This window comes from Peromyscus eremicus, chromosome X (assembly GCF_949786415.1).
Source record: "Peromyscus eremicus chromosome X, PerEre_H2_v1, whole genome shotgun sequence".
In the NCBI taxonomy this organism is placed as follows: domain Eukaryota; kingdom Metazoa; phylum Chordata; class Mammalia; order Rodentia; family Cricetidae; genus Peromyscus; species Peromyscus eremicus.
In genome coordinates, this window is record NC_081439.1 from 95,320,962 (window position 1) to 95,393,050 (window position 72,089).

The 72,089-nt window shown below is 44.3% G+C and overlaps 1 protein-coding gene and 1 pseudogene across 1 annotated transcript; one reads left to right on the plus strand and one right to left on the minus strand.

The window, feature by feature from the left end:
* Positions 1-12,959: 12,959 nt before the first annotated feature.
* Positions 12,960-44,051, minus strand: LOC131899545 (periphilin-1-like). The gene is given in 3 exon segments (XM_059251035.1): positions 12,960-13,905; positions 13,907-14,051; positions 43,870-44,051. Coding segments are annotated over 2 exon segments (1,065 nt in total). The 5' UTR covers positions 14,026-14,051; positions 43,870-44,051.
* On the plus strand, positions 15,335-16,112 carry LOC131899547 (14-3-3 protein epsilon-like; annotated as a pseudogene).
* Positions 44,052-72,089: the final 28,038 nt, after the last annotated feature.

Genomic DNA, 72,089 nt, shown 5'->3' on the forward strand with positions numbered 1-72,089 from the left:
AAATAGTAAAATAAGGATAAGGAAAGTAATAATGTGCATAATCCCATCAACATTAATCTGCTCATATAGTTGTTCCATTTTCAGACTGCCTAAAATTTTATCAAACAAAGCCCAATTTTCTACCAATGTACACATAAAACCCTTTTTTTTAATGTGGAAAAAAATTTCTTTTTTAAATAGTTTTTTCCTTTAAAATATCTGATACCTTAATTGACTTACCAAGTCTGCATAGAACAGTAGAAATCTGAGGGAATTCTAAAACAGCTACCTAGTGTCCGAGGTGTGATTCCAGAGAGAGAGAGAGAGAGAGAGAGAGAGAGAGAGAGAGAGAGAGAGAGAGAACAAGAAAGCATAGCCAAGAGTTCTGTCTAAATGCTTATATCTAGCCATGTGTTCCCGCTTGAGTCCAGTCGAGCCTGGGCTCAGGCTTCCTTAAGCTCCGACCAGGTGCTTTGACATTTCAGCCAACAGCAGCTCTATCTGCAGTTGTGTGTAGCTACTGCAATTAGCGGTAGTTCTGGCAGGCCTGAGTTTTTCATAGCACTGGTGTAGCTACATTCAGTTGGTCAGCCCTGGGGCCTAGGCCGAGCTGTCCCCAGCTAGGGAGTCAGTCAGCTGGTAAGCCGCCAAGCTGCCACAACTGGCTATGTGTAACTCAGGTGTGAGCGGGGGGCCCAAAAGGCCACAGGCAAGTGGCTTCTTCATGAATTTGTACCATGAACACTGGGCACCAGATGTAGATGAACAGTCTTATTTAATAAGAAACATAGAGTCAAATGCAGAGTTAAAAGCTTAAGAGGTCAGAGCAGTAGCTGAGAGCTGAGACTTAAAACCACCTTCTTACCCTTCCTGCTGCTACTGTCCTTCCCCTCAGAAAGAGACCTACTTCCTATGTATCTGTTTTTTTAATTGACTTTCTGTTCTGCCTTCTCATTGGTTGTAAACCCAACCACATGACCTCTTCATCACTGCCTGTCTATACAGACCTCCAGGTCTTCTATGGTTGGTATTGAGATTAAAGACATGTCTCCATGCTGGCTGTGTCCTTGAACACACAGAGATCTGTCTGTCATGTGATGTGGATTAAAGGTGTGCACCCCCACTGCCAGGCTTCTGCTATGGCTTGCTATTAGCTCTGACCCAAAGGCAATTTAATTGATTAACATACAAATAAAATCACATTTCAGTACAAATAAAATATCACCACAGGTGTACCCATGGAATATTAAATGCATCGTTTTAGCTGATGAGAGAAGAGTATATCAGCCCAGAGTGAGAGGGAACTCCCCAGCCGAAGAAAATACAGAAAATTTGTATGTGGGAGAAATAATCTGTAGTCACATTATAATTCTTCCAGTCCTTTTTGGCTTGTGAGTGCTGGTGAGTTTCGATCTCCTGAAGTTTATAATAACCTTTTTAAAATGTCAAAATCTTTAGACATATTAGCAATATGATAACAGTGGTGAATTTTGTCAAAGCAAAATTTGAATCCTTGGAGTCTCAACAAAACAGCAGGATAGCCAGAGAATGGAATGTGAAATGTGTCATTTACATATATCAAATTTTGTTTACTATTTGATCAAAATTAATAAAATATATTTAGGCCAGAATTATTATTATTTTTTTGTAGGATTTTTTAATTTTTATTTTGCAATACAATTCAGTTCTACATATCAGCCACGGATTCCCTTGTTCTCCCCCTCCCACCCCCCTCACCTTCCCCCAGCCCACCCCCATTCCCATCTCCTCCAGGGCAAAGCCTTCCCTGCAGACTGAGATCAACCTGGTAGACTCAGTCCAGGTAAGTCCAGTCCCATCCTCCCAGGCCGAGCCAAGCGATCCTGCATAGGCCCTAGGTTTCAAACAGCCGACTCATGCAATGAGCACAGGCTCTGGTCCCACTGCCTGGATGCCTTCCAAACAGACCAAGCCAATCAACTGTCTCACCCACTCAGAGGACCTGATCCAGTTGGGGACCCCTCAGCCATTGGTTCATATTTCATGTGTTTCCATTCATTTGGCTATTTGTCCCTGTGCTTTATCCAACCTTGGTCTCAACAATTCTCGCTCATATAAACCCTCCTCATTCTTCCTAATTGGATTCCCAGAGATCCACCCGGGGCCTAGCCATGGATCTCTGCATCCAGATCCCTCAGTAGTTGGATGAGGTTTCTAGCATGACAATTAGGGTGTTTGGCCATCCCATCACCAGAGTAGGTCAGTTCGGGCTGTATCTCAACCATTGCCAGCAGTCTGTTGTGGGGGTATCTTTGTGGATTTCTGTGGGCCTCTCTAGCACTTTGCTTCTTCCTATTCTCATGTGGTCTTCTTTTACCATGGTCTCCTATTCCTTGTTCTCCCTCTCTGTTGTTGATCCAGCTGGGATCTCCTGCTCCCCCAAGCTCTCTTTCCCTCGACCCTCGCCCTTCACTACCCCCACTCATGTCCAGGCTGTTCATGTAGATCTCATTCCATATCTCTGTCATTGGGTGATCCCTTTGTCTTTCTTGGGGTCCTGTTTTCCAGGTAGCCCCCTTGTGATGTGAGTAGCAGTCTAGTCATCCTTGCAGAATTATTATTTCTAATCATATTTTTATAAGTTTTGATATCAGTGATGAACAGTTCATCAGAAGGATCTGGAATAGTGTCACTTTATTCCTAAAGTCAAATCCCAATATTTAAGAATCTAGAGGTAAGTAACAGCCTGTATTCAGACTAAGAGCTTAAGAGCACCTTTGTCCTGCAGCGGCCTGCTCATATGGTGTGACCAGGCAATCCAGGATCCATAAGGCAAGTCAGTGTCCTGTGGAAATATGTAAGCATATCTTCTTCCTGATATTATGAAAAAATCCGTACCTTTCCAATTACTAGGGAGAAAGTCCTAGAGACTTAGCTGTACCTTTGTGGAGAAATGACTGAGGAAAGAACTCATATAGTCTTCAGAATGTATTGATTACAAACAGAGCATGAGAAGTAATACACAGATAGCTTGAACATAAAATCAGGTTATAATTCAAAAGTCTAGAGTTATTTTAAACAGTAAAATATTTTCTCTGTAGAAAATAGTAAAAATGATAACATTTCCCAATAAGCCCATTTAAGCCAATTAATAGCTGAATTATATGTATAAATATTGATTAGATTCTGGGATACAGAAGAAACCTATCTTCATCTGTTCAGAGAGTTATCTATGTTTTATTTAAGTTGTGTAAGTGAGATTCCTATTCATCTTCCCCTTCACTATTTGATTTATGGCAGACATTTTTCTATAGGCTAATCCATAATCTAAAAAGATTTTAGCCTCCCCTCCTGAAAGTATGGCCAGCACTTTCTTTCATCAGCATGATACAGTACAAATTCTCATCCTAATAGTGAAATGTTTCACTAAGCCTTGCCCAGTCATTGGGCAAAACCAAAACTTATTATAAGCCACAGTCATCCTAGGGTTCCCCCTGCTAGGCAGCCTCCCTGGATCTGTGGGTTGCAGATGATTTAAGATATGGGGAGATGAATATTTAAGATCTCTGTTTTGGAATAAGGATATTTTGCTTTTTAAAGTATGATGAGATCCTTCCATCATATCTTGACCTGGCAGGTAATAAGGAATGCCTGCAGTGGGAGATATGAAAAGTTGAACACCAGTTCTTAAGAGCTTTTGAAGTATATGTAAGGCCGTTGTCCATTTATGAGCACTAGGCATTCCTAAAATTGAAAAGCAGTGATACAAATGTTGTATTACTTCTCATTTCATAGCCATTAAATCATAAGGACATCGGCCTCCTGGGTAAGCTCCCATAGGGAGAGAATTTGTAGTTCTTGGACAGACATATGAAAAAGTGCCAGTATATCCTGTAGAGTTATCTTCCAATCTATGTGCTCATAAATTTCATAGTTAAATATAATATCACCTGTGCAATAAATGTATTGTAATATATGTACATAAATATATATAAATATATATGTATACACACATGTATATATATATATATTATTGGGTTGGGTGACTTTGAGGAAACTATAATTGACAGTTCTGATTGTTAATCTGTACACATAATGAGGAACTCTGCCTAATAAAATGAATTCTGGATAAACAGAATTTGTATCTCCTGCACTGTATGTCAGCTTTGGCCTCCATTGTGGCAGGGAGAGATGGCAAGTGAAAAATAAAATGCTGACAATCTTTAGGGTGAGGAGGTCAGGTAAAGGAGCAATCTTGTAAGTCTATAACAATTACTATTTTTATTTGTAGGGATGGCCGTGGGAGATGGCAAGTCAGGCTGTGAGATTACACTTGGCTTCAATAAATTTTATTTAATTTCTTAAGGTCCTTTTTTTTGGTTTTCCAAGACAGGGTTTCTCTGTGTAGCTTTGCGCCTTTCCTAGAACTCACTTTGGAGACCAGGCTGGCCTTGAACTCACAGAGTTCCGCCTGCCTCTGCCTCCCGAGTGCTGGGATTAAAAATGTGAGCCACCACTGCCTGGCTTCTTAAGGTCTTATGACAGTCTACAAGCCTGATTTTTTAAAAAATAACTAATATTTCGGTGATTTAAGGGCATTGTTATTTAAATGAGGGCAGCTGTAACCATGCAGTTTAGAAGGTTTCCAGCTTAAGTTAGCACTTAGATTCCAGTGAGTTGTAGCAAAAAGAAAAAAAAAAAGCTGTTTGTAGGACAGGATGGGGAAATCCAGTAGGATGAAAAGGGTCCCATGAACAGGCAAAAGAGTCAGAGACACTCTCCCTCACACTCACACTGTTAGGAGTACAACAAAAACCCCAAGCTAAACACCTACAGCATGTATGCAGAGAACCTAGCACAGACCCATGCAGGCTCTGTGATTGCTGCTTCCATCTCTGTAAACTCCTGTGAGTCCTGCTCATTTGATCCAGTGGGCCTTGCTCTCCTGGTGTTCTTGACCCCATTGGTTCCTACAGTCCTTCCTCCCCTCTTCTGTGGGGTTCGCTGAGCTCCCCCTAATGTTTGTCATTGGACCTCTTTATCTGTTCCTATCAGCTGCTGGAAAATGCCTCTCTGATGATGACTGGGCAAGGCATCGATTTATGAGTATAACAGAATATCACTAGGAATCATTCCATTGACTTTATTTTAGACCAATAGTGTTTGGTTCTATGCTAGGTCTCTGAACCATCCAGCTTAGAGATCCTGGCCATCTAGGAAGTGTCTGGCATGGCCTCCCTCCTGTGTCTTGGGCCTCCAGTTAGACACTCCCACTGGATCTCTTTTCATTCTTCTGCATGCAGATATCCAGTATGACCAGCACCACTTGTTGAAGATGTTTTCTTTTTCCAGTGTATATTTCTGGCTTATTTATTGAAAAGCAGGTGTCCACAGGTATATGGATTTATGTTTGGGTTTTCAATTCAATTCCATAGACTAACATGTCTGATTTTATGCTTATACCATGTGGTTTTTATTTCTATGGCTCTGTAGTAGAGCTTAAAATCAGGGATGGTGATAGCCCTGGAAGTTCTTTTATGCTATCAGGATTTTTAGCTAGTCTGGCTTTTCTGTTCTCATACGAAATTGATTATTGTTCTTTCAAGGTCTGTAAATTATGGTGTTGGAATTTTTTTTTTTTATGAGACAGGGTTTCTCTGTGTAGTTTTGGTGCCTGTTCTGCATCTTAATCTGTAGACCAGGCTGACCTCGAACTCACAGAGATATGCCTGGCTCTGCCTTCCAAATGTTGGGATTAAAGGCATGTGCCACCACCACCCGGTTTGGTGTTGGAATTTTGATGGGGATTGCATTGAACCTGCAGATTGCTTTTGGTGCGATGGCCATTTTTACTGCCTTAATTCTACCAATTCATGACCATGGGAGATCTTCCCATCCTCTGATACCTTGCTCAATTTCTTTCTTTAAAGGCTTGATATTTTTATCGTACTAGTCTTTCACTTGCTTGGTTAGTATCACTCCAATATGTTTTACATTGTTTGTGGCTATTGTGAAGCTTGTTGTTTCCTTGATTTCTTTCTCAATCAGTTTGTCAGCTGTAAATAGGAGGGCTACTAATTATTTTTCATTAATTTTGTATTATACACATTGCTGAAGGTGATTATCAGCTGTGGGAGTTCCCTGGTAGAATTTTTGGGTTGCTTGAGTATACTATCATATCATCTAGAAATAATACTTTGACTTCTGCATTTCCTATTTGTATCCCCTTCATCTCCTTTAGCTGTTTTATTGCTATAACAAGAACTTCAAGTACTATATTGAATAGATATAGAGTGGACGACCTTGTGTGTTCCTGGTTTTATTGGGGTTACTTTGAGTTTCTCTGTATTGGACTTGATGTTGGCTAGACACATAGCACTAAATGTCCATATAAAAAAATTGGAGAAATCTCACACTAGTGACTTAACAGCACACCTATAAGCTCTAGAAGAAAAAGAAGCAAAGTCACCCAGGAGGAATAGATGCCAGGAAATAATCAAATTGAGAGCTGAAATCAATAAAATAGAAACAAAGAGAACAAATGAAACAAAGAGTTGGTTCTTTGAGAAAATCAACAAGATACACAAGACCTTATTCAAACTAACCAAAAGGTAGAGAGAGAGCATGCAAATTATCAAAATGAGAAATGAAAAGGGAAACATAAAAACAGACGAGGAAATCTAGAGAATCATCAGGTCATACTTCAAACACCTGTACTCCACAAAAATGGAAAATCTAAAAGAAATGGACAATTTTCTAGATAGGTACCACATACCAAAGTTAAATCAAGACCAGATAAACTATTTAAATAGACCAATAACCCCTAAGGAAATAGAAAGTCATTAAAAGTCTCCCAACCAAAAAAAGCCCAGGACAAGATGGTTTCAATGCAGAATTCTGCCAAATTTTCAAAGAAGAGTTAATACCAATACTCTGCAAAGAATTCCATACAATAGAAACAGAAGGATCATTACCAAACTCCTTTTAGGAGGCTACAGTTACTCTGATTCCCAAGCCAAACATAGATGTAACAAAGAAAGAGAATTACAGACCAATCTCCCTCATGAACATTGATGCAAAAATACTCAATAAAATATTGGCAAACCGAATCTAAGAACACAGAAAAAAATTATCCACCATGATCAAGTAGGCTTCATCCCAGGAATGCAAGCATGGTCCAACATACTGATGTCTGTCAAAGTAATACACCATATAAACAAACTGAAAGAAAAAATATCACACAATCATCTCATTAGATGCTGAAAAGACCTTTGACAAAATCCAACACCACTTCATGATAAAGTTCTTGGAGCGATCAGGAATACAAGGGACATACCTAAGCATAATAAAGGCCGCCAACAGCCAATATCAAAAAACTCAAAGTGATTTCACTAAAAGCAAGAACAAGACAAGGATGTCCACTCTCCACATATTTATTCAATATAGTAATTGAAGTTCTAGCTCGAGCAATAATCAATCAATTCTCCCCAGTGCTCTCAGAGAACCAGTATATATACCCACACAGTAATTCTTTGGCAAAGCAACGCAAGGCTTGAGGTTTTCAGGGTCACAGAGAGAGGAGATAAGGATCCACACATAAAGCAATAATTGTCAGCTTCCAATTACAACCCAAAATGGGAGTGGCTAAAGGGGAGTTCTCTGGTAGTGTCAACTAAAGGCTAAGATCAATTAGGGAATTTGTGTGCTCAAACTATAATCTAGAAATGGCTAGGTAGAACGTTAGTCGTCAACAAGTCACAAGAAATTAAACTGTCTTTGGTGCCACTTTTCCAGCTCATCCCAGCTGCAGCTGCTTTCTGATAGGAAGGGGGACATACGCTAGGTGGCTAAGCAACCTATGTCAGAGCATGTAGTATTTGGTTAGTAAAAGCACTTTCACTCAGAGTAATTGCTGAGGAGAAATTCTAGGAATAGCACCTGGTTGAGGAGGAATTCAAACTTATTTTGCACAAAAAAAAGATTGGCACCTATCTCCTCTCTTGCCTTGCAGGCAATCTCCTTGGGTGAGTGGGAAGTAACTGCCTTAACTCAGTAACTAACAAATGGCTAAAACATCATCCCAGGAATGTGAGTAGTAAATCTCTTAAATTCGGGTCTTGTGTAAGTAACCCGGGGTGAAGGTAAGGTGTTTAGGATTTAATTGTTAGTGGTTCTTTTCTCTATCTGTGAGTGAGAGGAGCTAATGTTTATTTCTCTGCATTTGTCTTTGGAAAAAGGAACCTTTGCTGAAATACTTTTGTCCAGAAAATGGCCCTGGCCAGATATATATTAATGAAAATAAACACAGCTGGGGACAGTTATCCAATTACCCCAAATATATAGGGAAATTTGTGTCCAAGATTGAGATGCAATCATGAGATTACATGTACACATAACATGGAGATGCACGGTAAATGGGGAGAATCACAGCTGTTATTGCCCAAGAAGTTTACAACAAGTGGCAGCCAATTCATTCAAAAGGCAGGAATTCCATAATGCATTGAGTGATGGTTTCCTGTAACAGAACCCTTAGTTCTGATAGGTTGACCTTCTCAACTCTAGTTGTCACTGCTGTATGCTCTCACGGACTTTTGCTTCCAGCGGCTCTCAATAACAAATGGCTCATGTCTCAGTGGTTAATAGCATTTTTACTCTTGCAGAGGACCAAGCTTCAATTCCCATAACCTACTTAGAGGCTCACAACATTATTTAACTCCAGTTCCAGAAGAACTGACACCTCTTCTGATCTCCGTGGGCATGACATACATGTAGTGTGAACACACATGCAGGCAAACACATACCTTATAAGCAAGCTATGCAGTTCTTTGGCATGTGTCCAAAGTGCTTGACATCCTACCCCAGATACTTGCTCAGTCTTGTTCATTACCACTCTATTCACATAGACTAGGAATAGGAAATAACCTAAATAGCTTTCAACTAATGAATGGGTAATGAGAATGCAATACATATACACTGTGGAATACTGTTCATCTGTAAAGAAAATGAAATCTAGAGGCAAAGGGATGGAACTAGAAAATATTGTATTAAGTGAATTAACCCAGACACAGAAAGTCAAATGGCACATGTTCTCATTCTTCTGTGATTCCTACCACCAAATCTTCAGATGTGAATATGAAACCTGGAGTAAATGCAGAAACTATGAAAGTCAAGTGGTAGCACAGAGGGGAGGGCATGGGAAGGAGCCCTAGAGTGAAGAATAACAATATACAAATGATGTGAGGGGAAATAGTGAAAACAGGGGAGGTTTTCATTGGAGTGGAGAGGTGGTCAATACAAATGGGGATGGAGGGGAAGAGGTCGAAATAACAGTAAGGATGCTTGAAAAACAGCCACAGCGATTGTGCTGGCTAGTTTTGTGTCAACTTTACACAAACTAGCATCATCTGAGTGGAGGGAGCCTCAACTGAGAAAATGCCTCCATAAGATTGGGCTGTAGGCAAGCCTGTAGGTCATTTTCTTAGTTAGTGATTGGTGGGTATAGCCCAGCAAACTGTGGGGGGTACAATCTCTGGTCTGGTGGTTCTGGGTTCTATACAAAAGCAGGCTGAGTAAGCCATGGGGAGCAAGCAAGTAAGCAGTATTCCTTCATTGCCTTTGCATCAGCTCTTGCCTCCAGATTCCTGTCCTGACTTCCTTCGATGATGCACAGCGATATAGAAGTGTAAGCCAAATAAACTCTTTCCTCCTCAACTTGTTTTTGGGTCATGGTGCTTCATCACAGCAACAGAAACCCTAAATAAGACAATGATTATTTATCTAAAATCACATGTATGTGTTGATGAGTGTGTGTGTGTGTGTGTGTGTGTGTGTGTGTGTGTGTGTGTGTGTGTGAATACATCCGTACTTCAAATGAAAATTCCCCCACCTCAGATGTCAATGTTTCTACAAAAAGCCATAGACTGTCTAGCAAAATCCCTAGTACCAGGGATGAAACACTCCCTTCTGAGTTGTTGGTAAGGGGAGTTTGAGAGTCCCAAAACAATATGTGGTATTGACATTGCCCTTGACCATCTCACAGAAGTTGGAGGTAAGTCTCTCTTGCTGAAAATACCATGTGCTTCAGACACCGGACTGGAAGGATCCACCTGGATCTGACCCGAAAGTCTGCACCCTGAGGACTAGTTTTCATAGTACTGGGTGCTGTGCAAGCAGCCAAGGGAAGGAAACAACAAATACACCTAACCAGCTGTGACAACAAAGTACCACAATGAAGAGCTTGGCAAAATATTGCTAAGTATATATTGTGGAATAATTGTTTTGTACACTGTGAAGATGTGTCTTTGCCAAGGCGCCTTCTGATATCTTTAATAAAGAGCTGAATGGCCAATAGCTAGGCAGAAAGAGGTTAGACAGGACTTCGGGGCAAAAAGTGAGGAAGAGAGATGCATCTAGGTGTGTCACAGACACCAGGGGACATGGAGAGGAAAGAGGAGGTGCAAGAAGGAAGAGAGGTAAAAAGCCATGAGGCAAAACATAGATTGACATAAATGGGTTAATTAAGTTATAGGAGCTAGTGGGACAAGCATAAGCTATAGGCTGAGTTTTTCATAATTAATAGTATGTCTCTATGTCATTTTTTAAATTGTGAGGTGGAGGCCCAAAGGAAAAAAAAAATCTGCCTACAAGTATGCACCATCAACTGTTACATCTTGGCCATAACGAACAGAATACTGAGGATGGTAGCACATGTGTTTAATCCCAGCATGCAGGAGGCAGAGGCAGGGGGATCTCTGTGAGTCTGAGGCCAGCCTGGTCTACACAATGGTTTTCATTCTAGCTAAGAGTAGACTATAAAACTTTGACTCAAAAAAAGGAGATAAAAAAATTGGGAAGTAATTAAAACCGTGATTTTAATGTACCTATTGTCACAAATTGTATATTGTGGTTCAGTGCTATGCAGGGAAGGATCAAGAAGTGAGTGGAGTGTCCTAATTTTCTCTTCGCTTGTTCACTGACTCACTTACAAGTTGAGGGGAGCTCTGCTGGCCTTGCTGTCTTCTGCCATGTTTCTTTTTTTATTTTAATTTTTATATACATTTTAGTATTCATTTTACTTACCAACCCCAGTTCTTCCTCCCTCCCCTTCTCCCGCTTCCCCCAAGTTCTCCTCATCCCATCCCCTAGCAATGGGAACAGATCTTATCCTGGGTACACGAAATGGCTTATTTTTTAATTTTTTAATTCATTTTACATACCAACCACAGATCACCATCTCATCTCTACTGCATCTCCTTCCTCCTTCCCCCACAATGCCCCATCCTCTCCTCCAAAAGGGTTAGTCCTTCTATGTGGGAACAGGAAAGCCTGGTACATTCAGTTGAGTCAGGACCAAGCTCCTCCACCATGCGTCAAGGGTGAGCAAGTTGTCCCACCATAGGTAATGGGATCCAGAAAGCCAGATCATGCACCAGGGATAGATCCCACTGCCAGGGGCACCTCAAAGAGACCAAGTTTCTCCCGCATGCAGAGGGTAGTATAGTCCCATGAGGGCTCCACAGCTGTTGGTCTAAAGTTCGTGAGTTTCCACGAACTTGGTCCAGTTGTCTCTGTAGATTTCCCCATCATGATCCTGACCCCGTCTTCCTCATTCTTATTCCCTCTCTCAACTGCCTCCTGGAGCTCGGCCTGGTTCTTGGTTGTGGATTTCTTTACCTGCTTCCATCAGTTACTGGATGAAGGCTCTATGATGACAGGATATTTATCGATCTGATAACCAGGTTACGCCAGTTCAGGCACCTTCTCCACTATTGCTAGTAGTTTATTCTGGGGTCATCCTTGTGGATTCCTGGAAATTCCCCTAGCACCAGGTTTTTCCCTAGACCCATAATGACACCCTCTATCCAGACATCTCTTTCATTACTCTCCCACTCCAAGTTCCCTAGGTTAACCATGTTCTCAATCCCCAAACCCTTCCCCCACTGCCCCCCTCACCCCCAGTTTACTCATGTAGATATCCTCTGTTTCTCCTTCCCAAGGTGATCCATGTGTCTCTCTAAGGGTCCTCCTTGTTTCCTAGCTCATGAACTGCCTTTTTAGAGCACATTCCCTGTGGTGTGATGCCTTATTCTGCCTTGTTTCTATGATAACACATGTGAAGAGGGAGATTCTCTAAGTCTACAGAACTAAGATCACGGAAACTAACCAAGAAATCTATCATTTTATCCCAATCATGAGCTCCTTGTCAGGTCCCTCTTTAATAAAGAACAGGCCTAAAACAAAACTCCAGGTTGTTGTATAGTCTAATTTTTTTATCACTACCAGAAGAGTTTCTGAGAAATTTCAAATTAAAATGCATCTTTGTCTCAAGTTACCCCCTCCTATCGGTCTTATCTATAATGTTGTTCAGAGAGAGCAGTTAGGAGCCTCACTTCATAGAAGGGACAAACTATGTTCAATGACTTGAGAGGAAGGTTTTGTTTCAATGTGTCCTTTAGAGATTTTTTAAGTGCTTCTTTCCTATACAAAAGAAGAATTATTCTCAAAGCAAATATTGCAAGACAGCTAAGTTCTACTTCCTTAAGACAGCATATTTTGACACCACTGAAAGTTGCAAAGCAGAAAAAAAGCAGGCAACAAGTGAAACTCAACTCAAAATGCTAACAATGCCTATGATGCAACCTGGAATGATCTCTAACTACAAATTATACCCCGGAGACCAGCACATCATGGAAGACTATTGATCATGAGTTAAGTACAGAGAGCTGCTCTCCAGAACTGCCTTTTCAAACATTAAAAAATTAATTGAACATCATTTTTGGAAGGGAGGGGATGTATTAAGATGGATTAGACGATTCTACACATAGGGAAAACATTCTAATTAAGAGACTTTAAAAACTATTGTAGATGTTTATTTGATACTAGCAACGGGGTCAGTTATCATAAAGTATTTCTCTTCATCACAAAATAGTAAGGATTTCAAAAGTCCAAAGGGAAAAATCTAGAAGCTTTAAAAATTTGTTTGAACTGAGCCCTAATTCTTCTCAAAAAGGGCCTCCAAAATCTGGAGTAGAATTATCATACTCCATAATGAAATGCTTGAGTTCTTCAACATGTTGTTCACCTATTTCATGCAAAGTCTGCTTCATTGCAAACTGTATAGATTTTTCTAAGGAACGATCCTTTTCAACCAGCCTTTCCACCACCATCCCGAAAGTTTCACAGACTTGTCGGTAAACCTTCTCAATCTCCGTGATTTTTGATGCAATCACTTTTGAGCGACTGCTAAGCTGGCTGTCTTCACACAATTCTGTGCCAGCTGTTGTGTTGGACTCGGGTTCTTCTGTCTGGTTGATACATAACGGAGCCTGGGATCCCGTCTCAAACTCGGACATTTCAGCCAAGTGATTTTCTTCTGACTTCTTGGGATTTTCATTAGCCCACTTGCTTGCAGCATCAGCCTGTTCCTTCTCAGTCAGCCGGCTGGGGCTTTTTAACACCTTGGATGAAGAACCTGAAGGCACAGTATCTCTTGATGTTTTCAAAAACTGGATGGCTCTCTCTTTACATCGATGTCGAGACTGATGGAAGGAGCGCATCCTGCTTCTACTGCTGAGACTGGAGCCAAATCTGCTGTGTAGGGAGTCCTTCCCGCCCACACGTGATTCTCTCCAAAAAGGAGCGCCCCATTTATGGGGAGATCCTTGTCTTGAATAATGGGAAGAATAGAAAAGTCTTCTTCTAAAATCGTTTATCATGGCCCTGTATTCAGGCTGTCGGCTTGTGGCATACTCATCTCTTGACCATCGGGAGCCATAAGGGCCTCTTTTGTAGGGTGGACCATTACTTGGATTCTGAGAAAAACAGCGGCCTTCATCCCATTTTTGGTAATCCACGTGACAGTAGTATCTACTGTAGCCTCCTTCATCGGGTCTGGCTAGCAGAGATGATCTCTTGTCTCCCAGAGGCGGTCTCTTTGGCACAACAGTTGCCATCACTGGGATGGTGCCAAGGAGGTGCTTGTTTTCGTGGAAGTCGCTTGTAGTGATACCATCCCTGTGCTTGATTTCCTGGAAGTCGCTTGTAGTCACACCATCCTTCAGACCACATCTCATCTCGTGGAAGCCACTGGACTTCTGCCAACAGAAATGTGTACTTCCGTTCCTGTTCACTTTCAATTTCTAACCATACTCATGGCTCAGTTCAAGAATCTGTTATTGTCTAAAAATTCGTCCTTGGAACTCTCCAACAGGCACGTTCCACCGCTGCTGCTGAAACCCCACCAACAGCTCTCTAATTAGACTTAGGACCACTCAACAGCAGGGAAATCATGCCAGGTGCTTGAAAGCTAGGAAATTAGCTGGGGCTAGTGAGGTCATGCGTCCTAGAGGAGAATGCAGTACTACCACTTGACTAAAAAAGTACAATTCCTAAGTGAATTCCACTTACTACAAATAAGTGTCGCTCTCACCCCTCACCAAAAATGCTTCTCTTTGCAACAGAGAGAGACCACTGCAGTAAACGACAACCACTCAAATTCAGAGGACAAGTGTTAGTGGGGCATCTAGCCCCAATATATATTCCACAACTCCTGTGCCTAAGGTGCAGGGAGCATCATTAAGAGGAGGAGGAAAGATTGTAGGAACCAGTAATGAAAGGGAAGCTTCACGATATTTCAACAATATGATTGCCTAAAGAAAAACTGAACAGGGACAATACCAATCAATATGCTAAGTTGAAAGCGGGAAATCTCACAAGGTTCCACCCCTAAACAAAGAACCCCAGGCTGCCGGGCAGTGGTGGCACAAGCCTTTAATCCCAGCACTCGGGAGGCAGAGGCAGGCGGATCTCTGTGAGTTCGAGGCCAGCCTGGTCTGCAAAGTAAGTTCCAGGAAAGGCGCAAAGCTACACAGAGAAACCCTGTCTCAAAAAACCAAAAAAAAAAAAAATAAAAATAAAAATAAACAAAAAAAACTTTGTAAACAAAGAAAAAAAAAAAAGAACCACAGCTGCTAAAGAATTAGTCTTCCCCAGGGATGATCCTTTTAACTGGTTCCCAATATCAAGTGGTCAGTTCTGAAATCATATACATATACAAGCAACATTAAATAGACTCAGAAGATTGTATTTATATATTTGCGTGTTTGTGTGTGTGTGTGTGTGTGTGTGTGTGTGTGTGAAAATTAAGGAATAGAGATCATAAATTTGAGAGGCACCCAGGAGGAGAGGATATGGAATGAAATTAAACAGAAAAGGAAAGGATGTGATTGTATTTTCATTTCTAAAATTTTAAAAATTAAGTAAGACATAAATATACGAAGCACCGCCATTTTTACTGCTCCGTCTAGGAGCGAGAAGCTGAGAGTTGAAGTTATCTGCTTCCATCCTTTGTGCATACCCTGCTGGAGCCGCTGCCACTATGGATGATTTGGAGGACCTGGTGTACCAGGCAAAGCTGGTAGAGCAGGCCTGGCGAAATGATGAAATGATGGAATCAATGAAGAAAGCAGCAGGGATGGACGTGGAGCTGACAGTTGAAGAAGGAAACCTTATATCTGCTGCATATAAAAATGTGATTGGAGCCAGAAGAGCAACCTAGAGAATAATCAGCAGCATTGAAGAGAAGGAAGAAAACAAGGGAGGAGAGGACTAACTAAAGATGATTCGGAAGTACCAGCAAATGGTTAAAACTGAGATCAAGTTAATCTGTTGTGACATCCTGGATGTACTGGACAAACACCTCAGTCCAGCAGCTAAAACTGGTGAGTCCAAGGTTTTCTATTATAAATGAAAGGGGCCTACCACAGGTATCTGGCCGAGTTTGCCACAGGAAACGACAGGAAGGAGGCTGCAGAAAACACCCTCATGGGTTACTAAGCTGCTAGTGCAATCACCATGACAGAACCCCCTCCAAAGCACCCCATTTGTTTAGGTCTTGCTCTCAACTTTTCCATGTTCCACTATAAAATTCTTAATTACCCCGACCATGCCTGTAGGTTGGCAAAAGCAGCTTTTGATGACGCCATTGCAGAACTGGACACACTGAGTGAAGAAAGCTATAAGGACTCTACGCTTTTCATGCAGCTGCTACCTGATAACCTGACGCTCTGGACCTCAGACATGCAGGGCGATGGTGAAGAGCAGAATAAAGAAGTGCTGCAGTATGTGGAAGGTAAAAATCAGTGAGACACAATAAAGCCAACAAGAGAACACATCTCTGACCACCCTCCCTCCTCTCCGCTTCCCTGGGAAGTTCCCCATTGTCACTGAGAACCAGCAAATTTGACTTTCATATTTGGTCTCAGAATTTAGGTTCCTGCCCTGTTGTTTTTCTTTTTTTTCTCCCCTCCCCCTTTTTTAAAACAAAAAACAGTTTTCAGAAGTTCTTAAAGGCAAGAGTGAATTTCTGTGGATTTTACTGGTCCCAGCTTTTAGGTTCTTTATAACACTAAATGGACTGCATAGAGGCTGTTTCAGCATTACTGTATTGCTCCAGCCACAGGCAGCAACATCATCATTAGAAATGGAAATGATGTTTGAAAGCCATTAGACTTCTAGGTGATGCATCTAAGAAAGATTAATCGCACGATAGAGGCAAATGTAAAATGAATTTTTAAAATTAATTTATATAATAGCAAAAAATCATAATATTCTAATAAATTTCACTAGTGCAAAAATTAAAGTACCTTAAAATACAAGCTTATAAAATATTTATTTAAAATATTGAAAATGTAAAATGAATTAAAATTAATTTATATAATAGGAAAAAATCGTAATGTCATAACAATGTGGTCTTTTATTTTCACTAACCCTATTGCTGAAGATACCCATATTTGAGTCATAGAACATGGCAGAATCAAGTTGGTAATGACCTAAATGTTTCATCCCTGCTGGCTACTTTTCATGTGCTGGAAGGTGCTATGCAAGCTACCAAAGGAGAGCAGTAATCATCAGTCACACCTATCTATGAAACCTATGAGCCACAACAATGATCAGCCTAACACATGGCCATTGGTGTAATAGTAGCTCAAACAGTATTGGTGTAACCAACCATTTTAGATTGGATTTGAGTTCCTCTCCACAAGATGAAACCCATACTAGCACAGTTATCAGACCAAGAACATACAGCTAGCAGTCATAGGCCCTAGGGGAGAACTTACCACTATCATGCTGCTAAATGGACATCGTATTAAACTGACTTATCATTAGAGCCGTAGAATAATGTATCTCTTATCCCTCATCTAAGGAGCTTTGATTTACAGTAAATGGTGGTTAACATCGTGGCCCACAACTGGCCAAGGTGCAGAGAATAAGAGACAGAAGAATGCTCAGCCCTAAAGGGAACCTATGTACCTCATCCTACCCTCACAAAGTTCAGAGATCATTGAGGAAGAGGACAAAGAAAGAGTATAATAATCTGAGGTGGTAGAGGAATACAAGGAACATCTGGACACAGTAGGGCAGATGCACATATGAACTCACACAAAGTGCAACACTTTGAAAAAGAAAACAAACCTGTGCAAGCCCAAGGCAGACCAAATCCCAGCATGGAAGTGGGAGCTGGGCACACAATCCCTGCTGTGGGATGGTCTGTTTGTCAAGTGTGTTGCTAATTAGTCAATAAATAAAACACTGATTGGCCATTGGCTAGGCAGGAAGTGTAGGCGGGACAAGGAGGAGAATAAAGCTGGGAAGTGGAAGGCTGAGTCAGAGAGACACTGCCAGCCACCATGATGACAAATAGCATGTGAAGATGCCGGTAAGCCACGAGCCATGTGGAAAGGTATAGACTTATAGAAATGGATTAATTTAAGCTTAAGAACAGTTAGCAAGAAGCCTGCCACGGCCATACAGTTTGTAACCAATATAAGTCTCTGTGTTTACTTGGTCGGGTCTGAGTGGCTGTGGGACTGGCAGGTGAGAGAGATTTGCCCTGACTGTGGGCCAGGCAGAAAAACTTAAGCTACAAATCCCCCACCTGCTGCCAAGCCTCATGACCTGAGTTCAATCCCTGGGACCCACATGGCGGATGAAGCAATTCCCACAGACTGCCTCAGATGCAAAGTAGTATAAACAATGGAATAGGAATCCAGAGTTCAGAGTTGAGTTCAGATACTTTCATTGATTAGAATTCAGACTGATTTTTCCAACATTGACCTTATTTTTTGTTTTGTTTTGGGTTTGGGTTTTTTATAGGGGGCTTTTGTTTTGTTTTGTTTTGTTTTACCTAGAAAAGACAGAAATTAATTTGGAACACAGTAACCAGATGTTGGGCCCTGGCCCCCGTTTTTGGGGAGCTGTTACCTTGCTTGCTGACCTTGATCAGATGTCCTCCCTATGCTAATTCCCTGCCGGTTTCATTCCTGCATATTGGTGGAATGCTAGAATGTAAAACACCTGTAGCCTACTTTTGCCCTCCCAGGTTCTTCCACTGTACTGTAAGTCTGTATTTAAGGCTTCCTCCCTCCTTCAATAGGGGGCATTCTACTGAGAGGAATGACCCTCTGTCTTGTCTCTCTTTTTAATCCTCAGCCTCTCGCTGGGACATGGTGAATGGGTAGTAACGCGGGCGTCGCTACAACCAGAAAGCTTCTGAAATCTGATATTTGTCTTCTTTTGAGTCTATAAAAACTTTGCTAATATGAGTTTATGATACTCCTGTTTGCTGAATAACAATGTCAGGTAATTTGATATTTAGCCAATAAATCAAAACTTATTAATGTACTTGTGTCTATTGAATTACTCTTGTCACAGAACAGGATGAGTTAAATCAATCTCCCTTTAATGAGATCTTTCTTGATGAAAATATTAAGGGTGGATATTTCAGAGTGAGACTTCAAACAAGGTGAATCTTATGGTGATGCAGTCTAAAACCAACAGTGTCCTGATGGATTAAAAAAGAACAATGGTCTTGATAGAGAATTAGATGACCTGGATAAACCTTCAAATGCAAAACATAAAAATTCTAAAAAATAACCTAAAGTCTCCACCGATACCTGCTTACTGACAAAACAAAAGAATATTTAGGCTAAGCAATGAATGATGGTAAAATCTCTGAGAACTTCAACTGACTAGCTTCCAAGAGAATTGGGTGAGATTGAGTTAACTCTCAGAATCATGGGGAAATTCAAGGGCTTCAAAGCCCAACAGAAGATCCCCCATGAGACTAGGACAGGAAAATTTACTCCAGCATAAGGCAAACTAAGAAGTAAACCCTCATGGACAATCCAACCCCAAGAGAGAAGCCTGGAGAACTACAGGTAAATTTGCTAGTATCAACCTTTTTAGTGAGTACAAAAATAAAGCCTCAGAATTCATAACCACAAAGAGGTACACATATGAGTAAGTCTAATTCACACTAACTTAATTGTGCCACAAAACCTCAAACCAAGAATTTAATTCATATAGATTCCAGACTCACAGAAGAAAACTCAAATCATTTAGAGGAATGTCCTTTCTCTCAGCTCTCAAACATTCCATTGAATTTTTTCTGAGAAATGATAATGTTATATATACAAAAATTCTTAGCCGGGCAGTGGTGGCGCACGCCTTTAGTCCCAGCACTTGGGAGGCAGAGGCAGGCGGATCTCAGTGAGTTCGAGGCCAGCCTGGTCTCCAAAGCGAGTTCCAGGAAAGGCGCAAAGCTACACAGAGAAACCCTGTCTTGAAAAACCAAAAAAAAAAAAAAAAAAAAAAAAATTCTTACCCAATTTAGGAAACAAGACTGAAAAAGACAATAGAAAATTTAGGCTAGTGGATCATTATACATTAGAATTATTAGATATGAAACATAAACTGTAGTTAAATATAGCTTAATGAAAACAAAATGTTTAAACATACGAGTAAAGACCAGGCAAATAGGGAAAAGTATATACTTTCTGGAAAATTAAGATGATTTAAATAACCTCAACATTTTAAAGATAGTAGAACACATAGTGAGTACTTACGATATTTTGTTGAAGGAATAAATGATTATAAAAAATGTATTACCATAAGCACAAAAAATCTTGAAATGATAAGAGAATATTGTGTTTTGCTAAATGGGTCCATTACCAATGAAAACTCGAGGATCAGATATTGGGTCAAAACCTTATGGATCAAAGAAGCACAGGAGGAGTGACCAACTGACCTTCTCTTTCTTACCAGAGACCCACCCAGTACACCTTCTATCCACATGTCCCAGGTCAAAGAGAGCTCTTGAGTTCCAAGTCCCTCCCTCCTCCTTCCTGTCCAACTTCCCTATCTGTACTCCTGGCTTCTCTATGGCTAATTCCAGTCAGTTAGCCACTGGTTCCACCCCCTCATTCAACGTTAACACTATTAACATAGTCTAAGAGTGTCACAGTGTGATTGAATATCCTGCAACAAGAGAAGATATATAGATATCTCTGGCTCCAGAGAACAAGCATAGACAAAAGGACAAATAGATTGCTATCTACACCTTGTCCATAACAAGTCTAGAGTATGCAACACATCCAGTGAAGACTTCCTAAGTTTAATAAATATCAGAGAGTAGCTGAGATTATGAAATAGTGAAGAGAGAATTTCTAAAGAGATGGAAAGCTTAAAGCAGATGACAGTATTCCTGAAGAGAGTGAGTGAGAGAGGGAGAGAGTTGTTTCAAATGGCTGATTCACTGAAGTAGAATAGTTAGGTGAGAATTTGAATGTTGCCTCTCTAAAAGCTAAACATTTCAGTCAATACTAAAAAAAATTAAATACTTCTGCTTTCTGTTTACTTTGTATGTCTCCTGTCTTATTAACAAAATGTCAACGAGATTGGAAATGCTTTTTCTTGAATATTACTAAGGACCAGCCTTAATAATCGTCTTCCCAGGGGCCCATAAGAGAAGCTATGAATGGCGAGAATTATTTTGGGGCAAAGAATCTAAGTACATCGAGCTCTTTTGTCTGTCTACCTTATTCCTCTGGGATAAAATTCTGTCTACACAGCTTCAGTTCTGCTCTCATGCCTAGCTCCTTTCTTGCCTGATTTCTCTCTACATTTACCTGCTGACCTCTAAGCTCTCTCTTAATTCTCTCATCTTAGTTCCGCCCCATCTAGGTCCTCATCCATCTAGTTCTTCCCCATTTCAGCTCCTCTCCCATCTCCTTCTTTCTCATCTTGTTCCTCCTCATCTTGTTCTTCCCCATCTGGCTCTTCCTCATCTTCCATCTCGTTCCTCTATTACTCTCTTCTAGCCCTTCAATCCAGTTCTTTCCCATCTCAATTTGTTCCTCTCCAGTTCTTACCCATCTAGTTCTTCCATTCTCTTTTCTCTTTTAAATCTAGTCCTTCTCTGAAAATAAAACTGCCCTTTTATCCCTTTGACCCTTATCTCTCCAAGATATCTCTGCTCCCACAGTTTCTGGCAAGCATGCTCGGTCGCTAGGCAACTTGACTAGGCAACTTTCATCACAGCTACATGTACCTGTAAGTTGGAACCCCTTAGTTCTGAGTTAATTCTTAAGGGTGGATCTAAAACTAGAGGTAAGATTTTGGAAAGGAGAAGGTTAAACTTAATTAGCACATCTGCCAGGCCTTCTCAAACAGATAGTCTAGATGCTTAATTCTGTTCTTAAAGAGTACAGAGGTATCTCGGATAAGATATTTTCATCCATCTGGGGATGGTCCTGGCCAGATGCTGCTTATGATAATAATTACAGAAAGGCCTGAAATTAGGAATCCTGGCTGTTACTGCCCAGAAGGTTATCTAAATATCCCTTTAATAGAGGGGAAATTGTGCCCAAAGAATGATGGAAAAGCTACAATAGCACACGAGAAATTTATAGCAGGAAATGGCTTACAATCAAAAGCCAGTATCACCAAGACTCCTTGAGCCTCAGCTTGACCTCTGGAAGGCCCTTGGCTTCTTCCAGGTATTAGCTTGTCATAATCAGCTGAAATCCTTCTTCATGTATTTTTGCGGCTTGCAGCAGCTCTTCCAACTTTCCAGTCTCTTCAATATAGAGAGACAAGAAATAGACAAGAAAGAGGAGAAAGATGCTATGTACTAGAAGGCAGTTAAGCACACACCCTGACACAAAAGGCTGGTACTCTATTGTAGATGCAACCAACCTTCTTATTAAATAAGAAACACAGAACCAATGCAAAGAAGAAAGCCAAGAGGTCAGAGCTAAGAGCTAAAACCTTACCCTTCCTCCTGCAGTGGTCCTACCTCTCCGAACTCACTACCCCTGTGTTAATGTCTTTATATAGTGTTCCTGTTCTGCCTTCTCATTGGTTGTAAACCCAACCACATGACCGCCTCGTCACGGCCTGTCTGTATAGGCCTCCAGGTTTTCCTTGCTTGGTATTGAGATTAAAGGCATGTGTGTCCAATAATGGCTGTGTCCCTGAACACACAGAGACTTACCCAGCTCTGCATACCAAGTGCTGGGATTACAAGTATACACCACCACTGCCCTGCTTTCCTATGGCTTGCTAATAGCTCTGACCCCCGGGCAACTTTATTTATTAACATACAAATAACATTTTAATACAAATAAAATATCACCATATTTCCCCTTTTCTATTTTAATAAAAAGGAAAAAAGAAAAAGCTTATAACTAACATAAGAAAAACTATATACAAAAGTACAATAACTATATACAATATATACAAGTAATAAATACCTAAACAATGTCTAGTTCATTTGTATTTGACAAATTCAGAGAAAATAATTCCATTATCTATTCTATTGTATCTAATTCACTTTCTATCCTAATTAATCGTCAACTATAACTAACTAATCTTCAACTCCCTCAGAGACCCAAGAAGAAAATAGTATTAGCTAACAAAAAAAATAAAAACAGGAAGTATATGCAAGCAACTTCCAAAAACTTGTGAGTTGACAGAAACAGCCAGCTGCCTGGACAATCATCTGAGGTTTCTCCGCAGTGTTGGGGCATCATCTTCAGCCTATAGGCTTAGCGTATCTGACAGACTCATTTGTGAAGTAGAATGTACACAAGGTCAACAGTTCAACCTCACATTGGGTGAGAGCAGTCTATATACCAGAAATACCTGAATTCCACTAGTTTCATGTCATGATTCAGGATTTTAAATTCTGGAAATTGTTGATGTTTTTTTAATTCAGCTGTCCATTCTTCTTGGCTATGTGTGTATGTGGCTTCATTTCAGCATCCCGTTCTTCTCCACATCCCTCTATTAAATGCCATTCTTCTGTTGAGAGGTGTGAGCTTAATTACTCTTCAAGAATAACTGTTTCAGCTACCTCCCCATTGCACATCAGAAGCCATCGGCCCATTGCCTGTTCAGCTGCCTTCGAAGAAAAGGGCACTGTACCTTTCCCGGATTATGAAGGCCACTTCAGGGATGGTGCCATATTGTCCTGGCCTCAGAAGATGCCTTTTGATAAAGCCATAACCACACTTGTTTTGACAAGAATCAGTAGTCCTTTGTTTCGTGTCTTGTCTGTCCTGTTCGTCAGCAGTTGATTCGAGGATACTTTGTTGTCCAGTGGCTAACTTTTGCTACAATGAAAGTTAACTCCAATTACAGTTTTTTCAATGCCCATATTTTCTCTGAAGTAGATTGGTACTGTCAGGAGCCGACATGTCTCATAGACATAACAAAAAAGAAAAATTTTCTAAGTTACTAAAACATTTTAAATGCCATATTCTGTAGATCTCTGAAGGGTTTGAAGATAACCTGTCTATCTAAAATATATCTACTCAATCTTGAAAACATACCTAATATAACTACAAGTTCTATTATAATGTCTAACTACTAACTTTCATTTCTTTATATCCTAATAGTTGGTAATAACAACATTCAAGGATTAGAAAATTCCATTACATTGTTAAATGAACGGTACAATTAGAAATATACATATAGCATTTTCTAATAATATCAATTTCAATATATATAATTTGTATACAATATAAAACAATCCAATCCAATGTAAAGTATTTACATTTTTTTTCTTTCTTTCTCTCTCTTTTTTTAATAAGATCCTTAAATCTAATCTCCTTTGCTTAGCCCTTTTCCTCACCCTTTACAACAACTTGTAACCAACCCCCCTAATCAATGAAAATTATCCCAGACCCAAAACCCATTAAAAGACCTAAAAGACCAAAAAAACCAACCACCCCACACCACCTCCTTAGGAATGTGGGCGTCGTATTCTTGAAATTGCTTCCTGCTGGGTATGGGCGAAGTTATCCTTATCCTGAAAGAAAAATTTTAGGTTAATTGTCAAATTCTAGGAAAGGTAACTATATCCTTCGTTATCCAGTCTGTGTATAATGCCAAAGTTCAGGGTTTATCTCAAATCCTTATTCAAGTAGTCTTTGAGACTGGATCATCTCAGCTAGCTCTCTCAAAATTGCTCTGAGCACTTTGTAGTTCAAAGCTGATCTGTAGATGATGTTTGTCAGCTTAGTGATGTTATTATTGTCCACGTGGAATTGTTGTTGTTGTGGGGCCCCATCTTCTTCCTGGAGACTTCAGTTGATGTTAGGCCTGACCGTGATTTCCTGCAAAAAACTGATAAGAGACTCGAAAACAAAGACTATATATGCGGCTTTTTAGAATTAGTTAGTACTCTATATGACCATTCATATCTTAACAAAGTTTAAAATGTGTATATATCTATATATATATTAATCTTGTAAATTTTGATATAAATTTCATACTTTAAGAAAAGTTTAAAAATCAGAATAGAATCAAAGAGTTGAGATTAGTAATAGAATAGTCCCTTAATTAATTTGGCTTTTCTCCTGTCCCATAGCAGAAGATGGCTCTTTTCCTCTGGCATGATACAGGGAGTTTGCATTTTCCTTTTAACAACATGCTTGAGTTTAAAGAAGGAGCGAGCCATTCTCCAACTCCAAAGTCAGCTTTAAATTTTAATTGAACTGGGACTATTAGAAGTTAAATAGTGTTAAATCTTTAAAGAAAAGCAGAAACAAACATTTAGGAAGACATAAAATTTTTTAGATAACATACCCATCGCCATTTCACTCTGTTTCTTAAAATAGACGATTTGTCCCTTTTCTTCAGTTGTCTCATTTGTCCAGTGTTCTTCAAATTCCTTAACCTTCATTCTCCTAAAAGACAAAAACAAAAACCTTTCCCCAAGGTTTTTTGGGGATGTTCCTTTTTGGCATGTTACTATCTGATTAAATGAAAAGATATATGTTACTGGTGTAAGTTAGTTTAAATTGGATGTTCATGATAGTTGATGAACTATCACCTCCTCTAATTAAGAGGTCTCTCTTGTTCAAATCAAACCTTTATCAATTTTGATGGTACCCACAGCTTATCTTCTCCTGTAGAAATAAAAGCAAAACCTTGTCCCCAATGTAATACATATCCTGGTTTCCATTCTGAGGTCAGCACATCCTTAAAGTATATAGGTTGATTTAATTCTGTAGTTTTTTCTATTATCCAATGTCTCTCTGCAGCTGTTGTTCCTTTCTCATTGGCATTGAGAAAATTCAAAGTTAATAGAGCATTATGTAGTCTATTTCTGGGGGTTTTTGTTACTCCTTTCTGTTTATTTAGCATATCCTTTAGAGTTCTGTTTGATCTTTCTATAACTGCTTGACCTGTAGGATTATGTGGTATACCTGTAATATGGTTTATATTATAATAAGCAAAAAACTGTTTCATTTTAACAGAGACATATGATGGAGCATTATCAGTTTTGATTTGTGCAGGTATACCCATAATGGCCATAACTTCTAGCAAATGAGTGATTACAGAATCAGCTTTTTCAGAACTCAAAGCAGTTGCCCATTGAAATCCTGAATAAGTATCAATATTGTGGTGTACATATTTCAATTTTCCAAATTCTGCAAAGTGAAACACGTCCATCTGCCAGATTTCATTCCTCTGAGTACCCTTTGGGTTACATCCTGCTGGTAATGGCGTTTGATTGTAGAAGGAACAAGTAGGACATTTCTTTACTATTTCTTTGGCTTGTTGCCAGGTTATGGAAAAATCCTTTTTTAAACCTTTACTATTGACATGATGTTTTTTATGAAATTCTGAGGCCTCCAGCACATTTCCTATCAATAATTTATCAATCTCATCATTGCCTTGTGCTAGAGGGCCTGGCAGACCAGTATGGGATCGGATGTGAGTTATATATAAAGGATGACTCCTTTTTCTGATTGTATCTTGTAATTGAATAAATAATAAAGTTAATTCTGAAGTATCGTGGATAAATTCTGCAGTCTCAATATGTAATACTACTCTTTCAGCATACTGAGAGTCAGTTACTACATTGAGAGGTTCTGAAAAATCCATTAATACCAACAGAATAGCATACAATTCTGATTTTTGAACTGAATTATAAGGACTTTGAACCACTTTACTTAAATTTTCTGATTTGTAACCTGCCTTTCCTTGTTTGTTGGCATCTGTATAAAATGTACGAACTCCAGATATGGGTTTTTTCCTCACAATTCGAGGCAAGATCCAATCAGCTCTCTTTATAAGATCAATTCTATTGCTTTTGGGATATTTGCTGTTAATTTCTCCCAAAAAATTACTACAAGCTTTTTGCCAAGCTTCATTTTCTATCCATAATTTTTCAATATCCTCCTTAGTTAAAGGTACAACAATTTCTGCTGGGTCTATTCCTGCTAACTGACGAAGTCTCAATTTTCCTTTCCAAATCGAGTCAGAGATTTTTTCTACATAAGTTTTTAATTTTTTATTTGGTTTATTTGGTAAAAATATCCATTCTAATATAATATCTTCCCTTTGCATTAATATTCCTGTTGGAGAATGCCTAGAAGGTAAAATAACCAAAATGCAATCCAGCTTTGGATCAATACGATCTACGTGCCCTTCATGTACTTTCTTTTCTACCAAGGCCAATTCTTTCTCAGCTTCAGGTGATAATTCTCTTGGACTGTTCAAGTCCTTATCACCTTCTAAGGTTTTAAACAAATTATTCAGTTCATCATTTTTTACCCCAACAATAGTTCTTAGATGAGAAATGTCTCCAAATAATCTTTGAAAGTCATTAAGAGTCTGTAGTCTATCTCTCCTAATTTGCACCTTTTGAGGTCTAATTTTTTGAAGTTCTATTTTATATCCTAAATAATTAATAGAATCTCCTCTTTGTATCTTTTCAGGGGCAATTTGTAAACCCCAGCAAGGCAAAATTTTCTTTACTTCTTCAAACATTCTTTCTAAAGTATCTGCATTTGAGTCAGCTAATAAAATATCATCCATATAATGATAAATTATAGATTTAGGAAATTTTTTACGTACCACTTCTAATGGCTGTTTTACAAAATATTGGCACAAAGTTGGGCTATTCAACATTCCCTGTGGGAGAACCCTCCATTGAAATCTTTTAACCAGTTGAGAATTATTATAAGTAGGCACTGTGAAAGCAAATCTTTCTCTGTCTTTTTCTTGTAACGGTATTGAAAAGAAAGTCTTTTAAATCAATAACTATGAGAGGCCATCCTTTTGGTAACAGAGTAGGCAAAGGAATTCCAGATTGTAAAGAGCCCATTGGCTGAATTACTTTGTTAATTGCTCTAAGGTCTGTTACCATTCTCCATTTACCAGATTTCTTTTTAACAACAAATACAGGAGAATTCCAAGGGCTGGTTGATTCTTCAATATGATGAGCATTTAACTGTTCTTCCACCAGCTCTTGTAAAGCCTGGAGTTTCTCTGTTGTTAAAGGCCATTGCTGAACCCATACAGGCTTATCTGTTGACCATTTTAAAGGTAGAGCTGTTGGTGTTTTTGGAAAATTATCAGTTGTGCCCTGTTCTTGTATGACGTGGATGGCTGGTGAGCACTCATTAGAATAATATCTTTTAATATTTCTCTCAGAAACATGTACTAATTTATGATTTGTTTCTGAGATTGGAGGGATATTAATCTGAGTATTGCATTGTTGTAACAAATCTCGACCCCACAGGTTCATAGCTATGTTAGCCATATATGGTTTTAATTTTCCTTTCTGTCCTTCTGGACCTATACATTCAAGCCATCTTGCACTTTGTCTCACTCGAGATAATGTCCCAATTCCTAACAGTTGAACGTTTACCTCCTGAAGAGGCCAAGTTGGATGCCAAAATTCTGGTGCAATTATGGTAATGTCAGCACCTGTGTCTACCAGACCAGACAACAAAACACCATTTATTTTTATTGTTAGTTTTGGTCTTTGTTCATTAATAGAAGTTTGCCAAAAAATTTTCTTTATGTTTCTTCCTGAATTCCCTATTTTCTCTGTTTCATCATCTCGACTAACATGATTTATTCCTATAGACATTTGGTTATTTAGTTGCTTTGAGTAGGGGTTTCCTCTACAACTGCAAGAAAGGTTTGAACTGGATTTACTGTGGGGGCCTGCCTGAGGCCCCTCTGGGAGTTTCCCGAAGCTCGAGGCAGAGGATTACCCTGTCTGTCCCTTGTTGATCTACATTTGTTGGTCCAGTGTTTTCCCTTACCACACCTTCTGCATACTCCAGAAGGAAGGGGCATTATGTTGCCAGTGTTCCTTGAGGAAACATTATTTCTAGGAATGACCTGTTTACAGTCCCTTTTCAAATGTCCTTGCTTTCCACATCCAAAACATCTAACATTGCTCAAACCTTTTGAAATTGCTTTTCCTACCCACATATCATCATGGTCATAAGCCTCAACATTAACTGTATCTCTAATCCAATCTTCCAAAGGTGCAGATCTTGCCTTTAACGGCCTGATTATCCTTTGCATGCTGCATTTGCATTCTCAAAGGCCAAAGATTCAATTATTATCTGACTAGCCTCTGAATTCGGGACCATTTTCTGTACTGCTGAAGTCAATCTTTGTAAGAAATCTGTGAAAGATTCTTTTGGGCCCTGTATAACCTTTGTAAAGGACTCAGTTTTTTTTCCTGGTTCTTCAACTCTGTCCCATGCATTCAAACCTGCCGTTCAACATAGAACTAGGGTGTTCTATGGACATCATATAAACTTTGTGTTTCTACTGAAGCATATTGGCCTTCTCCAATAAGCTGATCCTGACAGACTTGTATTCCGCTATCCCTCCATTGTTTTTCTATATTTTTAGCCTCATTATTGAACCACATTTTCCACTGGAGATGTTGTCCAGGTTCAAGAACAGCCTGTGCCAATTCCCGCCAGTCCTTTGGTATAATCCTATTACTAGTTGACCAGTTGTTTAACATTTGCTTTACATATGGGGAGTGCATGCCATAAGATGCTATTGCCTCCTTAAATCTTCATAAGTCTAACATTTTAATTGGAGCCCAAGTATTTTGTTCATTCTCTTCATCAGGTAGCTGCTGTACCGCTACCGGATAAATTAAGGGTGATTATGTGAAAACTGGCTTTCTTTCTGTAACCTTATGATCCAATTTTGAAACAACTTCACTGTTTATTTCTTCTGTCTGAGTTTGAATTTCTCTATAATTCATTTTTACCAGTTTAATAGGTTTTTCTAAGACTGTTATCCTGGCAGTTAAATTGACTATCTTTTTAAATAGTAAAATGAGGATAAGAAAAGTAATAAACTGAATAATTCGATCAATATTAACCTTTTCATATAGTTGTTCCATTGTCAGAGTGCCTAAAATTTCGAACAAAGTCCAATTTTCTTCCAGTGCACACATAAAGCCCATTTTTTTTAATGTAGAGAAAAAATTCTCTTTTAAATAGATATGTTAATTGACTTACCAAGTCTGGGTAGAACAGTAGAATCCCAGGGAATTTCAAAACAGCTTCCTGGTGTTCGAGGTGTGAATCCAGAGAGAGAGAGAAAGAGAGAGAGAGAGAGAAAGAAAGAGTAGCCGCTTGAGCCGAGTCAAGCCTTGGCTTTACGGGTATGGGCCCTATTCGGCAGGGCAGGCCTGAGTTGTTTGTAGCAGTTGCAAGTAGCTCCAGCTGCGGGTCAGTCAGGCCTGGGCCCGAGCTAGGCAGCCGGGCCGCCCAGGCCGGAAACCGGACCTGCCGCCAAGCCAAGCCAAGCGGTTTTTAATGGATTCTTGTCACGTTGGGCGCCAAATGTAGATGCAACCAACCTTCTTATTAAATAAGAAACACAGAACCAATGCAAAGAAGAAAGCCAAGAGGTCAGAGCTAAGAGCTAAAACCTTACCCTTCCTCCTGCAGTGGTCCTACCTCTCCGAACTCACTACCCCTGTGTTAATGTCTTTATATAGTGTTCCTGTTCTGCCTTCTCATTGGTTGTAAACCCAACCACATGACCGCCTCGTCATGGCCTGTCTGTATAGGCCTCCAGGTTTTCCTTGCTTGGTATTGAGATTAAAGGCATGTGTGTCCAATAATGGCTGTGTCCCTGAACACACAGAGACTTACCCAGCTCTGCATACCAAGTGCTGGGATTACAAGTATACACCACCACTGCCCTGCTTTCCTATGGCTTGCTAATAGCTCTGACCCCCGGGCAACTTTATTTATTAACATACAAATAACATTTTAATACAAATAAAATATCACCATACTCTATAGGTCTTCACTCTGAGTCCAGAGAATTCTGCTGGCTTAGAGCTCTATCCTGGCCTCTGTACCCTGTGTATTCACACAGATAACTGGTCTAGGACGAGCTACTCTAAAGAATTTAAACGGAACCAATGCATATGCACATATGCTACAAGTGGAAGCAAAGGCAAGAAAGGGGGAAATAAATAGCATGATGGATAGGACCTACTCAAAGAAACAAATTGCACTGCAATAAAGTCAAATAATGACCAAACACATTGCTAATAATTTTTAAAAGTTCATGGGGAAAATGCATTGACATAAATTGCACACACACACATACACACACACACACACACACACTCAGAACAAAATTAAATTGCTCAAGAAATGTTAAAACAATAGAAAATTTTGAAATGATATCAGAGAGCTCAGGAAAAAATGAAAAGGAGACAGACAAACAGAAACAGATATTAACGAAGATAGCATAAAGGAGAAAAGACATAACTAAGATCATGAGAGGTAGATTGGATTATAGAAAGAGAGAAGGAGAAAGGGGAGATTGGTTGGAGAAAAGCAATATAAAAATGAAAGAAAAATATAAAAGACATAGGAACTTAATGTTGTAAGATAGAAATAGGAGATCCAATACATATTGATTTTCCAGAAAAAGGGACAGGGCAAAATGGAACAAAAATTACTCAAATCTGTGTTAGACAGTTTCCTTAGTTTCAACATGTTTGATTATTTGAACCGAATATCAAATTGGATCAAAGGATATATGATTTATTTGATGTTTTAAAACACTTGATCAAAAAACACATGGCATGCTATGAAAAATGATATTGAACAATAAATTTATGGATTTACAAGGCACAAAAAGATATATATTGAAACCGACCAAAATCATACATGTAGAAGGAGATCATATTAACCTCAAATCTTCATCTAGAAGCACTAATCATGAATGAACAAGGCAATCTTTAAAACACAATATGTTGCAAGTGTTGCTTAAATAGAAAGCCACATATTTTTAGATATACATGAATCCAAAGAATATCCTTCTTTTTCCCCATAAATATATGTATATATTTCCCATTTATTGAAATTGAATCTTTTTCTCACATAATATATCCTGATTAATGTTTCTCCTCCCTCTAATCCTGTCATGATATTTTATTTGTGCTGAAATGTGGTGATATTTTATTTGCATGTTAATAAAGTTTGCCTGGAGATCACAGGAAACAGCAAGCCATTTTAAGTAAACACAAAAGTCAGGCAGTGGTAGCACACGCCCTTAATCCGTTCACTTGGCAGGCAGGGTCTCTGTGTGTTCAAGGTCACGCTAGGGAACAGATACAAGCGTGGTGGCTCACATCTTTAATTCCAGTACCAACCATAGAGACCCTGGAGGTCTGTACACGTAGGTAGTAACAAGCAAGTGAGCTAGCTGGGCTAAGAGTCAATGAGAGGTCAGAAGAGCAGGGCAATAAAAGCCTGGGTAGACAGGAAGTCATGGCATTTTGGAAGCTACAGAGCTGGTGAGGTAAGGTGGTTGGTGGCTCTCACTATTTCTCTGATCTCTGAGGCTTTCACCCCTATATTTGGCTCCCTGTTCTTTTTTAATAAGACCCTTTAGAAATTCGTCTACATAATCCTCCCAGTTTCTTCCCACCTCTTTCTCATTCAATCCACCCACTTTTTGTCTCTCATTAGAAAACAGACATCTAGGGGATAATAATAAAATGAAATATAAAAAACTAAAATAAAACAACTAACACATCAGAATAGGACCAACAAACAAAGGGGAAAGCATCCCCAAAAGAACAAACAGACACAGAAACCTACTTGAGCAGAAGATTATTTGACACATAGACTTGGAGGATAGGAGACTTGACCTCCCAATCCGGTGCTGCTGTAGGGCTGCCTTGCTGCTCTGTAACATTCTGGGATACATCATGAGGACAGAAAGGCCAGGTGAGGGGGCAAGAGCAGGAAGGGAGGAGCGAGGGAAGTTTCCCTATCTGCAGTTCCACATGTCAGCGCCATCACAGTAGCAATCACTTTGAACTCAGGCTTCCTAAGGGACCTTCAGTTTCAGACAAGTACCTCTGTTTTCTTCTCTGAAGTAGTTAAATGTTGAAGGATCCACTGGGAAAGGCCAACTTACAACTACAATCCATTTTTAAGAATCCATACAGTACTGGAGACAGACGATAAAGTGATTAGGATTCATTTTAGGAACATCACCTCTTCAGTGTTTCAGCCCATCTGTGTGTGTTGTCTTTTTTTTTTTCCTTTTTTCATCCTTTATTTTATTGAAACCATTTTTTCATATAATATATCCTGATTAAGATTTCCCCACCCTCTTCTTCTCCCATTTTTCTCCCAACCTCCATCCCATCCTAATCCACTCACTTTCTGTCTCTCATTAAAACGCAATTCCTTCTTAAAGTACGTAAAGAGGACTCATTTAACAAATTAAAGGGATTTATAAATAAGAGCAAATTTCTGATAAGCTTTAGCTCTACTGAAACAAAAGTTTAAAAATAAGATACTTGTGGAAATAATGATGATAAAATACAGTATGTTAGAAAAAGTGGCAATCTAAAATTAGTATCTTCTCAAAATAAAGCCATAAAATTGAAACCAAGTATAACTACATACTTTCTAAGAATTGGTTTTTGTTTATTTATTTGTTTGTTTGTTTTGAGAAAGAACTTAAAGTTGGATGGGTAGGGAAGGGTAGAGGATTTGGAAGGAGTTGTGGGATGGGAAAATCATGATCAAAGTATAAATTTAAATATTGATTTAAAGAATAAAATGTATAACAAGAAAACAAAATGTCAATGCAGAGCCAAGAGAACAGTGGCAAAATGGTTCCCTGGTGTGGTAGCTTGTTTCTCTACTGCTGTGACAAAGCACAGACCAAAACAATTCTGGGAAAGGGTTTATTTGGCTTACAGGTGACAGTCCACTGTGGAAGGAAGTCAAGGCAGGAATTTGAGGACAGAAATCTGGAGGCCGAATCTGAAGCAGAGAATATGAATGAATGTTGCTTGCTAGCTTCTGCTCTGCCTTACTATGCTACCTTTCTTATATAGCCTATGTCCACCTCCCTAAGCAAGGGACCACTCACAGTGGGCTAGACCTTTCCTCTATCAATCAGCAGTCAAGAAGATGTCCCACACACATGCCCAAAGGCTAGCTAATAAAGGCAGTTCTTAAACAAATGTTCCTTCTTCCCAACTTGACAAACAAAACCAAAAATCAGACAGTATATCTGGCATATACAAGCGTCTGGTCTTGAATTCCAGTACTAGGACACAAAAATGAAAAGAAATGGTCATCTTTTTTAAAAAATTGTATCAGTTGCTTGTTAAGACACATAGCAACAGGGACACACAACCATTTCTAATAGAAATGCAAAATAAGAATGCCACTTTAGAAATGGTGTGACAACACCTTACCATGCCAAACATTGACATACTATTCTCCAAAATATTGACCCCCCAACACACACACCTACAAGGATGGAGGTATGCCAAAGGAAGAAAAAAAGTCCCTATGAAATTGCAGCAATATACACAATAAAATGAATATAGACATATTGAATGATAACACAAAATATAGAATAAATATGTATGCATCCACACTGATATAAATAAATGTGAATGCTGCGACTTGGATGTAAGTTGCTTCCGACAAGTTCATATGTTTAAGAACTTGTTTCCCATATAGTACTGCTGTTTGGGAGGCTGTGGAATATTTGGAAGATAGGGTCTCCTAGCTGGTGGATATAGATCACTAGAGGTGGGTTTTGAAGAATAGAGCCTACCCAGATTCTGGTCCCCTTTCTGCTTTCTGATATGTTAAGCCCGGAACACGTCTGTCACATCTTCTCCCACCATACCGTTCTATCTAGTCTTTTCTGTCATGGTCTGAGTGCTGACTCTGAAACCAGGAGCCCCAGAGTGAAATTCAATCAGATGCTTTCTAAGGCAGGGATGGTCTTTGAGGTTTTCTCCTAACATCAAGAGGGGTTTTCTCAGCTGCTTGATGCTCTTGTTTGTAAAGAGGAACTATCCATTGTTTTCACTTTCTACCAGCACTATTGTGACTAATCTTCTCTTGATTGCTTGTCAGCAAGATCTACATTTTAATAGATCCTTGTGTTTGAGTCTTCTCATTCTTGCTTCAGAATAGTTAGTCCCCTTAGGAAGCATTATAGAGCTCTCTGTTCTAACAGCCTAACTCCCAGCATTGGCAGGCATTGTTTATTACTGCTCTGTGGATGGAGGCAGAAGTCTATTATTCTCCCACCTGTACCTTTTAGTGTCAGGACAAAGTCATCCCTAGACTCCCTGGCTCCTCTTTACCTCTCAGTATGAAGTCTTTTTCTTATAAACCAGCTTAGGTAAGGTTTAAGAGGACCATCGTTCTTGGCCAGTTTATGGAGAAAGTTGCCCAGTTGCAATGGGCCAAGCATTCCAACCATCAGCTCCCTTGGACCTCACACTCATTCTCTTCCTGCTCTCTGCAGTTCTCAGAGCCCCCTAATCTCATAGGCCCTCAAGTCCCACCACCAGCCCTAAGCACCGCCTTGTGGTTTTTACAAAGAAACTCTTCCCCAAACTTCCCATCACCCTTACATGGATCCTAGCAAATGATCTAATGATCAACTTACACTTAAAATGTGAACTTTTTATGGTTAACGATCTTGATCTTTGTATAAATATTTTCTGTATAAACAAAAACGAAAAGAATTTATACCAACTTATGGTGCCTTCTATCATTGGTAACAATTATTCTAAACAATGGTATTTGGGTTTACAAGTCAGGTTTAGCAGTTTTTATCCTTTAAAAGATGATCAGCCACAATGAAAGTCACAATTATGGTACCCCTTTTCTCCATTAAGTGACCTCAGTAACTATCATTCTATAACAATTAGATATCAGTACTTTAATACTGAGTATGTACATGAATCCCTGAAGAATGATTTTCAAATGTAAACTGCTGGGTAGGTCTGCAGTAGAGAATTCTAACTTGTTCCCAGGGGAAACTTTACTTAGAATAACACTGCATAAAAATTAATCTAAAGGAGACTTGATCCTTGACTGAAAATTGGAGTCTTTAATTCCATTCGTCTACTACACCAAGGATGCTAAGTTATTTACCTTTGGGATGGACTTTTAAAATATTACTAAATTCAGAAATGATCCCTGACCTGTATGTCCCCTCTTGAAAACCCCTGACCCCCACAAACCATAACACTGACAAAAATGAAGAAACACAAGGCAACAAAAAGCTTAGCAAGTAAAGGAGTTTGCTGTGCTAGCCCCAAAACCACAGTGTAAGCACCAAGTCCCAGGGTGGAAGGACAGAACTGACTCTTGAAAGTTGTCCTTCAACCTCTAACCCTGGTTCCCATACGGTCGTGATACCCCCGATGGGCCAGTCCGTGACACAAGGCCACAATAATCCAGATATACACACACACACACACACACACACACACAAAGACACAGACACACACACACACACACACACACACACACACACACACACACACACAAGGCAGCTTTCAGAGTTCCAGCAGTTTTCTACATGAATCCACCCACCAGGGTGACCAGTACAGCTGCCAGGATGGCCTTGGGTCTTCTGGACCACCCTTCCAGGTCAAGCCGGCCACCCGAAAAGAGGCCTCCCAGGCTGACTCTGGTCCTGCTAGGGCAGTGCCTTGGTGGTGACCCAGAACCCTGAGCACACGGGAAGATTTCAAACCAAGTGAGACGACCACCCACCTCCATGAGAAGCTAGGTCCAGCACGGAAGTCCCACCTGGCAGAAGGCCGCTCCCGGATGGACACAAGGCAAAAGGGCAGGCAGCTGTGTGCACTGGTCAAGACTCCAGGGTCGGGGGCCTGAGTCCCGTGTCCCATGCTCCGATGGTCTAATATTGAGATACGAGAAGAGAAGGGCTTCCTTCCAAAACCTTGGCCTCCATGGTGAAGTGAATTCAGGTGGATGCTGCCCCATATCACCAGAAGCAGGGACCACTGGGGGCCCAGGACTTCCACAACCTCGCCTCAACAGGCAGGCCAGCCAGGGCCCTGAGGTGGAGACAAGGACACATCAAAAGAAGAAATATTGCACTCACCTGCCCTCTTGCCTACCAAACCCTGGGCTCAGGCCCCAACCTTAACCGTCTCCTAGGCAGCACCAGGCAACCATTCTGACCTACTTCCAGCTCTGTCACAATCCCTCTCCCCTGCACAGTCCTCCACCTCCCACCCCTAACCTCCCACCTCCCGACCCTACCCTACACCAACTACCAGGCACCACTCAGGAAACTTCTCTTTCCATTCTCTAACTTCCCCAAGACCCTGTCAGGCATGGAACTCTCTGTATCCTCTATGGACACCCACCTACCTGTGGCAGGGCCTAGGCACACACAGGACTCAGCTCTCTCAACAGATTCAAGTGGACCGAGGACAGGTAACATTAAAGCTGAGGGACAAGAAGCAATTCTCACTCTTAACTCCAGGATGCCTGCAGCACCCACCCACCCTGTCTGTCCTTATGGATGTCCCACAACATTCCAGGTGTCCTACACAAAATTCCCTCCAGGGGCACAGATCCATGGAACAGAAAAAAGTGTCCATAGACAGAGTGGGTCTGCCCACCAGCCTGCATGAAAACCACCCACAAACTGTAGAACACCCAACACCCAACAGGTAGATTCTCATTTGCTCTGGCCTCACTTTCTCTCTCTCCTCCTTCCCCCTCCCATTTCTCTCTCTCTCTCTCTCTCTCTCTCTCTCTCTCTCTCTCTCTCTCTCTCTGTCTGTCTCTTGCTCATATTTCTATCCTCCTCTACCTCCACCTCCATCTCTGTCTTTCTCTATCGATCGCTCCTATGTACAGTCCCATCCCTGGTATCCAGGTTAGCTAGGCCATGTTCAGTTGGGAAACGCTTTGCACTCCCAACAGGAAGTCTTCCTTCAATGAGCAGTGAAAGTCTCCAGAGGTCCTCCTCCAAACTGCTGACATCTTCCATGATGGAGCCTAGAAGAAAATCACTCTCCCTGCCACCTGGAGACAAGCTTGTCTATGGTCTTCCAACTCTCCATCTCTACAAAGCCTCCTGGAGACATTTGGTGAGGCTAAAAGGGGAGCTTCCTGGTGCAGGGAGTGAGGTTGGAGGCCCTGACTTCCTAGACCTGCCTGGCAGGCCACTCCAAAGGACAGTCCTGCCACCTACCCGATGGTTCTGACACAATGCTCTCAGCCACCATGCCCCGGCACACCCCTGAGCCCCAAACCACACACAGGATGCACCACTGAAATCCTTGTGCTCACCACAACTGGAGCTGAAGGATGGAACCTTATAATGCTCCACTACATGCCAACCTGTCCTTCCCTCAACCCTGGCCTGACCACCATAACTCTTACATACTGTGCCTCTCAGGCACTGCTTATGGACAGTCACAGGATTAGGCCACAACAAAACCAGGAACACACAAACACCCAATACACACACACACACACACACACACACACACACACACACACACACAGAGCAGTTCTAGGTCTACAGATAGTGTCCTGTGTTAATATCAGAGCCTTCTTTAAGTGTTCCTCCTGCTGAAATGATGTCTGGACAGGGCAGTGCAGGACAATGGGCTTTTTGAACTTGACCCTGGGAGTTCTCCCTGGGTTTAAGGCAAAGGGAGCTAGGCAGGAGAACACAAGAAGGAGTATGCGGCCTGCATGTATCCTGCATGACACAGAGGAGGCTTGTCAGGGGAGGCAGGGACCATGAAACCTGGCCACCATGGTACCTAAGTTCTGCCTGACCTCTTTGTGAGCACCCCTGAGTCCAAACCCTGGTCTGGATGCTTCTACTGGGATTCCCCTTGAGCCACCACACTGCCTTGAGCTCCTGGATCACTGGGTACACACAACCAGCTTGCATAGGATGATAATGGGGGGCGGGGGAGGGACCTCGCAGACCACTTGTAGGATTCTGGGGTTTTGCTTTGGAGCAGGAACCTTTTCTGACAGGTTGCAGTCCCTGAATTCCACCTGTAGCACAGCTCAAGGGCAAACCCTGTCAAAGGAACAAAAGGCAATCCAGAGAGAAGGCCTGGCAGCCAGAAAGGAGAGGGGCTTTCAGGAGAAGTTAAATGGATGACAGACATTTGGCCACAGTGGCTATCACCAGACCTGAGACCCTGAGCACCTCCCAGAGATGCTGGGCAGAGTTTGTGTGGTTTCTCAAAGTGAGCTGTGGATACTGCTACGGAGGCTCAGACAAAAAATGGGCAGTCCTGCGTGGCCTGGTGTACCACGGTAAGGGCAGGCAGGCCGGCACACAGGATGTTTCCCCCAAACGACCATGATGCAGCCCAGGCTGCACAATCCCCTGCGGAGAGGTCCTCTGCTGCTGCCAGACATGGCGGCCCCAGGACCTGGGAGGCTGTGCTCTTGCCACCTGCAAGCCAAGTCTCGTGGCCCCCGCCCGGAGCTGGTCACCTGGACCCTGCTTCCTCCTCCAGCTCTCCTGGGTCAAGGAGCGGGCAGGAGAACCTCTTTGGTGCTGGGAGACCCAGGCGGGAGCCCTTCCCTAGCCAGCCCGCCTCCATTTCCAGGGAAGCACAGGGACTTGGTGGCGGAATCGGCAAACTGAATCCGCGTGATGGCAGCAGTGCACCAAGAATGCCAAGGGTCAAGGACGACAGGTGTTCTCCCTCTGCCCTTCGCTAAGCAAAAAAAAAAAAAAAAAAAAAAAAAAAAAAAAAAAAAAAAAAATTAAAAATTAAAAAAAGCCAGAGATCTCCTCCCAAGCTCCAAGACGGAGGCCAACCATGTAGGCCGGGACTGGACAGACATGAGGCTCTAGTGCTGCTGCTCGGGACCCCAGGTTGATCAGCAAGTGGGGGTGCGTGGGGCAGACTGCGATTACAAACCTCAACAGGTTCCTCCATGCCCTACACTGCCCTGAGACACTCGGCTTTGGGCGCTTACCAGCCCAGAAGGCCCCGCCTGAGAGTATCATGTGGTACCTGGAGAGGGGCCAGGTGGTGGAGGGTGTGATGGAGGGAGCCAAGTGGGGAGTGTGTGGATGTGGGCATAGAAGCTCTTGAGAGCCCGCACCAGACCCTAAGGGAATCCTCCACAAACCACATGCCAATCTGGACTATAGGGGAGGAGCCTCAGAAACATACTCATGGATTTGTGGACCAAGGGCTGAGCGTCGCCCCCTAGCTGCCAAACCAGGGTCTTCTCAGAGCTGCATCCCTTCCCTTGCCCCGCTAGAACGCCAAACACACACACACACACACACACACACACACACACAGACACACACACACACACACACACACACACACACACACACACACACAAACACACAGAGTAGCTTTCAGAGATCCAGCCGCTGTCTACATGATTCCACCCACCAGGGTGACCAGTACAGCTGCCAGGATGGCCTTGGGTCTGCTGACCCAAGCTTCCAGGTCAAGGCTCCAGCCAAGAGGGGCCTCTCAGGCTGACCCTGTTCCTTCTGGGGGCAGTGGGGTGGTGATGTCCCAGAACCCAGAGCACAGGAGAAGGTGTCACACCAAGGGAGACGACCAGCCAACTCCATGAGACGCTAGGTCCAGCACGGAAGTCCCACCTGGCAGAAGGCCGCTCCCGGATGGACACAAGGCAAAAGGGCAGGCAGCTGTGTGCACTGGTCAAGACTCCAGGGTCGGGGGCCTGAGTCCCGTGTCCCATGCTCCGATGGTCTGATATTGAGATATGAGAAGAGAAGGGCTTCCTTCCAAAACCTTGGCCTCCATGGTGAAGTGAATTCAGGTGGATGCTGCCCCATATCACCAGAAGCAGGGACCACTGGGGGCCCAGGACTTCCACAACCTCGCCTCAACAGGCAGGCCAGCCAGGGCCCTGAGGTGGAGACAAGGACACATCAAAAGAAGAAATATTGCACTCACCTGCCCTCTTGCCTACCAAACCCTGGGCTCAGGCCCCCACCTTAACCGTCTCCTAGGCAGCACCAGGCAACCATTCTGACCTACCTCCAGCTCTGTCACAATCCCTCTCCCCTGCACAGTCCTCCACCTCCCACCCCTAACCTCCCACCTTCCGACCCTACCCTACACCAACTACCAGGCACCACTCAGGAAACTTCTCTTTCCATTCTCTAACTTCCCCAAGACCCTGTCAGGCATGGAACTCTCTGTATCCTCTATGGACACCCACCTACCTGTGGCAGGGCCTAGGCACACACAGGACTCAGCTCTCTCAACACATTCAAGTGGACCGAGGACAGGTAACATTAAAGCTGAGGGACAAGAAGCAATTCTCACTCTTAACTCCAGGATGCCTGCAGCACCCACCCACCCTGTCTGTCCTTATGGATGTCCCACAACATTCCAGGTGTCCTACACAAAATTCCCTCCAGGGGCACAGATCAATGGAACAGAAAAAAGTGTCCATAGACAGAGTGGGTCTGCCCACCAGCCTGCATGAAAACCACCCACAAACTATAGAACATCCAACACCCAACAGGTAGATTCTCATTTGCTCTGGCCTCACTTTCTCTCTCTCCTCCTTCCCCCTCCCATTTCTCTCTCTCTCTCTCTCTCTCTCTCTCTCTCTCTCTCTCTCTCTCTCTCTCTGTCTCTCTGTCTCTCTGTCTGTTTCTTGCTCATATTTCTATCCTCCTCTACCTCCACCTCCATCTCTGTCTTTCTCTATCGATCGCTCCTATGTACAGTCCCATCCCTGGTATCCAGGTTAGCTAGGCCATGTTCAGTTGGGAAACGCTTTGCACTCCCAACAGGAAGTCTTCCTTCAATGAGCAGTGAAAGTCTCCAGAGGTCCTCCTCCAAACTGCTGACATCTTCCATGATGGAGCCTAGAAGAAAATCACTCTCCCTGCCACCTGGAGACAAGCTTGTCTATGGTCTTCCAACTCTCCATCTCTACAAAGCCTCCTGGAGACATTTGGTGAGGCTAAAAGGGGAGCTTCCTGGTGCAGGGAGTGAGGTTGGAGGCCCTGACTTCCTAGACCTGCCTGGCAGGCCACTCCAAAGGACAGTCCTGCCACCTACCCGATGGTTCTGACACAATGCTCTCAGCCACCATGCCCCGGCACACCCCTGAGCCCCAAACCACACACAGGATGCACCACTGAAATCCTTGTGCTCACCACAACTGGAGCTGAAGGATGGAACCTTATAATGCTCCACTACATGCCAACCTGTCCTTCCCTCAACCCTGGCCTGACCACCATAACTCTTACATACTGTGCCTCTCAGGCACTGCTTATGGACACTCACAGGATTAGGCCACAACAAAACCAGGAAAACACAAACACCCAATACACACACACACACACACACACACACACACACACACACACACACAGAGCAGTTCTAGGTCTACAGATAGTGTCCTGTGTTAATATCAGAGCCTTCTTTAAGTGTTCCTCCTGCTGAAATGATGTCTGGACAGGGCAGTGCAGGACAACGGGCTTTTTGAACTTGACCCTGGGAGTTCTCCCTGGGTTTAAGGCAAAGGGAGCTAGGCAGGAGAACACAAGAAGGAGTATGCGGCCTGCATGTATCCTGCATGACACAGAGGAGGCTTGTCAGGGGAGGCAGGGACCATGAAACCTGGCCACCATGGTACCTAAGTTCTGCCTGACCTCTTTGTGAGCACCCCTGAGTCCAAACCCTGGTCTGGATGCTTCTACTGGGATTCCCCTTGAGCCACCACACTGCCTTGAGCTCCTGGATCACTGGGTACACACAACCAGCTTGCATAGGATGATAATGGGGGGCGGGGGAGGGACCTCGCAGACCACTTGTAGGATTCTGGGGTTTTGCTTTGGAGCAGGAACCTTTTCTGACAGGTTGCAGTCCCTGAATTCCACCTGTAGCACAGCTCAAGGGCAAACCCTGTCAAAGGAACAAAAGGCAATCCAGAGAGAAGGCCTGGCAGCCAGAAAGGAGAGGGGCTTTCAGGAGAAGTTAAATGGATGACAGACATTTGGCCACAGTGGCTACCAACAGACCTGAGACCCTGAGCACCTCCCAGAGATGCTGGGCAGAGTTTGTGTGGTTTCTCAAAGTGAGCTGTGGATACTGCTAGGGAGGCTCAGACAAAAAATGGGCAGTCCTGCGTGGCCTGGTGTACCACGGTAAGGGCAGGCAGGCCGGCACACAGGATGTTTCCCCCAAACGACCATGATGCAGCCCAGGCTGCACAATCCCCTGCGGAGAGGTCCTCTGCTGCTGCCAGACATGGCGGCCCCAGGACCTGGGAGGCTGTGCTCTTGCCACCTGCAAGCCAAGTCTCGTGGCCCCCGCCCGGAGCTGGTCACCTGGACCCTGCTTCCTCCTCCAGCTCTCCTGGGTCAAGGAGCGGGCAGGAGAACCTCTTTGGTGCTGGGAGACCCAGGCGGGAGCCCTTCCCTAGCCAGCCCGCCTCCATTTCCAGGGAAGCACAGGGACTTGGTGGCGGAATCGGCAAACTGAATCCGCGTGATGGCAGCAGTGCACCAAGAATGCCAAGGGTCAAGGACGACAGGTGTTCTCACTCTGCCCTTCGCTAAGCAAAAAAAAAAAAAAAAAAAAAAAATTAAAAATTAAAAAAAGCCAGAGATCTCCTCCCAAGCTCCAAGACGGAGGCCAACCATGTAGGCCGGGACTGGACAGACATGAGGCTCTAGTGCTGCTGCTCGGGACCCCAGGTTGATCAGCAAGTGGGGGTGCGTGGGGCAGACTGCGATTACAAACCTCAACAGGTTCCTCCATGCCCTACACTGCCCTGAGACACTCGGCTTTGGGCGCTTACCAGCCCAGAAGGCCCCGCCTGAGAGTATCATGTGGTACCTGGAGAGGGGCCAGGTGGTGGAGGGTGTGATGGAGGGAGCCAAGTGGGGAGTGTGTGGATGTGGGCATAGAAGCTCTTGAGAGCCCGCACCAGACCCTAAGGGAATCCTCCACAAACCACATGCCAATCTGGACTATAGGGGAGGAGCCTCAGAAACATACTCATGGATTTGTGGACCAAGGGCTGAGCGTCGCCCCCTAGCTGCCAAACCAGGGTCTTCTCAGAGCTGCATCCCTTCCCTTGCCCCGCTAGAACCCCAAACACACACACACACACACACACACACACACACACACACACACACACACAGACACACACACACACACACACACACACACACACACACACACACACACACAAACACACAGAGTAGCTTTCAGAGATCCAGCCGCTGTCTACATGATTCCACCCACCAGGGTGACCAGTACAACTGCCAGGATGGCCTTGGGTCTGCTGACCCAAGCTTCCAGGTCAAGGCTCCAGCCAAGAGGGGCCTCCCAGGCTGACCCTGTTCCTTCTGGGGGCAGCAGAAGGTGTCACACCAAGGGAGACGACCAGCCAACTCCATGAGACGCTAGGTCCAGCACGGAAGTCCCACCTGGCAGAAGGCTGCTCCCGGATGGACACAAGGCAAAAGGGCAGGCAGCTGTGTGCACTGGTCAAGACTCCAGGGTCGGGGGCCTGAGTCCCGTGTCCCATGCTCCGATGGTCTGATATTGAGATATGAGAAGAGAAGGGCTTCCTTCCAAAACCTTGGCCTCCATGGTGAAGTGAATTCAGGTGGATGCTGCCCCATACCACCAGAAGCAGGGACCACTGGGGGCCCGGGACTTCCACAACCTCGTCTCAACAGGCAGGCCAGCCAGGGCCCTGAGGTGGAGACAAGGACACATCAAAAGAAGAAATATTGCACTCACCTGCCCTCTTGCCTACCAAACCCTGGGCTCAGGCCCCCACCTTAACCGTCTCCTAGGCAGCACCAGGCAACCATTCTGACCTACTTCCAGCTCTGTCACAATCCCTCTCCCCTGCACAGTTCTCCACCTCCCACCCCTAATCTCCCACCTCCCTACCCTACCCTACACCAACTACCAGGCACCACTCAGGAAACTTCTCTTTCCGTTCTCTAACTTCCCCAAGACCCTGTCAGGCATGGAACTCTCTGTATCCTCTATGGACACCCACCTACCTGTGGCAGGGCCTAGGCACACACAGGACTCAGCTCTCTCAACAGATTCTGTTGCTGGAGAATTTCTCTCCAGCGCCCGCCACCAAGTCCCGCCAGTCCCAGAGCCCACTTATAAAATAAACACACAGACTCTTACATTATTTAAACTGCTTGGCCATTAGCTCAGGCCTGTCACTGTCTAGCTCTTACTCTTATATTTAGCCCATTTCTATTAATCTTTACTTTGCCACATGGCTCATGGCTTACTGGTACCTTACATCTTCCTTCTCCTGGCGGCGGCTCCAGGCAGTCTCTCTCTCCGCCTTCCACTTCCCAGAATTCTTTTCCTTGTCCCGCCTATACTTCCTGCCTAGCCAATGGCCAATCAGTGATTTATTTACTGACCAATCAGCAACACACTTGACATACAGACCATCCCACAGCACTTCCCCTTTTCTTTTCTTAAAAAGGAAGGTTTTAACTTTAACATAGTAAAATTACATATAACAAAACAATTATCAAGCAAGAATTACAGTTACAATATTAAAGAAGAGATCCTATCTATCTTCTATTTGTAAGTTTAAGGTTTTATATCTAACTTATCTTTTATTATAACTAAGGAAAATTGTAAGTATCTAGTCTTTAACCACATCAAAGGCCTCAGAAGGATATACTACTACCTGAGAAATGGAGAAGGATATAAGCAACTTTTAGGAGTCTTGTAGGGTAGATAGAGACAGCTGGCAGCCTGGACAGTCATTCAAAGTTCTCTTGTAAATTTGGGGCATCTGTCTTCAGCCCACAGGCCTAGAGTCTCTTATTCACTTTTTTCTGTGTCCTGTAGAATGTCTGGCAGTTTTCTCTGCAAAGCAGGAACCTGAAGGACCATTTTGTCAAGCAAAGTTCAATGGTCACCTTTGTATGGGTCCTGCATGTCCAGTTAATCAGGCAGTCCAGGCAAGAACAGTTTCTTGCCCAAATGGCTATTTTTGTCAAGGTGAAGATAAACTCCATATGGAGTGTCTTCGATGCCCATCCTCCTCTCTGAAGTAAATCGGTGCTGTCAGGAGCAGACATGTCTCACTGTCCAGAAAGTCTAAATTTTTAAAACATTTTAAATGCCGTATTCTGTAGGTCTTTGAAGTGTTTGAAGACTATATATCTATCTGAAATATAACTATGTATACCTAGAAGACTTAACTAACATGGCTACAAATATGATTATCATAGATGACTAATTATTAATCTATTTTTTAATTATCTATTATAATTTTAAATGAGTTATATAAACATAATACCTCAAACAAGAATAGAATTATATATATAGTATAACAAAATTAAGTTTAAACTTGTATCAATAAACTAAAATCTATAGCGATGTAAAATATTTTAAACAAGTTGTTACTCTTTCAAAGTAGGTTCATTAATCTACCCTTTCATCCTATCATATCTAAACTATCCCCCTTTTTGTTTTAGAAAGAGATTGTATTTATAATCAACCTGATTTAAATAAAAATATTGTTTTTTCTCTGTCCCACACCAGAGGGCTCTTCTGATTTGGGACACAAGAATTTCTTAACCATTTTTTTTTTTGAGCAATATGTCTGGGTTTAGAGGGGGAGTGAGCCAATTCCATCTCTAAAGCCAGCTTGGTATATTTGGGAATTTGGGCGTAGCTTCTATTACTACTTCCTGCTGGAGGGGGGCGCTGTATCTTCTGGAGACAGAAAGAAAATTTTAGGATCATGGAGTAGTCCGTGAGGCTGTATCGTCTGAGCCAGTTGACTTGAAACCATTCTGGATGTTGAATCATCTGGGCCATGGTGTCATTGGAGACCTTTCAGGGGGTCTTGGCTGGTCAAACCTGATGTATCTTAATCTGGAACAAATCCATAGTCTCTGGCTTTCTGTGGAAACAAGAGCAGAGACTCTTTTCCAAAGCAACATATCCTTATATCCAAATTTTGAAGTCAAGGTACCTTTAAAATATACATTTTGGCATAACTCAACAGCTTTTACAATCAAATGTTTTTCTGCAGTTACGAATATCAAAGAGAACATAATCCAGATTCTCTGTGTGGTAGTCATCTTTACGTGGCTTATTTTTTTATATTAGCTTGAGCCTATTCCTTTTAAACTGCAGCCTTCTAAGCCTGAAATGGCGCAGTGGCTGCTGGCTCCGCCCACTTCAGCTTCCCAACATGGCGGTGGTCCGCTTTCCGCCAGCTCTGGGAGCCATAACTCTCAGAAATAGTGGGACTACACTTTTACCAAAGTAGCGTGTAGCCCAGAAACTTCTTTTTTTTTTTGTTTTGTACTAGCAAAGGCTAAATCCACCACATAGCTTAATGTGTTACTTGCAGAGGCCTCATTCCTACCATATTGCAGGTCGAGAGTGCACACTAGGAACCCGCCAGTAGCTCAAACTGGCAGCTGCCGCTCATTTGAGAGAGACAATTAGGAAGCTGTTTTTAGTTCCGTTTTAGAATCTTTTTTCTAAGTATTTAGGTGGAAACTCTTGCCACCACGTTGGACGCCATTTGTTGCTGGAGAATTTCTCGCCAGCTCCCGCCACCAAGTCCCGCCAGTCCCAGAGCCCACTTATAAAATAAACACACAGACTCTTACATTATTTAAACTGCTTGGCCATTAGCTCAGGCCTGTCACTGTCTAGCTCTTACTCTTATATTTAGCCCATTTCTATTAATCTTTACTTTGCCACATGGCTCATGGCTTACTGGTACCTTACATCTTCCTTCTCCTGGCGGCGGCTCCAGGCAGTCTCTCTCTCCACCTTCCACTTCCCAGAATTCTTTTCCTTGTCCCGCCTATAATTCCTGCCTAGCCAATGGCCAATCAGTGATTTATTTACTGACCAATCAGCAACACACTTGACATACAGACCATCCCACAGCAGATTCAAGTGGACCGAGGACAGGTAACATCAAAGCTGAGGGACAAGAAGCAATTCTCACTCTTAACTCCAGGATGCCTGCAGCACCCACCCACCCTGTCTGTCCTTATGGATGTCCCACAACATTCCAGGTGTCCTACACAAAATTCCCTCCAGGGGCACAGATCAATGGAACAGAAAAAAGTGTCCATAGACAGAGTGGGTCTGCCCACCAGCCTGCATGAAAACCACCCACAAACTATAGAACATCCAACACCCAACAGGTAGATTCTCATTTGCTCTGGCCTCACTTTCTCTCTCTCCTCCTTCCCCCTCCCATTTCTCTCTCTCTCTCTCTCTCTCTCTCTCTCTCTCTCTCTCTCTCTCTCTCTCTGTCTCTCTGTCTGTCTGTCTCTTGCTCATTTATCTATCCTCCTCTACCTCCACCTCCATTTCTGTCTTTCTCTATCGATCGCTCCTATGTACATTCCCATCCCTGGTATCCAGGTAAGCTAGGCCATGTTCAGTTGGGAAATGCTTTGCACTCCCAACAGGAAGTCTTCCTTCAATGAGCAGTGAAAGTCTCCAGAGGTTCTCCTCCAAACTGCTGACATCTTCCATGATGGAGCCTAGAAGAAAATCACTCTCCCTGCCACCTGGAGACAAGCTTGTCTATGGTCTTCCAACTCTCCATCTCTACAAAGCCTCCTGGAGACATTTGGTGAGGCTAAAAGGGGAGCTTCCTGGTGCAGGGGGTGAGGTTGGAGGCCCTGACTTCCTAGACCTGCCTGGCAGGCCACTCCAAAGGACAGTCCTGCCACCTACCCGATGGTTCTGACACAATGCTCTCAGCCACCATGCCCCGGCACACCCCTGAGCCCCAAAAAACACACAGGATGCACCACTGAAATCCTTGTGCTCACCACAACTGGAGCTGAAGGATGGAACCTTATAATGCTCCACTACATGCCAACCTGTCCTTCCCTCAACCCTGGCCTGACCACCATAACTCTTACATACTGTGCCTCTCAGGCACTGCTTATGGACACTCACAGGATTAGGCCACAACAAAACCAGGAAAACACAAACACCCAATACACACACACACACACACACACACACACACACACACAGAGCAGTTCTAGGTCTACAGATAGTGTCCTGTGTTAATATCAGAGCCTTCTTTAAGTGTTCCTCCTGCTGAAATGATGTCTGTACAGGGCAGTGCAGGACAACAGGCTTTTTGAACTTGACCCTGGGAGTTCTCCCTGGGTTTAAAGCAAAGGGAGCTAGGCAGGAGAACACAAGGAGTATGCGGCCTGCATGTATCCTGCATGACACAGAGGAGGCTTGTCAGGGGAGGCAGGGACCATGAAACCTGGCCACCATGGTACCTAAGTTCTGCCTGGCCTCTTTGTGAGCAGCCCTGAGTCCAAACCCTGGTCTGGATGCTTCTACTGGGATTCCCCTTGAGCCACCACACTGCCTTGAGCTCCTGGATCACTGGGTACACACAACCAGCTTGCATAGGATGATGATGGGGGGCGGGGGAGGGACCTCGCAGACCACTTGTAGGATTCTGGGGTTTTTCTTTGGAGCAGGAACCTTTTCTGACAGGTTGCAGTCCCTGAATTCCACCTGTAGCACAGCTCAAGGGCAAACCCTGTCAAAGGAACAAAAGGCAATCCAGAGAGAAGGCCTGGCAGCCAGAAAGGAGAGGGGCTTTCAGGAGAAGTTAAATGGATGACAGACATTTGGCCACAGTGGCTAGCACCAGACCTGAGACCCTGAGCACCTCCCAGAGATGCTGGGCAGAGTTTGTGTGGTTTCTCAAAGTGAGCTGTGGATACTGCTAGGGAGGCTCAGACAAAAGATGGGCGGTCCTGCGTGGCCTGGTGCACCACGTTAAGGGCAGGCAGGCCGGCACACAGGATGTTTCCCCCAAACGACCATGATGCAGCCCAGGCTGCACAATCCCCTGCGGAGAGGTCCTCTGCTGCTGCCAGACATGGCGGCCCCAGGACCTGGGAGGCTGTGCTCTTGCCACCTGCAAGCCAAGTCTCGTGGCCCCCGCCCGGAGCTGGTCACCTGGACCCTGCTTCCTCCTCCAGCTCTCCTGGGTCAAGGAGCTGGCAAGAGAACCTCTTTGGTGCTGGGAGACCCAGGCGGGAGCCCTTCCCTAGCCAGCCCGCCTCCATTTCCAGGGAAGCACAGGGACTTGGTGGCGGAATCGGCAAACTGAATCTGCGTACTGGCAGCAGTGCACCAAGAATGCCAAGGGTCAAGGACGACAGGTGTTCTGCCTCTGCATTTCGCTAAGCAAAAAAAAAAAAAATTAAAAATTAAAAAAGCCAGAGATCTCCTCCCAAGCTCCAAGATGGAGGCCAACCATGTAGGCCGGGACTGGACAGACATGAGGCTCTAGTGCTGCTGCACGGGACCCCAGGTTGATCAGCAAGTGGGGGTGCGTGGGGCAGACTGCAATTACAAACCTTAACAGGTTCCTCCATGCCCTGCACTGCCCTGAGACACTCGGCTTTGGGCGCTTACCAGCCCAGAAGGCCCCGCCTGAGAGTATCATGTGGTACCTGGAGAGGGGCCAGGTGATGGAGGGTGTGATGGAGGGAGCCAAGTGGGGAGTGTGTGGATGTGGGCATAGAAGCTCTTGAGAGCCCGCACCAGACCCTAAGGGAATCCTCCACAAACCACATGCCAATCTGGACTATAGGGGAGGAGCCTCAGAAACATACTCATGGATTTGTGGACCAAGGGCTGAGCGTCGCTCCCTAGCTGCCAAACCAGGGTCTTCTCACAGCTGCATCCCTGCCCTTGCCCCGCTAGAACCCCAAACACACAAGTACACACACACACACACACACACACACACACACACACACACACACAAACACACAGAGTAGCTTTCAGAGATCCAGCTGCTGTCTACATGATTCCACCCACCAGGGTGACCAGTACAGCTGCCAGGATGGCCTTGGGTCTGCTGACCCAAGCTTCCAGGTCAAGGCTCCAGCCAAGAGGGACCTCCCAGGCTGACCCTGTTCCTTCTGGAGGCAGTGGGGTGGTGATGTCCCAGAACCCAGAGCACAGGAGAAGGTGTCACACCAAGGGAGACGACCAGCCAACTCCATGAGACGCTAGGTCCAGCACGGAAGTCCCACCTGGCAGAAGGCCGCTCCCGGATGGACACAAGGCAAAAGGGCAGGCAGCTGTGTGCACTGGTCAAGACTCCAGGGTCGGGGGCCTGAGTCCCGAGTCCCAAGCTACGATGGTCTGATATTGAGATAAGAGAAGAGAAGGGCTTCCTTCCAAAACCTTGGCCTCCATGGTGAAGTGAATTTAGGTGGATGCTGCCCCATATCACCAGAAGCAGGGACCACTGGGGGCCCAGGACTTCCACAACCTCGCCTCAACAGGCAGGCCAGCCAGGGCCCTGAGGTGGAGACAAGGACACATCAAAAGAAGAAATATTGCACTCACCTGCCCTCTTGCCTACCAAACCCTGGGCTCAGGCCCCCACCTTAACCGTCTCCTAGGCAGCACCAGGCAACCATTCTGACCTACCTCCAGCTCTGTCACAATCCCTCTCCCCTGCACAGTCCTCCACCTCCCACCCCTAACCTCCCACCTTCCGACCCTACCCTACACCAACTACCAGGCACCACTCAGGAAACTTCTCTTTCCATTCTCTAACTTCCCCAAGACCCTGTCAGGCATGGAACTCTCTGTATCCTCTATGGACACCCACCTACCTGTGGCAGGGCCTAGGCACACACAGGACTCAGCTCTCTCAACACATTCAAGTGGACCGAGGACAGGTAACATTAAAGCTGAGGGACAAGAAGCAATTCTCACTCTTAACTCCAGGATGCCTGCAGCACCCACCCACCCTGTCTGTCCTTATGGATGTCCCACAACATTCCAGGTGTCCTACACAAAATTCCCTCCAGGGGCACAGATCAATGGAACAGAAAAAAGTGTCCATAGACAGAGTGGGTCTGCCCACCAGCCTGCATGAAAACCACCCACAAACTATAGAACACCCAACATCCCACAGGTAGATTCTCATTTGCTCTGGCCTCACTTTCTCTCTCTCCTCCTTCCCCCTCCCATTTCTCTCTCTCTCTATCTCTGTCTCTCTGTCTGTCTGTCTGTCTCTTGCTCATTTATCTATCCTCCTCTACCTCCACATCCATCTCTGTCTTTCTCTATCGATCGCTCCTATGTACATTCCCATTCCTGGTATCCAGGTAAGCTAGGCCATGTTCAGTTGGGAAATGCTTTGCACTCCCAACAGGAAGTCTTCCTTCAATGAGCAGTGAAAGTCTCCAGAGGTCCTCCTCCAAACTGCTGACATCTTCCATGATGGAGCCTAGAAGAAAATCACTCTCCCTGCCACCTGGAGACAAGCTTGTCTATGGTCTTCCAACTCTCCATCTCTACAAAGCCTCCTGGAGACATTTGGTGAGGCTAAAAGGGGAGCTTCCTGGTGCAGGGGGTGAGGTTGGAGGCCCTGACTTCCTAGACCTGCCTGGCAGGCCACTCCAAAGGACAGTCCTGCCACCTACCCGATGGTTCTGACACAATGCTCTCAGCCACCATGCCCCGGCACACCCCTGAGCCCCAAACCACACACAGGATACACCACTGAAATCCTTGTGCTCACCACAACTGGAGCTGAAGGATGGAACCTTATAATGCTCCACTACATGCCAACCTGTCCTTCCCTCAACCCTGGCCTGACCACCATAACTCTTACATACTGTGCCTCTCAGGCACTGCTTATGGACACTCACAGGATTAGGCCACAACAAAACCAGGAACACACAAACACCCAATACACACACACACACACACACACACACACACACACACACACAGAGCAGTTCTAGGTCTACAGATAGTGTCCTGTGTTAATATCAGAGCCTTCTTTAAGTGTTCCTCCTGCTGAAATGATGTCTGGACAGGGCAGTGCAGGACAACGGGCTTTTTGAACTTGACCCTGGGAGTTCTCCCTGGGTTTAAGGCAAAGGGAGCTAGGCAGGAGAACACAAGAAGGAGTATGTGGCCTGCATGTATCCTGCATGACACAGAGGAGGCTTGTCAGGGGAGGCAGGGACCATGAAACCTGGCCACCATGGTACCTAAGTTCTGCCTGGCCTCTTTGTGAGCAGCCCTGAGTCCAAACCCTGGTCTGGATGCTTCTACTGGGATTCCCCTTGAGCCACCACACTGCCTTGAGCTCCTGGATCACTGGGTACACACAACCAGCTTGCATAGGATGATGATGGGGGGCGGTGGAGGGACCTTGCAGACCACTTGTAGGATTCTGGGGTTTTGCTTTGGAGCAGGAACCTTTTCTGACAGGTTGCAGTCCCTGAATTCCACCTGTAGCACAGCTCAAGGGCAAACCCTGTCAAAGGAACAAAAGGCAATCCAGAGAGAAGGCCTGGCAGCCAGAAAGGAGAGGGGCTTTCAGGAGAAGTTAAATGGATGACAGACATTTGGCCACAGTGGCTAGCACCAGACATGAGACCCTGAGCACCTCCCAGAGATGCTGGGCAGAGTTTGTGTGGTTTCTCAAAGTGAGCTGTGGATACTGCTAGGGAGGCTCAGACAAAAGATGGGCGGTCCTGCGTGGCCTGGTGCACCACGTTAAGGGCAGGCAGGCCGGCACACAGGATGTTTCCCCCAAACGACCATGATGCAGCCCAGGCTGCACAATCCCCTGTGGAGATGTCCTCTGCTGCTGCCAGACATGGCGGCCCCAGGACTTGGGAGGCTGTGCTCTTGCCACCGGCAAGCCAAGTCTCTTGGCCCCTGCCCAGAGCTGGTCACCTGGACCCTGCTTCCTCCTCCAGCTCTCCTGGGTCAAGGAGCAGGCAAGAGAACCTCTGGTGCTGGGAGACCCAGGCGGGAGCCCTTCCCTAGCCAGCCCGCCTCCATTTCCAGGGAAGCACAGGGACTTGGTGGCAGAATCGGCAAACTGAATCCGCGTGATGGCAGCAGTGCACCAAGAATGCCAAGGGTCAAGGACGACAGGCGTTCTCCCTCTGCCCTTCGCTAATAAAAAAAAAAAAAAAATTAAAAATTAAAAAAAGCCAGAGATCTCCTCCCAAGCTCCAAGATGGAGGCCAACCATGTAGGCCGGGACTGGACAGACATGAGGCTCTAGTGCTGCTGCACGGGACCCTCCTTTGATCAGCAAGTGGGTGTGCATGGGGCAGACTGTGGTTACAAACCTTAACAGGTTCCTCCATGCCCTGCACTGCCCTGAGACACTCGGCTTTGGGCGCTTACCAGCCCAGAAGGCCCCGCCTGAGAGTATCATGTGGTACCTGGAGAGGGGCCAGGTGGTGCAGGGTGTGATGGAGGGAGCCAAGTGGGGAGTGTGTGGATGTGGGCATAGAAGCTCTTGAGAGCCCGCACCAGACCCTAAGGGAATCCTCCACAAACCACATGCCAATCTGGACTATAGGGGAGGAGCCTCAGAAACATACTCATGGATTTGTGGACCAAGGGCTGAGCGTCGCCCCCTAGCTGCCAAACCAGGGTCTTCTCACAGCTGCATCCCTGCCCTTGCCCTGCTAGAACTCCAAACACACACATACACACACACACACACAAACACACACACATACACACACACACACAAACACACAGAGTAGCTTTCAGAGATCCAGCCGCTGTCTACATGATTCCACCCACCAGGGTGACCAGTACAGCTGCCAGGATGGCCTTGGGTCTGCTGACCCAAGCTTCCAGGTCAAGGCTCCAGCCAAGAGGGGCCTCCCAGGCTGACCCTGTTCCTTCTGGGGGCAGTGGGGTGGTGATGTCCCAGAACCCAGAGGACAGGAGAAGGTGTCACACCAAGGGAGACGTCCAACCAACTGAATGGGGCCCTAGGCCCTCCCCCGGCCTTCCCACCTGGCAAAAGGCTGCTTCCTGATGTACACAGGGCAAAAGGACATGCAGCTGTGGGCACTAGTCGGGGCTCCAGGATAGGGGGACTGAGTCCTGTATCATCCCATATCCCATGGTCCCATTGACTAATATATAATGGGAGAGGAAAAGGGCTTACTTCCAAAACCTTGGTCTTGGAAGTGATGTGCGTTGAGATGGATGTGCCCCACACCATCCAAAGCAGGGACCACAAGGGTACAGGGACATGCACGACCTCGCCTAAACAGGCAGGCTGTCCAGGTACCTGAGGTTGAGACAAGGACACATCAAAAGAAGAAACATTGCACCCACCTGCCCTCTTGCCTACCAAACCCTGGGCCCAGGCCCCCACCTTAACCATCTCCTAGGCAGCACCAGGCAACCATTCTGACCTACCTTCAGCTCTGTCACAATCCCTCTTTTCTGCACAGCCCTCCACCTCCCACCCCTAACCTCCTACCTCCCGACCCTACCCTACACCAACTACCAGGCACCACTCAGGAAACTTCTCTTTCCGTTCTCTAACTTCCTCAAGACCCTGTCAGGCATGGAACTCTCTGTATCCTCTGTGGACACCCACCTACATGTGGCAGGGCCTAGGCACACACAGGACTCAGCTCTCTCAAGAGATTCAAGTGGACCAAGGACAGGCCACATAAAAGCTGAGGGACAAGAAGCAATTCTCACTCTTAACACCAGGATACCTGTAGCACCCACCCACCCTGTCTGTCCTTATGGATTTCCCTAAACATTCCAGGTGTCATCACCAAAATTCCCTCCAGGGGCCCAGACCCATGGAACAGAAAATAGTGTTCATAGGCAGAGTAGGTCTGCCCACCAGCCTGCATGAAAAAAAACACCAACAATCACGAAAACACCCAACATCTCACAGGCAGATTCTCATTTGCTCTCGCCTCACTTTCCTTCTCTCATTTAGCTATCCTCCTCTACCTCCACCTCCACCTCTATCTCTGTCTTTCTCTGTCCCTCTCCTATGTACAGTCCCATCCCTGGTATCCAGGGTAGCTAGGCCATGTTCAGTTGGGAAACGCTTTGCACTCCCAACAGGAAGTCTTCCTTCAATGAGCAGTGAAAGCCTCCAGAGGTCCTCCTCCAAACTGCTGACATCTTCCATGATGGAGCCTAGAAGAAAATCACTCTCCCTGCCACCTGGAGACAAGTCTGTCTATGCTCTTCCAAATCTCCATCTCCACAAAACCTCCTGGAGACATTTGATGAGGCTAAAAAGGGAGCTTCATACTGCTGGGGGTGGAGGCCCTGACTTCCTAGACCTGCCTGGCAGGCCACTCTAAATGATTGTCCTGTCACCTTTCTGATGGTTCCTACACAATGCTCTCATCCACCATTCCCTGGCACATCCATGAGACCCAAACCACAGACATGATGCACCAGTCTAAACCTTGTACTCACCTGAGCTGGAGCGGAAGGATGGAGCCCTAAAAGGCTTCCCTACATGCCAACCTGTCCTTCACCTTCAACCCTGGCCTGACTATCATAACTCTTAAATACTGTGCCTGTCAGGCACTGCTTATGGACGCTCACAGGATTAGGCCACAACAAACTCAGGCACACACAAACAACCAATACACACACACACACACACACACACACACACACACACACACACACACAGCAGTTCTAGGACTGCAGATAGTGTCCTCTATTAATTTCAGAACCTTCTTTATGTGTTCTTCCTGCTGAGATAATGTATGGACAGGGCAGTGTAGGACAAGTGGCTTTGTTAACTTTATCCTGGGAGTTCTCCTTGGGTTTACGGCAAAGGGAGCTAGGCAGGAGAACACAGGAAGGAGTATTTGGACTGCATGTGTCTTGCATCCCAGAAGGGAGGCTTGTCAGGGGAGGTAGGGGCTGTGAAACCTGGCCTCCATGGCACCTAAGTCCTGCGTGGCCTGTTTGTGAGCACCCCTGAGTCCAAAACCTGTTCTGGATGCTTCTACTGGGATTCACCTTGAGCCACCACACTGCCTTACTGGGTAAACTCAACCAGCTTCCATAGGATGATAATGGGGTGGGGGGAGCTTTCAGACTCCTTGTAGGGATCTGAGGATGTGACTCTGGAGCAGGAACATTTTGTGACAGGTCCCAGTCCCTGAATTCCACCTGTAGCACAGCTCAAGTGGAAAGCTATTTGTAAAAGGAACAAAAGGGAAGCCAGAGAGAAGGCCTGGCAGCCAGAGAGGAGAGGGGATGGCAGGAGAAGTTAAATGGATGACAGACATTTGGCCACAGTGGCTAGCAACCAGGCCTTAGACCCAGAGCACCTCCCAGAGATGCTGGGCAGAGTTTGTGTGGTCTCCGGAAGTGAGCTGTGGGTACTGCTAGGGAGGCTCAGACAAAAGCTAGGGGGTCCTGGGGTGGCCTTGTGCACCACGGTAAGGGCAGGCGGGCCAGCACAGAGTAGGAAATTTCCCCACAAGGACCCCCATGCAGCCCAGGCTGCACAATCCCCTGTGGAGAGGTCCTCTCCTGCTGCCAGACATGGCAGCCATAGGACCCGGGAGGCTGTGCTTCCGTGACCTGCAAGCCAAGCCTCGTAGTGCCCGCCCGGAGCTGGTCACCTGGACCCTGCTTCCTCTTCCAGCTCACCTGGGTCATGGAGCTGACAAGAGAACCGCTTTGGTCCTGGGTACCCAGGTCAGAGCCCTTCCATAGCCAGGCCGCCTCTATTTCCGGGGAAGCACAGGGACTTGCTTGCGGAATCGGCAAACTGAATCTGCGTGATGGCAGCAGTGCACCGAGAATGCCAAGGGCCAAGGCAGAAGGGTTCTCTCCCTCCGCTCCTTGCAAAGCAAAAAAAAAAAAAAAAAAAAAAAAAAAATTGAAAAAACAAACAAACAAACAAACAAAAAAACAAAGCTGGGCTACAAAGCTCCAAGATGGAGGTCAACCATCTAGGCTAGGACTGGCCAGACATGGGGCTATAGGGAGGCTGCTAGGGATTGGAGTGTGTTCAGGGGGTAAGGGTGTGGTGTGTAGAATGGGGTCACAGACCTTAACTGGTTCCTCCATTGACTCTTCCATGCACTGCACTGCCCTGAGACTCTGGGCTTTGTTCCACCCCCTGAAGACCCTGCCTGAGGGTATGGTGGGGTGAGGGGAGAGGGAGCGGGTGGTGGAGGGTGTCATGGAAGGGGCCAAGCCGGGTGTGTGTGGATGTGGGAGCAGGCACACTTGAGAGCTTGCCCCAGACCCTAAGGGAGTCCTCCACAAACCACATCTGGATTCTAGGGGAGGAGCCTCAGAAACATACTCATGGGGTTGGGGACCAGGGGCTCATCCTCGCCCCCTAGCTGCCAAGCCAAGGTATTCTCAGAGCTGCATTTCTGCCCTTGCCTGCTCTCACCCCAAACACACACACACACAAAGACACAGACACACACACACACACACACACACACACACACACACACACACACACACAGCAGCTTTCAGAGTTCCAGCAGTTTTCTACATGAATCCACCCACCAGGGTGACCAGTACAGCTGCCAGGATGGCCTTGGGTCTTCTGGCCCACCCTTCCAGGTCAAGCCGGCCACCCAAAAAGGGGCCTCCTAGGCTGACTCTGGTCCTGCTAGGGCAGTGCCTTGGTGGTGACCCAGAACCCTGAGCACACGGGAAGATTTCAAACCAAGTGAGACGACCACCCAGCTCCATGAGACGCTAGGTCCAGCACGGAAGTCCCACCTGGCAGAAGGCCGCTCCCGGATGGACACAAGGCAAAAGGGCAGGCAGCTGTGTGCACTGGTCAAGACTCCAGGGTCGGGGGCCTGAGTCCCGTGTCCCATGCTCCGATGGTCTGATATTGAGATACAAGAGGAGAAAGGCTTCCTTCCAAAACCTTAGCCTCCATGGTGAAGTGAATTCAGGTGGATGCTGCCCCATATCACCAGAAGCAGGGACCACTGGGGGCCCGGGACTTCCACAAAAACCTTGGCCTTGGTAGTGATGTGCATTCAGATGGAATTGCCCCACATCATCCGAAGCATGGACCACTGGGGGCCGGGGACATCCATAAACTCGCCTCAACAGGCAGGCCGTCCACGGCCCTGAGGTGGGGACAAGGACACATCAAAAGAAGAAACATTGCACCCACCTGCCCTCTTGCCTACCAAACCCTGGGCCCAGGCCCCCACCTTAACTGTCTCCTAGGCAGCACCAGGCAACCACTCTGACCTACCTCCAGCTCTGTCACAATCCCTCTTTTCTGCACAGGCCTCCACCTCCCACCCCTAATCTCCCACCTCCCGACCCTACCCTACACCAACTACCAGGCACCACTCAGGAAACTTCTCTTTCCATTCTCTAACTTCCTCAAGACCCTGTCAGGCATGGAACTCTCTGTATCCTCTGTGGACACCCACCTACTTGTTGCAGGGCCTAGTCACACACTGGACTCAGCTCTCTCAACAGATTCAAGTGGACCGAGGACAGGTAACATAGAAGCTGAGGGACAAGAAGCAATTCTCACTCTTAACTCCAGGATGCCTGCAGCACCCACCCACCCTGTCTGTCCTTATGGATGTCCCACAACATTCCAGGTGTCCTCATACAAAATTCCCTCCAGGGGCCCAGACCCATGGAACAGAAACAAGTGTCCATAGACAGAGTGGGTCTGCCCACCAGCCTACATGAAAACCACTCACAAACTATAGAACACCCAACACCCCACAGGTAGATTCTCATTTGCTCTGGCCTCACTTTCTCTCTCTCCTCCTTCCCCCTCCCATTTCTTTCCCTCTCTCTCTCTCTCTCTCTCTCTCTCTCTCTCTCTCTCTCTCTTTCTCTCTCTGTGTCTCTTTGTCTCTGTCTCTCTGTCTGTCTGTCTGTCTCTTGCTCATTTATCTATCCTCCTCTACCTCCACCTCCATCTCTGTCTTTCTCTATCGATCGCTCCTATGTACATTCCCATCCCTGGTATCCAGGTTAGCTAGGCCATGTTCAGTTGAGAAATGCTTTGCACTCCCAACAGGAAGTCTTCCTTCAATGAGCAGTGAAAGTCTCCAGAGGTCCTCCTCCAAACTGCTGACATCTTCCATGATGGAGCCTAGAAGAAAATAACTCTCCCTGCCACCTGGAGACAAGCCTGTCTATGCTCTTCCAAATCTCCCTCTCTACAAAGCCTCCTGGAGACATTTGCTGAGGCTAAAAAGGTAGCTTCCTGGTGCCTGGGTGAGGGTGGAGGCCCTGACTTCCTAGACCTGCCTGGCAGGCCACTTCAAAGAATGGTCCTTCCACCTTCCTGATGGTTCCTACACAATGCTCTCATCCACCATGCTCCGGGACGCCCCTGAGGCCCAAACCACATAGGATGCACCACTCCAAACCTTGTGCTCACCTGAGCTGGTGCTGAAGAATGAAGCCCTAAAAAGCTTCCCTACATGCCAACCTATCCTTCCCCTACATCTCATAGCTGACCATGAGAACTCTTATACACTGAGCCTCTCAGGCACTGCTTATGGCTTCTCACAGGACTAGAACACAATAATGCCAGGTGGACACACACACACACACACACACACACACACACACACACAGAGAGAGAGAGAGAGAGAGAGAGAGAGAGAGAGAGAGAGAGACATCACAGTTCTAGGACTTCAGATAGTGCCCTGTTATTTTCAGAGCCTTCTCTAAGTATTTTTCCTGCTGAGATGATGCCTGGACATGTGAGTGCAGGACAAGAGGCTTTCCGACCTTTGACCCTGGGAGTTCTCCCTGGGTTTAAGGCAAAGGGAGCTAGGCAGGAGAACACAAGAAGGAGTATGCAGCCTGCATGTACCCTGAATGACACAGAGGAGGCTTGTCAGGGGAGGCAGGGACCATGAAACCTGGCCACCATGGTACCTAAGTTCTGCCTGGCCTCTTTGTGAGCACACCAATGTCGATGCTTCTACTGGGATTCACTTTGAGCCAGCACACTGCCTTACTGGGTACACACAACCAGCTTGCATAGGATGAGGATGGGGGGGCGGGGCTGGCAAACCACATGTAGGGATCAGGGGATGGGGCTCTGCAGCAGGAACCTTTTTGGACAGGTCCCAGTTCCTGGATTCCACCTGTAGCACAGCTCAAAGGGAAACCCTGTCAAAGGAACAAAAGGCAAGCCAGAGAGAAGGCCTGGCAGCCAGAGAGGAGAGAGATGTCAGGAGGAGTTAAATGGATGACAGACATTTGGCCAAGGTGGCTAGCAACCAGGCCTGAGACCCTGAGCACCTCCCAGAGATGCAGGGCAGAGTTTGTGTGGTCTCCGGAAGTGAGCTGTGGGTACTGCTTGGGAGGTTCGGACAAAAGCTAGGGGGTCCCTGGGTGGCCTTGTGAACCACGGTAAGGGCAGGCGGTCTGGCACACGGGTAGGAAATTTGCCCAAAACGACCCCCATGAAGCCCAGACTGCACAATCCCCTGTGGAGAGGTCCTCTCCTGCTGCCAGACATGGCGGCCACAGGACCTGGGAGGCTGTGCTTCCATGAACCCCAAGCCAGCCACGTGGCGCGCACCCGGAGCTGGTCCCCTGGACTCTGCTTCCTCCTCCAGCTCTCCTGGGTCATGGAGCGGGCAAGAGAGCCGCTTTGGTCCTGGGGGACCCAGGCGGGAGCCCTTCCCTAGCCGACCGGCCTCCATTTCCAGGGAAGCACAGGGACTTGCTGGCAGAATTGGCAAACTGAATCCGTGTGATGGCAGCAGTGCACCAAGAATGCCAAGGGCCAAGGCAGAAGGGTGCACCCCCTCCGCCCTTGGCAAAGCCAAAGAAAAAAATAAAAAAGCCAAAGCTAGTCTACAAAGCTCCAAGATAGAGGCCAACCACGTAGGCTAGGACTGGCCAGATGTGCCGCTCTAGGGCTGCTGCTAGGGATCGGAGGGTGTTCAGCAGGTGGGGATGTGGTGTGTAGATCGGGCTCACAGACCTTAACTGGTTCCTCCACTGTTTCCTCCAAGCACTGCACTGCCCTGAGACACTGGCATTGTGCCAGCCCCTGAAGGCCATACCTGAGGGTATAGTGGGGTGCCGGGAGAGGGGGCATGTGGTGAAGGGTGTCATGTAGGGGGCCAAGTGGGGACTCTGTGGATGTGAGAGCAGGCGCACTTGAGAGCCTGAGCCAGACCATAAGGGAGTCCTCTACAAACCACATGCCAATCTGAACTATAGGGGAGGAGCCTCACAAACATTCATGGGGTTGGGGTCCAGGGGCTGAGCATCTCCCCCTAGCAGGCAAACCAGGATATTCTCACAGCTGCATCCCTGGACTCACCCCGCCCTCACCCCAGACACACAAACACACAGAGAAACACACACACACACACACACACACACACACACACACACACACACATCCACTGGCTGTCTACATAACTCCACCCACCAGGGTGACCAGTACAGCTGCCAGGATGGCCTTGGGTCTGCTGACCCAAGCTTCCAGGTCAAGGCGGCCAGACAAGAGGGTCCTCCCAGGCTGAACCCGGTCCTGCTAGGGCAGTGGAGTGGTGGAGTCCCTGAACTGAGAGCACATGGGGAAGTGTGACAACAAAGGGAGACGACCACCTGTGGTGGTATTTTACTTGTAGTGAAATGTGATTTTAATTGTATGTTAATAAATAAAGTTGCCTGGGGGTCAGAGTTATAGAGCCATAGCAAGTGCGTGGCGGTGGTGGCGCAAGCCTTTAAGGACCTGGAGGGCAGTACATACAGGCAATGACAAGGCAGTCACGTGTTTAGTTTACAACCAATGAGAAGGCAGAACATCTAGACTATTTAAAGACATACACACAGGAAGTAGGCCCCTTTTTTTCGGAGAGCTCTCTTGGCTGAAGCAGGATAGCTGGAGCAGGAAGGGTAAGGCTCTTAGTTCTGACCTCTTGGCTTTCTTCTCTGAATCGGCTCTGTGTTTCTTATTTAATAAGACGGTTGGTTACATCTACATTTGGCGCCCAACGTAATCCATTAAAACCGCTTAACTTGGCTTGGCGGCAGGTCCGGGTTCCCGCCAGGGCGGCCGGCTCCCTAGCCCGGGCCCAGGTCGGCTTGGCCTCAGGCCGGACTAACCTTGAGCTACTTGCTTAAAGCCAGTGCTACAATCAACTCAGGCCTGCCCTGCCGAACAGGGCCCCTGCCTGTAGAACCAACGCACGTGGTTGGAGCTTAAGGTAGCCAGAGCCAAGGCTTGACTAGGCTCAAGCGGGAACAGGTGGCTGGATTCAAGCTCTTAGGCAGAGCTTGTGGCTACGCTTGCTTGCTCTCTCTCTCTCTCTCTCTGGACTCACACCTCGGACACTAGGTGGCTGTTTGAAATTCCCTCGGATTGGTACTGTTCTACAAGGACTTGGTAAGTCACTTAACATATCAGATATTTTAAAGGAAACTATTTAAAAGAAAATTTTTTTTCCACATTAAAAAAAAAATGGGTTTTCTGTGTACATTGGAAGAAAATTGGGCTTTGTTTGCAATTTTAGACAGTCTGACAATGAAACAGCTATATGAGAAGATTAATGTTGATCGAATTATGCATTTTATTACTATGTTTATCCTCATTTTACTATTTAAAAAGATAGTCAATTTAAGTGCCAGGATGACAGCGTTAGAAAAACCTATTAAACCTGTAAAAACTCAGACAGAAGAAACTAACAGTGAAGCTGCTTCAAGATTGGATCATAGGGTTACAGAAAGAAAGCCTGTTTTCACACAGTCACCCTTAGTTTGTCCAGTAACCGTACAGCAGTCGCCTGATCAAATGACTACACAAAATATTTGGGCTCCAATTGAAATGATAGATTTACGAAGGTTTAAGGAGGCAATAGTATCTTATGGTATGCATTCCCCATATGTAAAGCAAATGTTAAACTCTTGGTCAACATATAATAGGATTGTACCACAGGACTGGCGGGAGCTGGCACAAGCTGTTCTTGAACCCAGTCAAAGGCTTCAGTGGCTAACTTGGTTCAAGGACGAAGCTAAAAACATAGAAAATCAGTGGAGGGATAAAGGAATACAAGTCTGCCAGGATCAGCTTATTGGAGAAGGTCAATATGCTTCAGCACAAACACAATGTTTATATGATGTCCAAACCCTAATTTTATGTCAAACAGCAGCTTTGAATGCATGGGACAGAGTTGAGGAACCAGGAAAAAAACTGAGTCATTTACAAAGGTTGTACAAGACCCAAAAGAATCTTTCACAGATTTTTTACAAAGACTGGCTTCAGCAGTAAAGAGAATGGTCCCGGATTCAGAAGCTAGTAAGATAATAATTGAATCTTTGGCCTTTGAGAATGCGAATGCAGCATGCAAAACAATAATCAGGCCATTAAAGGCAAGATCTGCACCTTTGGAAGATTGGATTAGAGATACGGTTAATGTTGAAGCTCATGAGCATGATGATACGTGGGTAGGAGAAGCAATTTCAAAAGGTTTGAGGAATGTTAGATGTTTTGGATGTGGAAAGCAAGGACATTTGAAAAGGGACTGTAAACAGGTCATTCCTAGAAACAATGTTTCTTCAAGGAACAATGGCAACAGAATGCCCCTTCCTTCTGGAGTATGCAGAAGGTGTGGTAAGGGAAAACACTGGACCAACGAATGTAGATCAACAAGGGACAGACAGGGTAATCCTTTGCCTCAGTCTTCGGGAAACTCCCAGAGGGGCCTCATGCAGGCCCCAATAGCAAATCCAGTTCAAACCTTTCCTGCAGTCATAGAGGAAACCCCTACCCAGAGCAATTAAATATCCAAATGCCTATTGGAATAAGTCATGCTGGTCAGGATGATGAAACAGAGAGAATAGAAAATTCAGGAGCAAATATAAAGAAAATTTTTTGGCAAACTTTTATTAATGAACAAAGACCAAAATTATCGATAAAAATAAATGTTTTTTTTTGTTGTCTGGTCTGGTAGACACAGGTGCGGACATTACCATGATTGCACCAGAATTTTGGCATCCAACTTGGCCTCTTCAGGAGGTAAATGTTCAACTGTTAGGAATTGGGACATTATCTCAGGTAAAACAGAGTGCAAGATGGCTCGAGTGTATAGGTCCAGAAGGACAGAGAGGAAAATTGAAACCATATGTAGCTAACATAGCTATGAACTTGTGGGGTCGAGACTTGTTGCAACAATGGAATACTCAGATTAACATCCCTCCAATCTCAGAAACAAATCATAAATTAGCACATGTTTCTGAGAGAAATATTAGAAGGCATTATTCTGAGTGGTCACCAGCCATCCATATTATACAAGAACAGGGCACAACAACTGATGATCTTCCAAAGACACCAACAGCTCTACCTTTAAAATGGTTAACAGACAAGCCTGTATGGGTCCAGCAATGGCCTTTAACAACAGAGAAACTCCAGGCTTTAGAAGAGCTGGTAGAAGAACAGTTAAATGCTCAGCATATTGAGGAATCAACCAGCCCTTGGAATTCTCCTGTATTTGTTATTAAAAAGAAATCTGGTAAATGGAGAATGGTAACAGACCTTAGAGCAATTAACAAAGTAATTCAGCCAATGGGCTCTCTACAATCTGGAATTCCTCTGCCTACTCTGTTACCAAATGGATGGCCTCTCATAGTTATTGATTTAAAAGACTGTTTCTTTTCAATACCGTTACAAGAAAAAGACAGAGAAAGATTTGCTTTCACAGTGCCTACTTATAATAATTCTCAACCGGTTAAAAGATTTCAATGGAGGGACTTCCCACAGGGAATGTTGAATAGCCCAACTCTGCGCCAATATTTTGTACAACAGCCATTGGAAGTGATACGTAAAAAATTTCCTAAATCTATAATTTATCATTATATGGATGATATTTTACTAGCTGACTCAAACGCAGATACTTTAGAAAGAATGTTTGAAGACGTAAAGAAAATTTTGCCTTGCTGGGGATTACAAATTGCTCCTGAAAAGATACAAAGAGGAGATTCTATTAATTATTTAGGATATAAAATAGAGCTACAAAAAATTAGACCCCAAAAGGTGCAAATTAGGAGAGATAGACTACAGACTCTTAATGACTTTCAAAGATTATTTGGAAATATTCTCATCTATGAACTATTGTTGGGGTAAAAAATGATGAACTGCATAATTTGTTCAAAACCTTAGAAGGTGACAAGCACCTAATAGTCCAAGAGAGTTATCACCTGAAGCTGAGAAAGAATTGGCCTTGGTAGAAAAGAAAGTACATGAACGGCACATGGATCGTATTGATCCAAAGCTGGATTGCATTTTGGTTATTTTACCTTCTAGGCATTCTCCTACAGGAATATTAATGCAGAGGGAAGATATTATATTAGAATGGATATTTTTACCAAATAAACCAAACAAAAAATTAAAAACTTATCTGGAAAATATCTGTGTCTTGATTTGGAAAGGAAAATTGAGACTTCGTCAATTAGCAGGAATAGACCCAGCAGAAATTGTTGTACCTTTAACTAAGGAGGACATTGAAAAATTATGGACAGAAAGTGAACCTTGGCAAAGAGCTTGCAGTAATTTTTTGGGAGAAATTAACAGCAAATATCCCAAAAGCGATAGAATTGATCTTATAAAGAGAGCTGATTGGATCTTGCCTCGAATTGTGAGGAAAAAACCCATATCTGGAGTTCGTACATTTTATACAGATACCAACAAACAAGGAAAGGCAGGTTACAAATCAGAAAATTTAAGTAAAGTGGTTCAAAGTCCTTATAATTCAGTTCAAAAATCAGAATTGTATGCTATTCTGTTGGTATTAATGGATTTTTCAGAACCTCTCAATGTAGTAACTGACTCTCAGTGTGCTGAAAGAGTAGTATTACATATTAAGACTGCAGAATTAACTTCACTATTTATTCAATTACAAGATACAATCAGGAAAAGGAGTCATCCTTTATATATATCATATATACTCATATCCGATCCCATACTGGTCTGCCAGGCCCTCTAGCACAAGGCAATGACGAGATTGATAAATTATTGATAGGATGTAACCCAAAGGGTACTCAAAGGAATGAAATCTGGTAGATGGACGTGTTTCACTTTGCAGAATTTGGAAAACTGAAATATGTACACCACACTATCGATACTTATTCAGGATTTCAGTGGGCAACTGCTTTGAGTTCTGAAAAAGCTGATTCTGTAATCACTCTTTTGCTAGAAGTTATGGCCATCATGGGTATACCTGCACAAATCAAAACTGATAATGCTCCATCATATGTCTCTGTTAAAATGATACAGTTTTTTGCTTATTACAATATAAAGCATATTACAGGCATACCACATAATCCTACAGGTCAAGCAGTTATAGAAAGATCAAACAGAACTCTAAAGGATATGCTAAATAAACAGAAAGGGGTAACAAAAAAACCAGAAATAGACTGCATAATGCTCTATTAACTTTGAATTTTCTTAATGCCAATGAGAAAGGAACAACAGCTGCAGAGAGACATTGGATAATAGAAAAAAACTACAGAATTAAATCAGCCTATATACTTTAAGGATGTGCTGACCTCAGAATGGAAACCAGGGTATGTGTTACATTGGGGACGAGGTTTTGCTTTTGTTTCTACAGGGGAAGATAAGTTGTGGGTACCATCAAAATTGATAAAGGTTCGATTTGAACAAGAGAAACCTCTTAATTAGAGGAGGTGATAGCTCATCAACCAACATGAACATCCATTTTAAACTAACTTATACCAGTAACACATGTCTTTTTATTTAATCAGATAATAACTTGCCAAAAAGGAACATCCCCAAAATTAGTCTTGGGGAAAGGTTTTTGTTTTTGTTTTGTAGGAGAATGAAGGTTAAGGAATCTGAAGAGGGGCTGGAGAGGTGGCTCAGAGGTTAAGAGCACTGGCTGTTCTTCCAGAGGTCCTGAGTTTAATTCCCAGCAACCACATGGTGGCTCACAGCCATCTGTAATGAGATCTGGTGCCCTCTTCTGGCCTGTAGACATACATGCAGGCAAAACACTGTATACATAATAAATAAATACATAAATAAATAAATAAATAAATAAATAAATAAATAAATAAATAATAAAAAAAAGGGAATCTGAAGAACACTGGACAAATAAGACAACTGAAGAAAAGGGACAAATCATCTATCCCAGGAAGCAGAGTGAAATGGCGTATGGGTTTATATTATCTAAAAAATTTTATGTCTTCCTAAATGTTTGTTTCTGCTTTTCTCTAAAGATTTAACACTATTGGTCTTCTAATAGTCCCAGTCCAATTAAAATTTAAAGCTGACTTTGGAGTTGGAGAATGGCTCTCTCCTTCTTTAAACTCAAGCATGTTGTTAAAAGGAAAATGCAAACTCCCTGTATCATGCCAGAATAAAAGAACCATCTTCTGCTATGAGACAGGAGAAAAGCCAAATTAATTAAGGGACTATTCTATTACTAATCTCAACTCTTTGATTCTATTCTGATTCTTTAAACTTTTCTTAAAGTATAAATTTTATATCAAAACTTACAAGATTTATATATATATATATATATATATATATATACATTTTAAACTTTGTTAAGATATGAATGGTTATATAGAGTACTAATTAATTCTAGAAAAAAAGGCTTCAATTAGCTGCATATATATGTCTTTGTGTTCGAGTCTCTTATCAGTTTTCTGCAGGAATTCACGGCCAGGCCTAACATCAACTGAAGTCTCCAGGAAGAAGTTGGGGCCCCACAACAACAACAATTCCACGTGGACAATAATAACATCACTAAGCTGACAAACATCATCTACAGATCAGCTTTGAACTACAAGGTGCTCAGAGCAATTTTGAGATGACTAGCTGAGATGATCCAGTCTCAAAGACTACTTGAATAAGGACTTGAGATAAACCCTGAACTTTGGCATTATACACAGACTGGATAATGAAGGATATAGTTACCTTTCCTAGAACTTGACAATTAACCTAAAATTTTTCTTTCAGGATAAAGATAACTTCGACCATACCCAGCAGGAAGCAATTTTAAGGATACGACACCCACATTCCCAAAGAGGTGGTGTGGGGCGGGTGATTTTTTGGTCTTTTTATGGGTTTTGGGTCTGGGATAATTTTCATTGTTTAGGGGGGTTGGTTACAAGTTGTTGTCAAGGGTTAAGAAACAGGCTAAGCAGATTAGATTTAAGGTTCTTGTTTAAAAAAAGAGAGAGAAAGAAAGAAGAAGAAAAAGACAATTACTAGTTTTAAATACTTTACATTGGATTGGATTGTTTTATATTGTATACAAATTATATATATATTGAAATTGATATTGTTAGAAAATGTTATATGTATATTTCTAATTGTACTTATACCATTCATTTAACAGTGCAATTTTCTGATCCTTGAATGTTATTATTACCAACTATTAGGATATAAAGAAATGATAGTTAGTAGTTAGACATTACAATAGAACTTGTAGTCATATTAGATATGTTTTAAAAATTGAGCAGATATATTTTCGATAGGTCATCTTCAAACCCTTCAGAGAACTACAGAATATGGCATTTAAAATGTTTTAATAACTTAGAAAAATTTTCTTTTTTGTTATGACTATGAGACATGTCGGCTCCTGGCAGTACCAATCTACTTCAGAGAAAATATGGGCATTGAAGAAACTGCATATGAGTTAGCTTTCATTGTGGCAAAAGTTAGCCACTGGACAACAAAGTATCCTCGAATCAACTGCTGACAAAATGGACAGACAGGACATGAAACAAAGGTCTACTGATTCTTGCCTAAACAAGCGTGGTTATGGCTTTATCAAAAGGCATCTTCTGAGGCCAGGACAATATGGCACCATCCCTGATGTGGCCTTCGCAACTCGGAAAAGGTACAGTGCCCTTTTCTTTGAAGGCAGCTGAACAGGCAGTGGGCCAATGGCTTCTGATGTGCAGTGGAACAGCAGCTGAAACAGTTATTCTTGAAGAGTAACTAAGCTCACGCCTCTCAATAGTAAACTGGCATTTGATAGAGGGATGTGGAGAAGAACGGGATGCTGAGATGAAGCCATATGTACACAGCCAAGAAGAATGGACAGCTGAATTAAAAAACCATCAACAATTTCCAGAATTTAAAATCCTGAATCATGACATGACACTAGTGGAATTCAGGTGTTTCTGGTGCATGGACTGCTCTCACCCAATGTGAGGTTGAACTGTTGACCTTGTGTATATCCTACTTCACAAATGAGTCTGTCAGATATGCTAAGCCTATAGACTGAAGATGATGTCCCAGCATTGCGAAGAAACCTCAGGTGACTGTCCAGGCAGCTGACTGTTTCTGTCAACTCACAAATTTTTTGGAAGTTGCTTGCATGCACTTTCTGTTTTTATTTTTGTTAGCTAATATTATTTCCTTCTTGGGTCTCTGAGGGAGTTGAAGATTAGTTAGTTATAGTTGAAGGTTAGTTAGTTATAGTTGAAGATTAATTAGGATAGAAAGTGAATTAGATACATTTTGGACTTAGCAAAATAGGATAATGAAATTATTATCTCTGAATTTGTCAAATACAAATGAACTAGACATTGTTTAGACATTTATTATTTGTATATAATGTATATAGTTATTGTACTTTTGTATATAGTTTTTCTTTTGTTAGTTATAACCTTTTTCTTTTTTTCCTTTTTATTAAAATAGAAAAGGGGAAATGTGGTGGTATTTTACTTGTACTGAAATGTGATTTTAATTGTATGTTAATAAATAAAGTTGCCTGGGGGTCAGAGATATTAGAGCCATAGCAAGTGCGTGGCGGTGGTGGCGCACGCCTTTAAGGACCTGGAGGGCGGTACATACAGGCAGTGACAAGGCAGTCACGTGTTTAGGTTTACAACCAATGAGAAGGCAGAACAGCTAGACTATTTAAAGACATACACACAGGAAGTAGGCCCCTTTTTTCGGAGAGCTCTCTTGGCTGAAGCAGGATAGCTGAAGCAGGAAGTGTAAGGCTCTTAGTTCTGACCTCTTAGCTTTCTTCTCTGAATCGGCTCTGTGTTTCTTATTTAATAAGACGGTTGGTTACATCTACATGAGGTCACTGTTACTAAAATGAATCCTGGTTGGGGTCAGAGATAGCTCAGTAGTTAAGACACTTGGAGCTCTTGCAGAGGAACTGTGTTCAGATATTATTATCCACATGGTGGCTCACAACTGTCCATAACCCCATTTCCAGGGTATCTGATACCCTCTTTTGACCTCCACAGACATCAGAAAGGTACATAATGCACATACATACATGTAGGCAAAAGAGTCATACACATAAACTAAAATAAATAAATCTAAAAAAAAAATAAATGGCAGCCTGGGAATGTGGGAATTCCCAGCTTCAAAGCAAGGGGTAAAGTAGTGGACAGAAACCTACTCACATAAATCCTTTGTAGGAAGGCGTAATTCTGGCTGAATAAAGATAATAAGACTTTGTGTAAGTCAGGCCAGGGTACCCAGACTTCTGTTGGGTGTGTGCAAGGATGAGGATGCAGAGCAGACATCAAGAGTGCTAGGCTATGCAGGACAGCTCAACTGACTGAGCAGGAGCTTTGCTAAACTCAGACCAGGCAGACACAAAGTCCTAAGTTCAGAGTCTGGGCTCAGAGCTCAGGAGAGACTGGATGGCAGACTCCACCCCTCCATGACCTCAGGGTAGATAGCAGGGGAACAAAAGCATACTACACGGTGAAAATAGAGGAAAATTCCATGAGTCTGAGGTACCAGCCCTGTCTACTTGAGACAGGAGATATATGGGAAAGCCACGGGACCACGACCCTTTGTGAATGGAGAGGAGAAGCTGAGAATGTAAAGGAGTAGGTTGAAGAAAGTGCTGCACCCCGGAAGGTGTGAAGGAAGGCACGGAAAGGGGCACAAGGCAGGCAGGGAGGCAAATGACAAGACTCAGAAACATGGTTTCAGAAGCATGAAATGAGCCTAGGAGTGGGGAATGAGGCCTGAGCACAGCCCTTGCTCAGGCCATTGAGCATGGCGCTTAACCCACAATCACATAGGGACTAGGAACACTTAGGGAAATATTCTCTCAGCTCTGGAATCACAAGGTGAAAGCATGGAAATCCCAGGGCTTCTGGACTGACCTCAAGAATCAGAGATCCTTTGTCAACACACTCAGGAGTCCCATAAACACTAAACTGAATTCAGAGGATTGGTGTAGACCCATGCAGGTCCTGTGCTTGTTGCTACAATCTCTGACAGTTCAGATGAGCTTTGCTCAGTTGATTTGGAGGGACTTGTTCTCCTGGTGTCCTCCATCCCCTCTGGCTCTTACACTCTTTCTGCCTCCTCTTCTTTGGGGGTCCCTGAGCCCTGAGGGGAGGGATTTGATGGAGACAACCTGTTTAGAGCTGAGTGTGAGATGCACTGGATTGTTATAGGCAGCTTGATTGGGTTATTTACAGTAAATCAGAAGTCAGAGGCTTCCATGCTGACAAAGGCTCTGGAAGTACTGTCCTATTGCTGAGATTATGCTTTTCAGGGGAAGTAAACTGTAGTTACTGGTACACTGGTTTTGTGAAGTTGAAGTAAAAGGATGTCAAACTGTGCAAGTAACTCAATGAACCCTGATGGTATCCCTGTCCTGTGCCAGTAGTGTTATCCCCATTTCATGGTTAAGGAAGCTGTGAACAAGGCATTTCATTCAGAGTCCCAAGATATATGGAACTCAGGCTTCGGGATTTAGCTAAATAGAGCTGACACCACCCATCCCATTTTCTTTTTTCTCAGCTGCTTCTTTCTTTGCCTTCTGCTCTCTTCCTCCTCTGAAGTTATGATGCAGAGGTCTCCTAGAAATTGTGT